Source organism: Eulemur rufifrons, chromosome 19 (assembly GCF_041146395.1).
Source record: "Eulemur rufifrons isolate Redbay chromosome 19, OSU_ERuf_1, whole genome shotgun sequence".
NCBI lineage: Eukaryota > Metazoa > Chordata > Mammalia > Primates > Lemuridae > Eulemur > Eulemur rufifrons.
Window position 1 is genome coordinate 21,776,317 of NC_091001.1, and position 72,089 is coordinate 21,848,405.

The window sequence follows — 72,089 nt, forward strand, 5'->3', positions numbered from 1 at the left end:
ATAGATACAGGAATGAAGCCTCCAACTATAATTTTGGATTTTCTTTTAGTTCTATGAACTTTTCATCGTGTACTTTAACACACTGCAAAGTGCATATACATTTAGAATTGTTACATATTCTTGGGCAATCAACTGTGTTATCTTTACATAATGTTCCTCTTGTTCTGAAGTCTGCTTTGTATGATATCAATGGAGCTACTTGCTTTCGGTTAGTGTTTGTATGGTTCATCTTTATATTTTTACTCTGAACTTAGTCATTTATATTTAACATTCATTCAAATAAATATCTTCTGAAATTTTTCTTATATTTTTACTATTTCATGTTCTCACTGAAATCTTTATCTGATTATTTTTCCATATAGTGTAAGGGTGTGGTATTGCTTTGCTTTCTTTCAAGTGGATGGTCAATTTATTCTGCACTATTTATACACCAACCACTCTTTTCTCAATGTGTCTTTTAACACATTGATTGCTCATATTGCTCAAGCTATTTTGAGTTCTTTTATCTAGTTTCACTTATATATCCTATTTTTTCCTAGATCTTCTATCATTAGATTTTTAAGATTTCACAGTGAATAATTCTACAACTCGTTTTTGTAAGGAAATTTACTGTCTTACAAAGCTCATGACCAGAAAAATCTAAAATCAGAATTTCTCACACTTCCATCCAAAATCATTCATTTGTAAAATACTTCTCTACCTTCCAAGCTGAGATAATCTGTTTACCTTCACCTGAATAAAAATATTTCTGCAGAGAAAAATGTTACTTGTTTTGTTTAATACTCATATTCCCATGTTATCCTGAAAGTAAAAAGAAAACAGTTGTGTACATCACTCTGCTGGTTTTTATTTCTCCTGTCAAATTTCAGTGGTGAAAATCAGATTTTTTTTCTTAATCTCATTATTCAAGAACCAGGGTCATTCATATATAGTTAATTTTGTTCAGTTATGGAATAGCCAATAAAGCTTTTTAAACATCTATTCTATATTCAGATATGTCCTGGGTTCTTTGGAAATACAAAATCATACGTAGCACACAATTATTTTGATGTGTTTTGCAATGTAGTTAGGTGACCCAACATAGACTGTGGCATTTATCAGTAATGTAAGGCAGTGAATGTCAAGTGTTTAATGAGTGATTTAATTTATAAATGCTTGGGCGTGATGGTGCTCAGAAAACACTGTTTAAGAAGACATGAACTTTTGACACATGCATTACAAATATGTCTATTTAATCTTTATAAGTACCCTATGACTAAGAATTAATATCCCAAATATACTATTAAGCAATGGAGGCTAAGAGAGGCTAGGTCTCATAGCCTAAGTGTATGAACTATGGCTAGTTTGCATAGTACATTGACAGGAAAGGTGGGTGTTATTGGACCTTATTTGGAAATAGGGTCAGTGCAAACATAATTATTTGAGTTCTTCTGGAGCAGGAGGGGCTCCTACTCCAATATGACTGGTTTCCTTATAAGTAGACATCCATTTAAAAGACAGTGACATAAAGGGAAATCTTCATGTGATGATGAAACCAGAGATTGGAGTTATGCAGGTGTATGCCAAGAAATGCTAAATAATGTCCACAAACCACCAGACGGTAGGAAGAGGTAGGGAAGGATTCCCCCACAGGTGTCTAAGAAGCATGGCCCTGCTGGCACCTTCATTTTTGACTTCTATCCTATAGAACTGCAAGACAATAAATTTCTCTTGTTTGTTGTTTCAAGCCATCCAGTCTGTTGGACTTTGTTATAGCAACTCTATGAAATTAATACAGCAAGTGGCAAGTGTATAAGGATGGCATATTGGTGAGTGTGCCCTCTAAACTGTCACTTCATTTAGGGGAGGTGCGATGGTGTGAAGCTAAGAAATGTATTACTGTAGGTCACCAATATCAGGTCACTGGTTAAACCACTGCAGTAATTACAGCCATATACAGTTGAGCCTTGAATAACACGGGTTAGAACTGTGCAAATCCACACATAGGTGGAGTTTCTACCCCCTCTGCTACCCCTGAGACCGCAAGACATATCCCTATTCTTCCTCCTCTTCCTCAGCCTATTCAGCGTGAAGACAATGAGGATGAAGATCTTTATGATGATCCACTTCCACTTAATGAAGAGTAAATATATTTTATTTTCCTTATGATTTTCTTAATAGTTTCTTTTCTCTGGATTATTGTGAGAATACTGTATATAATATACATAGCATACAAAATATGTGTTAATCAACTGTTTATGTTATTGGTAAAGCTTCCAATAGTGAACTGTAGGTTATTATTAATAGTAGTTAAGTTTTTGAGAAGTGAAAAAGTTATACATGGTTTTTGACTGCCCAGGGGGCTCAGCACCCCTACCCCCTGTGTTTTTCAAGGGTCGTACTACTCCTGGGGTGGATGGTTAAGAGGTAAAGACTGGAGACCTTGGGAAATGTGCTATAGCTACCAGTTGGTTGACTAGAACCATAAAAGGGACTTTATGCTTAGGAAGATAGAAACAAGTATAGGCAGTACTCACTTTGTACTGTATTTCAGGACTATAAAAATGACCAGGCAATCTGAAACTGCAAAGCAACATTTATAATCAAATAATTATGACCATTTTTTAACATCTGAAAACTTTTGTCAAAACATTAAAAAGTTTTTTATCATCTATTGTAGATGTGTATAAAAATTAAAAACACAGTAAAACTGGTACTTATTTAGTACAATGGAATTTAGAACACTGGCAAGATGAAGAAAGTATTTTATTTCTTTGTATCAAGATTAGTTTGAACAGTGCTTTCTTTCTCCCTCTTGTCATACAATTTAAAGAGCAAACACATTTTCTATGACTGGAAAAATTACTATACATGTTTCTAAGTGTGAATTACCTTCCAAAAGTTTATTTATTTATGTTTTTGCACATTCAATATTGTGAAATAGTTTGAGACTTTCTTTAATGTGAAGTTTCGGCCTGGATTACTTCTACTAGGGTATGGTTATCCTTTTTGTCACAACCATTTCCTTCAAGTATGTTGATACGTTCACCTTTACTATTTTCCTCTGGCTTCATATTTTGGATCTCCAAATGGTGACAGTTTCAATATTCCACACTCAACTTTTTCTCTATAACTCCCTTTACATTTGATTCAAATTTCACCTTCAATGTTATCAGCTTTCATTTCTTTCTTTTTTTGTTGTTATTTGTTTTCTAGTATTTTTTTTTTTACTTTTTAAATTTTATTTCAGGGTACTATGGAGGTACAAACGCTTTGGTTATATAAATTTCCTTTGCACTACCTGAGCCAGAGCTACAAGCATGCTCATCCTGTAGACAGCACACACCGACTGCATCTGTTAGTTGTGAAATTTTTTATTGCATTTTTATATTTGTTGGCTAATAATCTCTTTTAATTATCCATTTTTGTAAAATGTCAAATGCTATGGACTGAAAGTTCATGTCTCCCCAAAATTTACACTTGGGAGCTTAAATCTCCAATGTGATGGTATTTAGGGTGACTTTTTGGGAAGTTCTTGGGTCATGAGAGTAGAGTCTTCCTAAATGAGATTAGTGTCCTTATAAGAAAAAAAACCACAAGCGTTCTGATTCTCTCTCTCTTCAGTGTGGGGATACAAGAAAGTTGACATCTGTAAGTGAGTAGAACCCCCACCAGACACTAGATCTGACAGCATCTTGATCTTGGACTTCCTAGCCTCCAGAACTGAGAGAAATAAATTTCTATGGCTTATGCCACCCAATCCATGGTGTTCTGTTACAGCAGCCTTAACTGACTAAGGTAGTCACTTTATTACTGGAAAACAATGAGGCAAAACAAGTGCAGGCTCTGCTATCTGCAGGTAAACTGACTAACAATGCATACAGTAACACCACCAGATTTTAAAAGAAGTCATGTGACTGGTGATTGATTATTATGCACATCTCTTATTTACAGCGAGTGGACTGAGAAGCTGCATGGAAGTTTATCCTTTATGCAATTACTCACAGTTAATATACCATGGTAACTGAAGTTTGAACCATGTTGTGGGGCACTGGTATTATTTAACTGAACCATAGTGAGTTTGTGCATATTGTAATCATCAAGTGAAAATTGCCTACATACACCTAATTATGAATGAGAGGTTATGAATTATATACAGAGTAGAGTCTATTTTACCACATACCTTGAACAGCTTCTTCACAGTGCTTCTACCTTCTTACAGGTCTTTATGCCTGAATTTGCTAAGCTTGTGTCTTTCACCTAGAATATTCTTCCCTGCATAGATCATGGCAGTTTTCCTCATCTTTAGGTTTAAATATTACTTCCTTAAAGAGGGCCCAAGAGCCTACCTAAGTAGTCTCCCACCCTACCTCCTCCTAACACATCAACTTGTGCCTTTTTCTCCTCTCCAAGAAAAAAAAAAAGAAAAGAATTATACAGTAGGCAATGAAGTGAGAGGAGAAAGTACATGTATAAAACAGTGGTTCTAATGCTTTGTGGTCATCAGACTAAAAGCACTGGAATTATCTGAGAAGTTGTTAGAAATGCAATTTCTAGTCCCCACCCCAGACTCACTGAATCAAATCATCTGTGAGTGGGGTCTAGCCATCCATGTTTTAGTAAAGCCCTTAGGTGATTCTTACACCAAAAGTTTGGGACCCATTGATATAAAAGGTATGAAATAAGATGATAGAAGCTGAGAATCGAATGAGGGTATACTTCTTATGTCAGAGGGGAGAGCAAAATTTTTTCTGTGAGTCAGGATTGTCTCTAGAGATTGCTGCTATATGGATTGGCAATAATTTTGATAATTTCAGATGATAGGGATCTTTGTTTTGTTCACTGATATAATCAAAGACCCTAAAACTGTGCCATGAACACAGTAGGTCCTTAATTAAAATCTGTTGAATAAATTACTCATTCTACTATAATTTCAATCAAAATATTTATGGTTGAAATTATGATCATCTTCTTACTGCTAGATGTCTCCCAGTATAATTTCTCTAATTCTTCTAAAGTAGTAGGGGCCTCTCTGTCTTAGTTAACTTGTGCTGCTATAACAAAATATCTGAGACTGGATAGTTTATAAAGAAGAATTTATTTTCTCGAAATTCTGAAAGTTGGGAAGTCCAACATCACGACACCATCATGTTCAAATGTCAGGTGAGAACGACATCCTCTGTAGAAAAGGAACACTGTGTCCTCACATGCAGGAAGGCAGAAGGGCAAGAGACCCCAAAGACTCTTTTCTGAAAATCTTAGTTCCATTCATGGGGGAGGAGCTCTCATGACCTAATCAGCTCTTAAAGGCCCCACCTCTTAACACCATCACATTGGCCATTAATTTTCAATAGGAGAATTTTGAAGGGGACACACTCAAACCACAAAACTCTCTTTTAGCTACATGAAGCCAAGTAACTAAGTTTTGAACATTGGGATGTGAATGAAAATGATGTGTGAAACCCCTGAGCATGCCCTATCCCTCAGCCTTTCAAAATACCTGACAAATGAAATTGGTGAGGGCCATCTTAGCACATGCAGAGGAAAAAAACCTTTTTCTTGTGGATAAGTTACAAGAGAGAAGAACCCTAGATATCCAATGACTTTTTAGAACAGAGATGTCATACCATACCACTTTGTACTTTTATTTGTGAAAGAAATTACCAATTAGTATATTTGAGTCATTTTGGGTCTTGGTCCCATGTGCTCACATTTATAGTCACAAATATACTTGGGTATGTCAAAGCATCATCATTATTCTAGTCTCTTAGGTTCCAAAACCTTTTCCTCTTTCTTGGAAGGACCAGCCATTCCCTTCAATCTTTAAGACCTGGTTCAAAGTCCTCATTCTCCATAAAAACAACCAGAGAATTTTCAAAGCATTAGAATGATTATTTGAGAATAAAAGTGGTGTTTGCACAGGGTGTGATAATGCCTAAAATTTGTCTTAGTCCTGTGGGAAGAGCTGGGATGAACTCGATGAAAGCATTTCTCATAGAGAAAGTGGCTACCTAAAGTTGAAGATCTCAGCATTTTGCAACATGGGATAAAGACAGCATATACAGGGTTTGAAAATGCAAATCATATTCCAGAAAGTAAGCACAGGCTACAGCTAGAAAAGTGCCAGAGTGAACATATCAAAAGGTCAGAACTTAGGAGAATCAGGGCAAATGGAGAAGTGGAAAGTGAGATAGATCCAGGAAAGTGGTACAGGAATAACGCTGTAAAAAAATTGATGTCCTATGGTGCTCTCTGCATGGTGCTAAGCCTTGCAGGATTGAAAATTTTTTCTTGCATGTATTTTAAATGCTTTGATTTGTACTTAATGACAGGGAACTTGTATATGCCACTCAGTAAAGATGGATTTGTCCGAGGCCCTGCTAAATCAATGCATATTCACTGAAATCTCTTGTCATTGTTCTGTCAGAGAAAGCTCTGCAACCATTCCGCCACATGGAGATTTGGCTAGTCTGTATCTGTGTTTGTAACCAGCTGGGACTTTTACCGGCTTCATTATGCCATTTATTTTATCAGTAGACAGTTTTCCGCTAGTCTTTGTTTTCCTTGGTGGAAGTTATGTTCCTTTTGTTTGTGTTATAATAGAGAACAAGTCATTTCTTTTTCAACATTAACAATCCCATCAGTCATGCACTTTGACTTATAATTTTAAGTGCCTTTCAGCACTTTTAAAACCAAAAAGAGGTGACATTATTCCTAGCCACAGCATTATGGGAGCAAGAAATTCCCTCAAGAGGTCATATAATCCAATCCTCTGATTCCGGTTGAATATCAGCTTTTGAAGACACCATCACTTATAGATAAAACATTTCTCTTTGTTTTATTTTCACATGACATTGAAAGGGGCTCCATTTTCTATGAGCCTAGAGGAAGAGAAAATGGCTCTCTTCAAGCCAAAGAATCTTACTTCCCCCTTCTACCAAGATTTACAACCTGGCAAAGAAATCTGTAAACTGATAATCTCTGTAAGTCACAGTTTTGGTTATATCTGATAGTTGAAGGCCTAGGTTGGCATATTTGCTTTTTCTTGCTGCATAGCAAAATAACAGAAATTTGGCTTAAAACAACACAAGTTACTATCTCACAGTTTCCATGAGTCAGGAGTCCAGGTATAGGTTAGCTGGAGCCTCTGCTAGAAGTCTCACCAGTTTGAAATGTAGGGGTCAGATAGAACTATGACATTATCTGAGCCTGAAGGTCCTCTGCCAAGATACTGGTTATTAAAAATTTTCAGCTGAAGAACTGAGATAACCAATTTCTTTCTGGCTATCACCTGGGGTTGTTCTTATCTGTCTGGAAGGCTTCTCACCATTTTCTGCCATGTGATCATCTCCAGAACATGGCAGAATACTTTTTCAAGGCCACAAAAAAAGATTGTCTACTTCCATTTCAAGTCCTTCTTACCCTCTTAAAGACACACCTCATTAGGTCAGGCCCACACAGGATAACTCCTCCTTTGATTCAAACAAGTCATCTGATTAGAGACTGTAATTATATCTGCAAGATCCCTTTACCTTTGCCTAATCACAGCAGTGATAGCGCCTTGTATTCACAGATCATACAGGGCATACAATGGTCAAGAATCTTAGAACTTGGCCTATCACAGCTCAAGACACATTAACACATTATGTTAGCTTTTGATGCTTATGATCCACTTTCAAATGTAGTGGCTTCAAACAATAGTAATTTATTGCTATGTGGAGGGCAATTTGTGCTGAATTTAGTTGGGCAGTTCTTCCGATCATCTCATCTGGATTTACTTACACAACTACAACAAGTTGCTGGGTTTCCTTGGGACTTCTTGGTCCTAGATGGTCTCACTCACATTTCTGATTGTGGGCTGGAGCAACAAAGGCAACTAGGTCACCTTTCTTCAGAATCTTAAGCTTCTTCACAAAGTAGCCAGGTTCCAAAAGAAGCAGAAGAAATGGAAAGCACATTTCAATCACCGTCTTTGATTATGTTTTTTAATGTCATTTTGGTCAAAGCAAGTCACATATCCAAGTCAAGATTCAAGTGGAAAAATACATTCTTAATGGTAAGAGCTGAAAAATATTATAGCTACTTTTTAAATCTGCCACACCTTTAAAAATCTAAAATCACTTAAAAAGACTTGAAGAAAACCACTGGGTAAAGCAATATACTAACATGAATCAAGGGTCATATTCTTATTTCATGGAACATACATATACTCAACTTCTATAAAGCAAGTAATAATTCTATAATTTATCCGAACAAAACTCTTTTGGTTCATCTTTGAAAATTAAAACATGTCTTTTGAAGCTAAGATTTTCCTGTATTTCTTTCAGTTTCTATCTTTTTTCTGGCTTCTTTTTAAAGCAACTTTTCTCCTTGAAAATGCAACAGTGAAAGATATGAATCACTATTTCTCTATTACCTCATGAAAGATTTTGTAAGTACATGCACCCTTGTGACCCTTTCTCATTTTGGCTTCATTAAAAATTAGGATGTACAATTAGAATATGTAATTTGACTCAATTATATTCAAAAACCAACCAGACTTGGACCTCATCTCTAATGACATTGAAGCCCTTAGCATTCAAAGAAAATTACAAATGACTCAGCAAATTTGATGGTAATGAAGGCAGTGAAGGCAGCTCTCTCTTTCTGATCCAAGGCAATGAGAAAATAGGAAAAAATGGAAACCAGGTTTTAAAAAAAAAAGGGAACAGAAGGAAAAAAAAATATTTGTTATTGGCTTCATTTTGTTAATAGAGAGAAACCAAAGAAAGGAAAATCTCTTAGAAAGGGTAGCTTCTAAGAAAGCAGAAGAACAAAGGGAATTTCTGATTTAACCTAAAAATGAGTCACTGTGCCATGAGATTCTGAAATAACAATAATAATAATAAATACTTAAGGAAATATGAGCATAAAAGGGGGTGGAGCAAAAGTGAAAGAAAAGAAGGTAGGCAGTATCTTTTTAACAAGAAAATAATACCTAACCTATATGTGGTTAAGACATTTAAATATATACCTCATGATTATATGTAGGTTTCCAAAGAAGTTTGTAAGCATGGACATTATCTAGAGTCAATTTCTCTTAATACTACCAGCAGAATTATGTTTTTAAACACAATTCTGTTTATATCGTTTGCCTGCTTTAACTCAAAAGCAAAGGCATGGATTGTGTTTTATTATCCATAGGATGAAGCCCAAGCTCCCCAGACTTTCAGACAATCTGGTCATAGCCTAATGAATACAAAAGTAACTGGCACAACTGTACCTAGTATATCCAACATGGATGTGGACCACAATCCTAAAAAACATGATCTTAAATACCATACTCCTGAATGTTGAAATCCCAAAAGACCAAAATCCCAAAAGCAAAGTTCTTGAAAAATAATTTAAAAATTCTTTAAAGCACATTAATTTACATCTTTAAAAGGGGATTTATCTCAGAAACATAAAAACACAACAGAATACATCATAGTCCACTTTATACAATAAAATAGGCAATAATAGCATATATATTTTTACAACCACAATTAGATATACTAATGACAGTTGCATGAGTATAACAGTTATGAGCAGAGGAACTGCACCCATAAATAAATATGTTAAAAAGTAAAATGTAAAAGTGTATATTGCTATGGTTGGTAACCGAGTGCACCCAGTTTTACTACTGTGGTCATCTGAAATACCGTGAGGGATAACCTAAATCTTTCAGCAAAATTGATTGAAATCCATTATGGGTCATCACCACATGTGCAGTCATCCAAGTAACTGAGATCTCAAGAAATTATGTCTCTCACAAATGCAGATGCATAAAAAGAACATCTTTTCATTTATTGAGGAAATTTCAACATTTTTTATGTACATGCACAATACTTACACACAAAATCAACATTGTGTTAATGCACTTTCATGGAGTCAAATTTGTGATGTTCACAGCAGCAGAAGAAAAACCTGTCTTAGCTCCTAGAGTGAGACCCAATTCACCTTCTCTATTTGTTCTCTTTGACCCTCTGTTGATTGGATGGTGCCTACCAACACTGAGGGCAGAACTTCCCTACCTGGTCCACTCAGATTCACACACTAATCTCCTCTGGAAGCATTCTCATTGGCACTCCCAGAATAATGCTTTACCAGGTTTCTAGGTATTCCTTAATCCAGTAAAGTTGACACCTAAAATTAAGTCCACAAGTCCACCCATTGTCAACTTGGTAACCATACTATCTCTGTAAACTGTACTTAGTTCCCAAGTAAAGACAATAACAAGGTAATAGTTCTACTTAACATGCTGCAACTAACATGATGCAACTATACTACATACAAATAAAAAATGCACTAATCCCTTCTCTGGAATTTGACTTTCAGGATTTCAACATTGAGGATTTTATTCTTTCAGGAATGTGATTTTTGGGATTTTAGACTTTAGGGATTTAGACTTTATGGATTTTGATCTTTCAGGAATTCAACATTCAGAATTATGGTGTTCAGGATTGTGTCTTTTGGGATTATGATTGGCACTGACCTAACACTTATTTAACATCTTTATGCTTTTTATTTACTTTTTCTGCTCCATCTAGAGGATTCATTATGGCAGTCTTGGTCAATTTCCTGGGGAATAGTACATTTTTTCCCTTTGTGTTCCAGAAACTATAGTTTAGTACTTTGATAGCATTTATCCTTCTGGACAGTAAATGTTTGTTTATTAATCTGTCTTATTTATTAGATTGCGAATTACTCTAGGATAGGAATTGTACCTGGTCCACTACTTTACTTATAGAACAGTTACTGAAGCTTAGAAGGTGCTCATTTTGTGAAAATGAATGAATCAATCAATTAACAAGTAAATTAATGAAGTTTTGGTGAGGCATAATGAAATCAGAGCTCAATTTCTCCAGCCTTCAAATGCACTAACATTACCAGTGCTCCATGAGCTCCCTTAGGAATTGGCTTTACATGCCACCTGTCATTTCTTCCTGTTTTAAGCTGGCTAGAGTAGCTCCAACTTGTAGAGTGGCCCAGGTATTGTCCTCTGGAGCCTCACTAGTCAGTATTTTGGGGCCATGTATTAGGATGGCCTATGCTTAAACTTAAATAGAGAATAGACAAGCAAGCCTGGAATCTAGATGATTCCCATTGACCTGGAGTAATTCTTACTGTGCCCCTTTACACTGTCACAAATGTCCTTGCTTGGATGGTGAATTAAATGATCATCCTGAAGCAGCAATCATTTCCTCTGAGATTCCCATGAGAATATTTAGAGGACATAGAGTAGACTGAACTCAGGACCATGGACAGATCAAGGAATCGGGAGATTCAGATTCTAATTGAAATCTTGTCACTTACTTGATGTAGTATGTTTTGAAATCCACTTAAAACTTACTTTACTTCAGCTCCATTTTCTGGAAAAAGATGAGGAGGGAAGGAAAACAGTATAATATAATGTTTAAGTTGAAAGAAAAATTTAAATCAGATTTTTGATTGTACAAGTTTAGTGGAAATAAAAACAGTACAGAGAAATGAAATGTACAGAACAGCCCTACATATTATTGTAGTCATTACTTTTTTTTATACTTTTCCCCTTAGTAAACTTTTTATAAGAGTTGCAAGCAAATAAAATGTTGATTGGTTTGGCTATCACATCTTTTCTCTCTAGTAGAGGTGCAAATGAGCAATATAATGGTTACCTGACTGGTAATAGAAGAGAGATAGTGAAAATACAGAGGACCAAAGCAATCCATAAATGAAATAACAAGATCCAGAATAACTGAGTGGGTTGTTGGCAATACCGTTTTCTTCAGCAGAAAAGGAGAAGGAAAGTAATGTATAAATACTATCTCAAAAGGACTTTAAAGGATTAGCCCCATGAAATCTAGCCAATAAAGTGTTAGCTTTCCCAGAGGTTAATGATTTGTCCAAAGTCACAGTGTAAGAAAAATTCATGGCTTGAAGATCCCAGGTCTTCTCTCTACTCTTCTTTTCACTGTGCTACATCTCACTAAAACTGCAAGGGTGTGGGCTTATATCAATTTCTAATGAGAAGAATGATTCTGTAAACTCCACACTGTCACTGGGGTTATCTCACAACATAAATGTCACTATCCTATATAAAAGCACACAGTGGTTTATTTACCATTGCCCATGGGATATTATTTAAATGCTTTAGTAATTTCCATGATAACAAATGCCTATTGACAACTGAACACTCCCTAGGCACTCAGTAGCATCTGAGAACTTTGTGTATACTCTTGACTCTATTTGCAATGCATGGTGATCTTCTTTTCGACCTTCAAAGCTCAGTTTTGATATCACTGTCTGCTTCTTCCTTCTCTTCCACTTTGATTTACCACACATATCACCTTGTTCAGACTTGAGAGAGAATGAACAGTTTTGTTATTTCCTGAAACGAAGCTGGCACTTTTTGCATACTTCCATTGTCATACATATCACCCTATATTGCTGAATTGTTAAAGACATGAATTGTGGAATCAGGAAATTTGAGTTTGAACTCTGCCATATGCCATGTCTGTCTGAACACTTTTTTAAAAATTTCTGTTAGTCTTCGTTTTCTCATCTAAAACAAACAAAAAATAGTGAAAATGTTAATCTCATAAGACTATTCTGAAAATCAAGTGGACTAATGTCTGAGAATTGTTTATCTCAATACCTAGAAGTCAATGAAAACTAGCTGTATGGATAGTTCTCTTACTGAACTGCAATAAAATTTTTCATTATTCCATTTTGTGTCTCCATCACCGTTCTGTGGTGCCTGTCTGCAGTACGAAGCATTTTAATCATCCTTGTTACATCCTTCTATTCCTTCGTATCCCAAATCTAGAAGAGCTGACCAGAAAACCTATGCATATTTTAAAATTAACATCCAGAGAAATATGCATGAGTGTTTACTTAATGGTTTTGTCCAGAGAAAATATACCTGGATGTTTAAGACCCAAGCCAATCATCCCAAAGAGGTAGACACAGATGAGTGGGACTGGGCAGGCCACATGCCAACCCATTCCCTAGCAGGAAAAAAAAAATCTCTTCTTAAAATTGCAAAAATTTTACTACTATATCAAAATAATAGTCTCTTATTTTTTCTCCCTAGTCAGTGAGAGACCATTCCTGTCTGATGTCCTCTCTCCATTCTTGTCACTTTGTGCTTTCCCCATTCTGTTCCACATAAAATTCTTCCCTCACCTTATTCAGATTTCTGGAGAGAAGCTAGACTCAAGTCACTTACTGTTCCTGAATTAGTCTAAAATAGCATTTCAGAACTATGGACAACAGAGCATATCTGTTCTCCACACCCTACCTCTCCCTCCACACCAAAAGACATTTCTTTTGTGCTGTATCTCTGTCAGAGCCTGATCAGGCTACTTCTACCCATGGTGAGAGAATTCATAGGAATGAAAGTGAGTATGTACCACTTCCAACATTGCAATCTCTATCCTAATTTTGAGATGAGAAAAAGATAAACTCAGGCCAGGAATTTTGGAAGAGGAAAGCTCTTAGGTCTGTGGCAGAAATAAGGGGAAACTCAGACTACTGGGCTTCTGTGACAACAGGTGAAAGTACTAACAGAATAAGCCTACAAAATTCAGGAATATAACCAGCTCAACTTAGAACTCATTCTAATTTTAATATTACACAACTAATATTTATTTTTTTTCTATTTCTCTAAATTCCTGAGTCATATTAAAAACTTTCAAGAAATATGAACAAGTATGGTCAGCCTATAAAAAACATATGGAATTGGGTTCAAAAATGAGATACTGGGCCTCATTCTACCACTATGGCCTTAGGTAGTTTTTTTTAAATCTCCCTAAGCTTCAGTTTCTTCACCTTTGGTGTGACATATTAGCTTAAATAATACCTAACTAAGGGGCACATGTCGAACCACACTGATAACATCAGGACTAACCATTCCTATAGTTCTAAAGTCCTCACAAGCATCAAAATCTGGCAATTCTATGTTATCCTTAGAACTATTCCTCTAACATTTAAGATCATAAAACACTGAGCATATTAAATTATAATTTCTAATAAGAAAACATTTGACCATGAAAGATGACAGTCCAGAATTATCTTCCCAGAAACTAATGAGTAAGTGAAAACAAAGATAATACTAAGAGTCTACCTAACACAGGCTACCATGGTGGTTACAATCCCACAACATGCTTCCTACTGACAGACATCATATTAACTCTAATATTAAACAAATCATTGCCAGGATTTCCAACCAGATGGTCAGCAGTCACAAGCTCCTTGCTAAGCAGCTCTTGAAGGGGTGCCAAAGCAGTGGTGGTTCTTGTGATCTTTCTGGATGTCAATCATGTTGTGCCTGGTGTGACTCGTGTCCCGGGGACAAACGCCAGCCGCAAATGGTCAGAGCACGGTCACTGAGCCACAACACCACATGATCAGAAAATGATTTTTGAGTGGAGGGATGTTGATAAATGCATGTAATTGTTGAAACTCCATAATGAAAAGCTACCTTTTTAGTTAGATTGTTAAAGGATTTAATGGAATCCATTCAGGTACCAAGATGTCTAGTTACACTGCTGCAGAATCTAGAGGAATGGGAAACTTCTTATTCACCAAGGCTTATGAAACCAAATTATTCTATTTGTACAATTTGTATTTGGAAAAGTATTTGAGCCTTCTTATCTGACTTTAGTGAGGATAATGCCAGACTTTTAAGAATCTTAATGTCTTAGATCATTTAATAGTTTCATTCCTTTTTTTTATTTCAGCTTATAATGGGGGTACAAAAGTTCAGGTTATATATATTGCCCATGTTCCACCCATCCCCCCGAGTCAGAGCTTCAGGCGTGTCCATTCCTCAGACAGTGCGCATCGCACTCATCATATAGTTATACCCCCATCCCCTCCTCCCACCCCCCACCTCTGTCCGATACCCAATTGTTGTTATTCCCAAAGGTGCACTTGGGTGATGAACAGGGAAACCAATTTGCTGGTGAGTACATGTGGTGCTTATTTTTCCATTCTTGAGATATTTCACTTAATAGAATGAGTTCCAACTCTCTCCAGGAGAACAAAAGGGATTCTATATCACTGTTATTTCTTATAGCTGAGTAATACTCCATGGTATACATATACCACATTTTACTAATCCACTTCTACTATAGCCCTTTCAGATGTCTTTGTGCTATATACCTCATTGTGAGTCAGGTCTAGAAATTTTTGATTCTTTTTTTGTGTGTGTGACAGAGTCTCGCTCTGTTGCTCAGGCTAGAGTGCTATGGCACCAGCCTAGCTCACTGCAACCTGAAACTCCTGTGCTCAAGCACTCCTGCCTCAGCCTCCCAAGAAGCTGGGACTACAGGTGTGCAGCACCATGCCCAGCTAAGTTTTTTCCTATTTTTAGTAGAGATGGGATCTTACTCTTGCTGAGGCGGGTCTCGAACTCCTGAGCTCAAGTGATCCTCCCGCCTCAGCCTCCCAGAGTGCTAGGATTACAGTCATGAGCCACTGAGCCCAGCCGATTTTTGATTCTTAATTTTGCAACTAGATAGAGAAGATTGAAAAGTGACAGTGGAGTAATTCCTGAGACTCTTTTAGCTTTCTGAGGTATGGTGGAGAATATAAGAGTAAGGATCCCTTATGCTCTTATTTTTTTAATTTTGTTATGTGAGGATTTCACTAGATTTCCTGAGCCTTCATAACATCAGTTGAGTAAACCAGAATGATTCTCCAGTAGTCTGATGTATATGGTTCATGTAGAAAACAAATGGAAGTGATTTCAATGTTTTGAAACTCACTGAGATGGCATATCACTTGTCACAGGTCTTGAAGATTCTTCTTTAAGCTTCTGAGCTATTGAAGATAGGATGGTTAAGAAAGGTAAAGGTGTGTGCATGTTTCTTTTCTAAAATTTATGAAATATTTAAATGAGATTAATCATATTTATTTATGATTACAAATTAAATCAATCTTTGTTGTAAAAGAATTGAAAATTATAGAATGTTTCTAGTCTTTTTTCTATTCTATCCCAAACACATATACACATCCTTGTTTTTTCTTTAACAAAGTTGAGACGTCTACTTATTGTTTTCAATCTGATTTTATCATTTGGAAGTCACCTTGAATATTCTCTACCCCACTGAATATTTTTTAGCAATGTGAATTCCAATAGGCGTAGCTTATGCCTTCATATGGACAAAGTATAATTTATGTATTCAATCTCCTTTTATTGTGAAGTTAGTTTGTTCCCAATTTTTACCACTATAATTAATACTGGAATAAACATTGTAATAGGAAAAAACTTTGGCAAATGTCTCCTTATTTTTTAATGTAGATTTCCAAAAGTTAAATTACTAGGTCCAATACCAAAATTGATTTTTTAGGACTTCGGTACATAAATATATGGGAATATTCTTGGAATATAGTTAATATTAGAGCAATAGGAAAAAGGACTTCTAGAAGTGCAGGGAATTATGGATATTATCAAAAAGATGGAACTCCCATTTCTAGACAGAAAGAAACTACTTCAGAGAGAGTAATTTTTTCAGCAAGTATTGTTAGAATTTGGGATTAGAGACACAGTCTAAATCTCAATTCAGTATCCTAATGTCCTTCTTTCTTCCTTTCACAAAAAGTTTTTTATATTATTATAAAAATATATTTATTATAATAAAAATATTGATAAATTGAGGAAATCTACAAGAAACATAAACATAAATTGGCTCTGTTCCTACAAGGAGAATGCAGTGCGGAGGAAGTCAGTATGCTGTAGCTATCTGTGTACCAGCATGGGACCGAAACAGACCCAGACTCAGCACTCCTCACATGCTTTCCGAAGACAGAGCTAGTGGAGTGAGACAGTCCTTTCCTCCCCCTGAAGCTATCTTATCAGTTTCCGCTCCTGATCCCCTGTGGATGCAGGAGAATTGTTAGCATAAACCCTCCCATAAACAACTCAGTCAGCTGAAGTGCCAAAATTAAGCTTCTTAATTTAGCACTTTGATTTGAAAACTTTCTTCTCTCTCAGTTCCAAGTCAGGTATTTATAAAAGTTTTCACTTATCTGACAGAGTCCAGCCTCTCCCAAATAACTTCCTCCTCCCTCTGGGAAGCACTTGTTCAGTAGCTTACCTCCTGGAGCAATGAAGAAAATCATTCCTGGGACAAAGGGCTTTGGGAATTGCCTGAAATAGAGGGATTCCAAAGGAGAGGACCCTGATTTCATTTAAAGTAGCATCGTAAGACCAGAGCTATCCAAGGAAGTCACTAAAACCATCAACATCGTATGTTTATGCAATACCTGTGATAGTGTGTCTGGCACTGTCTGCAGTTCTGAAACAAGATGATTTAAATTGGAAATTCATAAATGTTGCCCACTCACAGCTTCTGTATGAATCAGAGCCCAGTGAAGTTAGAGCTAAAAAGAGACACTAGAGATAATCTATTTTTCAATCTTTCAGTATATTGAACACACAAATATACTGATTCTTCATCTTCCATATTGCAGCTTTAAAAGAAATATTCAACCAAAACATCCTGAGAGTTAGTAATACCCCAAATGCCCTTTCAGTTACTAAGTCTAGGTAGTGTATCTAAGGCATCACTCTATTATTTATAAGAATTCTTAGCTTAACCATTTCATGCCTACATGGAAATAAATTGGTATTTCTGTTTGACAAGGTGAACCTGCTACCATAGTCACTGTCAGCCTTTGGGTACAATTATTTTGTTAATTTCAAAAGGTTGTCTTAATGGAGGAAAAAATACATCAAAGTGGTAAAATATATGAAAGTGACTTTTAAAACTTTAAAATACTCTTTCCATATGAAATTGGTACTTCGAACAAAATCAGTGTAAAAGTACAGCATGTCTAACCATAATTATTTACCTTGCCTGTTGTTCATTTCTCAAGTTCATCATATAAGGATAAATGATAATAATGATCTGTGAAGTTCGTCTTAGACCCAGTGGACCAGAATCTGCATTTTCACAAAGCCCAGGTGATTCATAGGCATACAAAATTTCAGAAGCATTGGTTTGGGGAATAGAATCTGCTCATTAGAAAGATATTTATGTTACATGATCTCTTGAATGTCATGATGTATTGTAGTAAAATAAAATAAGGAATCTGTTCCTTTAAACTAGAAAAAAAAAAAATGATCTGTGAAGTTTATGCTTGACCAATCACAGGATGCACATAAAAAAAAAAAAAAAAGATCAGAACAAAACTCACACAAGGGAACAATTGACACAGCATGGAGTTAGAGAAAGATCTTGGAACTGGAAATAAAGAAACACGAGTCATCATTCTAGTTATGTCTTTTCCTGTTTGGCCTTGAGCAAGTCACTTCCCTATCTGAGCCTTTCTTCCCTTGCTCTGTGAAATGAGGACCCTAGAGAAGACGGTTGCCCCATGTGTCTGTGCTCTTGGGCTTAAAGATTCTACTGGTGCTTACAACAGGAAAAAGAAAGAAGGCAGCAATCTCATTCTGACATTTAGAAATGAACAGGAGGACCATGAGTTAGTTTCCCAGAAGTGGGAAAGATAAATTTAATTAAAACATGATGTAACATTGAAGGCAAAGTAACCGTGCCTCTGCCCATTGCTGAGTGACAGGCTCCACGGGTGGCCCTGCTGGCCCTGAGAAGACAAACTATATTTGCAGTCAGCATGGAACAGACTGTAGGTCAGAAATGAGCTCGTTTAGCCACACTTGAATGATTGGAGAGCAGCTTTGTCAGATGCATCCGTGTTTGGTGCCGAGAATGGTGATCAGCATATGCTGGCCATCTTTCTTGTCCTTTAATGTTCTAGACATCAAGGAGGAATGTCTGTAGCTGGAGGATTTAGAAGTCAGTTGCTGAATGTGCTCAGATTTTGCCAAGCAATTTTGTTCTTCAAATGCAAACTTCAACTACTTGAATGTTAAAACATACCTCTTGTCCTCCCTTGTGCCCACCACTTGTTAGCAAGCAACTTAAAACTTCTTTCTCAGACTCAGTTCTGAAATTCTTGCTGACTCATTTTGGTGTCCTGGTTTGTATCCTTGGCATTGATAACAAGGTGGTGTTCTATTCTTTTTAATATAAGTCTGTTCAAAAGGGGCCCCTAATTATCTACACTTAGTTGGAAATCTCTGTCCTTGTGTATTCCCTGACCAGCACAAATTTATATGGAAAATAATTCTGATGAGAATTTAACAGGTATATCCTATTCCCAAACCAGCACATATACAAACTTAGAAATGAAGAAAGAGAAAAATGAAAGTTACAGTAAGGCATGAATAAACACAACCTAATAAATAATTGGAAAAGCAACTAGTTTTTCAAAATTATAGAATTTTGTAGATGACAAGAACTTAAGAATTACCTTATCCAAATCCATTAGTTAAGAAACAAGGAACCTAGGGCTCAAGATGATAAAATGACCTGCTCATAGTCAGCCAGCTACTTAGTGGTAAAATCAGAATTCAGAATTCAGGTATCCATTATTGATTGATTGATTGATTGAGACAGTGTCTCCCTATGCCGTTCTGTTACCCAGGCTACAGTGCAGTGGTGTCATCATAGCTCAACACAACCTCACACTCCTGAGCTCAAGAGATCCTTCTGCCTCAGCCTCCGAGTAGCTGGGACTATAAGCATGCCTGGCTAATTTTTCTAGTTTTTGTAGAGACTGGCTCTCACTCTTGGTCAGGCTGGTCTCAAACTCCTGGCCTCAAGAAATCCTCCTGCCTCAACCTCCCAAAGTGCTAGGATTACTGGTGTGAGCCACCACACCCAGCCACCATAACTTATTTACTCTACAGGAACTTACAAAATTTTGAAATGGACATCAATGATTTTATGCAATGATAAAAAAGTAAAAAATAAAAAACACTACTTTTAGGGAAAATTCATAAAAGTTACTCTTTTGGGGGGAAATGTGTGATGACACTTTATATTAATTTTAGGGATTTGGAATTTAAAAACTAAGAGAAAAGCTGTTCCTAAAAGAATATAATTTTTTCCCATTGGAATTGTATAATGAGGAGTTCACATAATTAAAACTTCTCTGGCAGGTAATAAAAAGCCATCTGCTACCTAAAACTATGAACCAGGACCCTGAATATTTTCCTCCCTAGAGAGCTCCAAAATGCTGTAAGAAAATGGAAGGAAAAGCAGCCCAAGGACTGGAATAGAAGAGGGCTTAGAATAATAAGGATAGGCACCACAAAAAGAATTCTATAACAAAATGATCAAAGATTGGATAAATGTAACCTGGCTAGTCATCTTACAGATGTGCTGCAATTTATCCTGGAGATTTGGAAAAAGAATGTGGTTGGATCACTACAAATCCATCACCACAGCTGGAAAACCAAGTTCTTACCCAACAGAATGCAATGTGTAGTCATGACTCACGTATCTCTCTCAGATATATGTACACATACACATAACAAAGTGGACTGTGCAGACTAATATATACCTAGTGTCAAAAGAAAGATGTAGCACATAGGGAAAGACAAGAAAAGACAAGGAAAAACAAAAATAACATTTGGATAGGATGTTCTATGGGCCAGCCTATTTTTTGTGTATAATTATTTTTAAATTTTTCAAGAAACAAGTGATACAAATGCTAGTATTCTTACTTTGCCAATAAAGAGGTTACAATTCAGAAGTTTAAAACTCCTACCATCGGTCAGAACATCCAGTTAGTGATTTGAGTCAGAACTCAAACTCGTATATACCTGACTTGAAGAAGAGAAAGAGAGATTCCTGTGAACTAAAATAGTTAAGAAAATCTTCATACAATTTGACATGGCTTAGCAGAAGATAGATTAGCAGTTATTCTAGAAGAATAACCATGGGGTTAAGTATAGAAAATGATAAATAGATAGGCAGACAGAAAGACAGATAATACGTGGGCAAGTAGATAGAAAGAATTTCCCAGTAAACTAAGCTACTGGGTAAAATTAAATGTGTAATAGATTTCTCAAGCTCCTACCCAAGTTAGTTTTATTTTTGAAAAAGTGTTACTCTTTTCTAAAAAAAAAAAACAAAAAACAGTGTAGATCAAAAAATTCATAATTCTAATGCCCATGTTAAGACAATCTTGTGGAATGTGGGAGAGAACTGACTCTAAGATGGCCACCATTGTCTCCACCTCCTGTAATTCATTTTTTTGTGTAATTGTCACCCCTTGAGTATAGGTGAGACCTGTGACTTGCTTCTAACTAGTAGAATATGGCAAATGTGTTGACCCATCCCTCCCATAATTATGTTACGTTATATAAGACTCCCTGATGCTAGCCGATTAGTTCTCACTCTCCTGCTGTCCTTGAAGAACCTAACTGTCATGTTGTAAAGTGCCTATGAAGAGGATCAAATGACAATGAACTGTGGCCAGCCTCTTGGAGCTGAGAATTGCCTCCAGCCAACAGCCAAAAAAAAAAAAAAAAATAAGCTCAAGTCCTACAGCTGCAAGAAAATGAATTCTCTACTAACATGAATGAATTTGCTAGTAGCTTCTTCTCCACTCGAGCCTCCAGATGAGAAGGGAATCTGCTGACACTTTGACTATAGCCTAAGTCTCTCTGGAGAAGAGAACTTGCCTAAGTCATGCCCAATTTCCTTACCCACAGAAACTGTGAGATAATAATTTTGTGTTGTTTTAAGCCACTGCGCTTCTAGTAATTTCTTAGGCAGCATGGATAACATGTTCTTCCATGCTGGAAACTTTCAAAGAGCTTTAGTTATTAAGAAATATCCTGCCTGATGCTATGTGTTGTTTCTAGCCACATTTCTAACAGTGGTGATTCTTAATGACAATTAATATATAATAAATGAGTTAGCAATTTGCACAGTTTTTGCTAACACACATGGCTCTCGGTGGAGTCAGCTTCTGGAACAATTCCCCTTGGTAGCATCTCTGAACTGTATCTTTCCTCACCCCCTCCCCCAAACCCATGTTTTTTCTGCCTTCAAATGGCTCTTGGTACTTGCAACAATGACTCTTTCAGCACCACCATTAGAAAATAGGTCATACCAGAGTCCCTGCTTAATCAGGGTGACCATATAATTCAGTGTCCAAATTGGGGCACTCTTAAGAGTGAAAAGAACACTAATAAGAATTAAAACTATCAAGCATAAATCTGGATGGTTCCAGACAAACCAGTATGTATGGTCAACCTATGCTTAACAACCTTCGGTCAGCTCCATTAATAAGAGCTCTTTAGATAAATTAACCCAAAGCCTTTGGATTTGTTCTAAACTGAGAACTTAAAATAATATCCCACTTAGAGCTATTCCTAAAATGCAACAGATGATGAGACATAGATCCACTACAGCTGCTTTAATAACAAGCTCCTGGCAGGACTATTTATTACTAGTCAGGGATCCTCAGTCAAATTCCAAAATGATTGGAATATATTTGACACCACTTAATATGTCTTTAAATTTAAAAAATAAAGGTAAGAGTAAGCTTTCCCCCATAACAAATGTTGTCTATGCTCTGAACCACAATGTAATTACTACTAGCCACTGACTAGGAGGACTAAAATGAAAAGATGTACAATTCTAAATGCTGGTGAGGATGTGGAGCAACTGGAACTCTCATATTAATACACAGCTGGTGGGAAAACACAGTGGTATGGATTCTTTGGAGAATAGTTTGGACATTTCTTACACATGTTAAACATACCCTTTGCGGACTATGCAGCACTACTCCCAGGTTTTTACCCAAGAGAAATTAACACATATATCTACACACACACTGCATAAAAATTCATAGCAGCCTTATTCACAACAGAGGAAAGCTAGAAACAACTCAAATTCTATCAACTAGAAAAAAAGATAGGCAAATTGTAATATAATCATAAAATGAAATGCTGTTCAGCAGTAAAAAGAAACAAACTACTTATATCCAAAATACCGTGAATGAAACTCACAGACTTAATCTCTGAGCAAAAGAAACCAGACACAACAAACTTAATTTATCTGAAGTTCAAGAATTTGAAAGAAAATTACGTAAGAACAGGAGTTGTTTCTATGTTAGAGCTAGGAGGAATTATTTCAAAAGAGACATGAGGAAACATTCTGGAGATATGGAAATGTTTTATATTGTGAAAAGAGTGTTAGTTAAACAGGTGTATTACTTTGTCAAAATGGTACAGCTAATATTTATGCATTTTAGCACATGTAAATTTTACCTCTTTTTAAAAAATACTATAAAAAAGAGCAAGATAAAAGATGTCTTATTTTGAATAGAATTAATTTTAAAGCCACTTGAGGATTTTTCTTTACATTAATGACATGTTAGTATCTTACATAAGGCAGATGACAGTCCCAGAGTGCTGTGTGCAATTAGAATCACTTCTAGAGTGTTATTCTGGCCATATTAAAAGGGACATTGACATTAAGCGTGTCCAGATCAGGGAAATCTGAATAAAGAAGGATCTGAAAATCATGTTTTATGTAAAATACTGAAAGGCACTGGGTTTATTTTTCTAGGAAAAGAAAAGATCAGAGGAACCACAACAGCTACCTTCTGGTATTTAAAAAATTGGAATGTGGAAATAAGGACATACTCTATGAGGCCTCAGTGGAGTAGAATTAGCAAACAGAATAAACTTGGATGCATATGCAAAGGAGTCTTGAAGCAAAGCCCTACTAGAGAGGAAAAATTAGCTTGGGGAAGTATTTAGTTCTCCATCAGTGGGAGTAACAAACAGAAACTTCGGCAGTGTTTTGTCCTGGGTGTTTCATAAAGAATTGCTGCACTGGAGAGATATTGGTCCTCTCTGTTTCCAAGATATCATGGTTCTGTGTTGTGAAAGCTTGAAATCTTAGATTTAACAGGTTTCAAATCTTGATAGGACTCGAAGGTGATATATAATGCACATTAATCAGTACCAGTAGAATAAAACAGTACTGTTGCATTAAAATTTTCATGGAAATGGCTTTAACTATGAATTTAAAGTGTGCCTGTAAGACAGCCCAAACTTCCTGGCCCATTCAGCCAGATAGTCTCCATACAACTGCATATCCTTTATTTTAGCCCTTGAAATAGCAATCAGATTCGTTAGCTCCAGGGTAATCTGGTACTTACACTTTCTATTTTTGTCTGTGGTTGTTCTTATTGTTGTTTTCCAAAACAAACAAACAAACAAAAAAACTCTATTTTTAAAATCTGTTTATCCCAATAGAATAATGGAGCTACCATAGTTTTTCTAGCTGTGGAAGATTTTCACAGGAAATGTCATATGAGCCCAGTGAGATATTATTTTTACAACAAAGCTGAGTGATTTTTAAGTTTCAGAGCATTAGGTGGAAATTACTGGGTCTGATAACGTCCCTTGTTACATCACACTCTGTGTGACAGAGAAGTATTTTTGTAATGCTTTAGATCTTAAGATTGATTTTTGTATATAATTCAATTTGTGGGTTGTACACTCTCTACAGTCCTCCTCGGTCTTCTTTCATGTTCCTTCTTTTAACCATGTCAATGTGATTGTTAGAAGCTCCTTAATCAGAAGGGCATGGGCTATAGAAAAGTGCAGTTGTGAAAATCAGTTCAGATATTGCTCTCATAAAATTTTAGTGAAGAAATTTGAAATTACTGGTTGTATATTTCATATCACTATGCAGACTTTCCTCCATTAGTACATATAATTGGAAGTTATCTGTGTATGAGTTCCATAAACCACTTTAGAAATTAGTGTGCTTCTTTGCTCTTGAAACTTTAAAAAAAAATCTTTTTAAAGTTTTTTGCACTTGAATATTCAAAGAAAAGAGTCATGAAAATATTTCAAGTTATCAGCAGTGAGTGGAATATTCTCTTTAGATTCTACTTAAAATGAGATATTCTCTAGCCAGGTGTATTTGCCTTAAACAGTTGATAGATTTGAACTTATAAAATGATCTCTGTAAAATTTATCATTTAGAGAAAGAAAAAAAGAAGTAAATTTTACCACCAGCAGGTAGATCTTATGTTTGAAGTAAAGAAGAACTTCTAGGGTAGCAAAGAGTAGATAAATTTTGGGAAAACCTAGGGAAAAAAGTAAAGAGTCTTCTTTTAAGCCTTGTTTGAACACAGGGCATATTCCCCTTGGTGATTTTTTTAAAATTTATTTTTATTTTATTTTTTCAAGACAGAGCCCTGCTCTGTTGCCTGAGCTAGAGTGCAGTGGTGTAACCATGGCTCACTACAACCTCAAACTCTTGGGCTCAAGCAATCCTCTTGTCTTAGCCTCCCAAGTAGCTGGGACTACAGGAGGCGCCACTGTGCCCTGCTAATTATTCTGGGTTTTGTTTTGTTTTATTTTTTAGTAGAGATGGGGTCTCACTCTTGCTCACGCTGGTCTCACACTCCTGACCTCAGGCAATCCTCCCACCTAGGGCCCCCCAAGTGCCAGAATTATAGGATTATAGGCATGAGCCACCATTCCTGCCTGATATATTTTTTTTATGGCCTTACTGGAAGGCAAGGTGAGCTTGATTAAATTGCAGCTCATTCCAAACTTAGTGGGTCTATCTATGCAAATAATTTCAAGCCTATTTTCTCTAAAATGTGCCTGTACTTGATTCCCTGCATTTGTGAAATCTTTACAATGTTAATGATGAGTCCCCACGTGCATGGTAGTGTAAAAATATCATTTCCATCTAGACTCAAGAAAGATTGTCTTCAGGTTCCACTTTGCTATGTCACACAGGGTGTCCATAAAAGCTGTTCAACAGGCATGGAAATTACATCACAGAAACACAACACATAAATAAAATAGGCAAAAATAAAAACCTATCAGGCTAACAGCAGAGATTTTATAAACCAGAAGGGACGGGGGGCCCCATTTTTAGTCTTCTTAAACAGAACAACTGCCAGCCAAGAATTTTGTATCCTCCAAAACTAGCTTTCATCAATGATGGAGAAATAAAGACTTTTCCAGACAATGAAACACTAAGAGAATTTATCACTACTAGAGATCACCTTTTAAAAGTCTAAAAAATAATCTCTGAAGAAGTTTAAAGTGCTTTAGAATGTTATAAGCACACAAAGCCATATTGATTTATATTCCAGTACAGTATTGTGAAATTTGTAATGACAATTTGACAGGTAGGTTTGGAAAAAAAGCTTTCCATGTAATTAGGTAGTATAAACAAGATTGCTGGGATAAGTCAACTGTACAAATTAATTCTGAAATATTAACATGGAGGCAAATGTTTGGCCAATTTCAAAGGCATCCAGTACTCAACAGGTTCAAACACTTGTGATCTTTCTTTCTCAAACTTGGTTCTCTTTCAGTTGTCTTGATCTCACTGAATTAAATCAACATCTATCATTCTCCACAAGTTATTGTTGATATTCCTACTAATCCCCATTTCAAACTCTTTAGCAAAGTCCGTCCATTTTATGTACCTAGTAGCTTTCATGCCTGTGTTTCTCCATCACCACCACCCTAGTCCGAACTGTCATCCCTTTGCCTATACAACAATTTCCTATTTTCCTTTTTCAACCCTTTTTCCTCATAATAGCTAGAAATAGCTTGTCAAAAGGTCACTCCCACCTATACTTCTTAAATCCTTTACTAACTTTTTATTTCTGCTAAGATAAAGATAGACTTCTTAAAGCCACCTACAAGACCAACCTTATGTGGTCTAACTCTGCCCTCATCATTATCCTTTATCTGGAACCACGTTTCTTCTAGCTTTTGAGAGGGAAGATTACTTATCTCGTACTGCACCTGTTTCTCTGCAAAGATCCTAAAATGCCCAGCCTCTATGCCACACTATCCATTCTACAAGTGTGTGGATGCCCACCATTGATTCCCACTGCTATCTGGGTAGAGTTCATGTAGTAAAATTTTAGCACTGGGGATATGCACTTTTTCTACCATCTCTTTTTTGCCCCCTCAATCCTGAGTAGATGTGCTTACTGCACATCCAGTTTATACTCAGGTGGATTAATCTGAGATTTAGATGGGAGGAGTGAGAGGAGGTGGGACATTAGAAAACCCATTAGTTCCAGATCTTAGCTAATCATCCAGCAGTGATGAATATGAGCAATGAAGCTCATATTTTGATCTTCATCTATCTGCTGCCTCTGCCTCTCTTGATTTGTTCCGAGTTCATTTGAGGAAGACTCATGCTTTCTATGTTGGCCACCTAACCCTACAGCAGGGATTTCTTTATTCTCACCACTCCAGCTTCCTCTCTTCTGGGGGACATTTTTTTCCATCCTGTTCCTTCTGCCCTCAACACACTCCCTTTCCCTTATCACTTCTCATATCGCAGCTCAAGTTTTTCCTTCTCTTTCTTACCGAAGAAAACTCTCTTTTTATAGGCTCAGCAGGGCCACTCTATTAAAGTGGCAAGTTCATAAGTTTTTTCTTTTTTTTTTTTTTTGTAATGATTTAAGTAATAGCCATCTTTTCCACTGTTTTAGAAACCTGCCAAAGGTAAAACCTACCTAGTTTAGTTTTGTTCACCACTGAATCCCCACCTCTTAGCATAGTGCCCCTTAAATATTTGCAGATTGGCTTAAGAAATGAATCTATGCCAAGCTTTCTTGCATGATAACTAAAACAATAATAAAAGCTCATTTGATACACTCCCTGTAACTCTGTACATCATGAAGTTAATCAAATAAGCTGAACTCAAAAGTTGGAAGGGACTTTGGGTTAATTTCTATTCACCAAATGTCATAATTTGTAACTTTTCTAATTGGTATAGCTTCCTCCACATACACACATTATTTCATGTTGGCAAGATTCTACTTTATGTCAATAATTAAATATGATGAATGTCAAAGAAGAGCGCTAGGGAGTACTTCATCAATGGATTCATAAAATATTTGCTAAGTGCCTTTCTTATATTTGGATAAATGGCTTAACTTCTGACAGGTGAGCCTTATTTCTTTAAAAGTGAAGATAATGACTGCATCATATGATGACCATTGGGATTAAATGAGATAAAGTATGTAAAATTATCCACACATAACCTATTCATTGTAGGCACTCAGTGATAGTTTTTCATATTTATTGTAAACACTGAACGTCATTTTATTTGATCTTTACAATAACCAGGTAACAAAAAAATTATTTTCATTATCTCTATTTTATATATCAAATATGTCAGAGTTTAAGGGGCTTTTTAATGTCCACATAGAAATTATCAGGAAACCCCAAAATAAAAAATCAGTTCTCCTGATTTCTACTCCACTCTAAATGTCTTTAATAAGGGCCATGTGGTAAAAACTTGAAATGGTACAACTGAAGTCCTATCAGGGTTCAGAAGAGAGAGAGATGTTACGTCTAATATTTGGGCTTGATCAACCATTTTGACACAATCAGCTGGAATAATCCTTTCTTATGGATTTCAAAGATTTACAAGTAAAATAGCCTCTGCAATTAAAACAAAATAAAATCAAATAAACAAACTAAAACAATAACTTTATTTCATTTCACAAACAGGAGAAGTTAAAGAGGTAAGAAATGAAATTTACTTGCACATTTTGCCTTTAACTTTTTCTTTTTCTATTTATCTCTTTAAATATTCTCCTATTTGCAGATATTTTATTTTATATGTTGGGGTATTTTCTGACTTGTTCTTCTGCGTGATCTTTGCTTCTCCATATACTCCATATATAGATTTTTGCAATTACCTCCCTCCTACATCCTACTACTGCATTACTCAGATGTCTTCTATTCTCCTCATCACTTTCCCCGATTTTCATTGGCATCTCCTCTGTGTCCTTAACAATGAGACTTCCTCATTATGCACTTGCTTAATTTATGTATGTTTTACACAGTATTCATTGCCAAGACATCTGGTTCCTTCCAGTCATTAAAACACATAGGAAGAAAGAATATTCATTAGTCTGATGAAAAACATTTAGATAGTTACAGTAAATATATTAATTAAAATTTTTTATTATTTTCTGTTCTTTTTGTTCTAATGTTATCTACTGTTATTTAACATCTTCCTGCCTGTATTTATGCCCTCCTTTCTCAAATATTTACTATTATGTTACCTGTTGTTCCAGGCCCTTATCTCCCTGAGACTGGAAACATAGAGATGTTAGATGATAGGTAGAGATAGGTAGATAATAGATAGATGGAATGTGTTTATGTTTATGTATGTGTATGAGCATGTACTGACATGTGTGTATGTGTGTGTGTGTTTTCCATGCCCTCAAAGATCAGAAAACAAATAATTGTAATTAAAAATATCAGTGAGAACAAAGTACAATCTAGCTATTTCCCTAATGACCCTTAAACAGTATTTATTTGGTTGAACCATATAAAATTGCCAATATTTCAGGCCACAAAAAATGAACTTGTCATATTGTTCAACATAATAAAAGCATTAAAACCATTTGGCATAGAGTGAAAGATGTACTCCCCCATCCAAACCTGGTTGTTTTGCCATTATAAATTCAGATAATTGAATTATTTCACTTTTTAAATAAATGAATGAAATTGACCTGTTTGAAGGCAGATGATGAATTAATGGAATTGACCTAATGTGAGCCTTCTACAGAAACATTTTAATTTAAGCAAACTTTTCTTTCAACACTACTTTGCTCTCTTATAGATGATAGCTAATATAAAGTCAAAGGACAGTGACCCACTGATTGGCCACCCCCTCTTGCCCTCTTCAAGTGGAGTAGGGCTCAGAGGATGAGAGAAAATTCTGCCTGACTGCTTGTCTGACACACGCACTTGCACACTCCTCCCCTAATCACTCCCCTCGCCTCTCTCTCCGATTGCGCTCCGAGGCAAGCTTAAGCAAATGGTTTCTTTTTCCCACAGTCAGGCAACATTTATTCTAACCAACATTTACCCAAATCGATACATTTTAATTGAAACTAATGGCAGTTAGTTTAAACCAACAGATTTTTCACTGGCCTAAGTACATTAAATCAATGTATTTTTCAAAATTGCTATATCTTATGTAAAACAATGCATTTTCATTTTATACAGGACACATTTTTATTCCACTTTAAGCTGCCAAGTTAAAGAGTCAGACAGAAGTAATAGATTTCTTTTTTTTTTCATGCCAGCCCTAAGATCTTGAATGAAAGAAACATATTAATCACTCAGATATATGAATTCCACTTCATTCAGTTTAATGTAACAGACATTTATTGAGCACCTACTGTTTGTGAGATACTGTGTTTGACATTCTGGAGGGTATGAAGTGATTAAGATAGAGTTCTTGCCCATACAAGCTCATAATTTAGTGGTGAATACCTCCATGGACAGAATTAATTATAACATAAGACAAACAGCTAAGGAATTATAATGGAGGAAGATATTAAGTGTGACTAAGGGATTCAAAAGGAGATGTGAAGGTTTAAGCTCACCTTTGAATGACAGATACCTGTAGTGGAAAGAACACGGTAGTCAGATTGGATAGATTGAAAAATATATTAGTTATGTAATGCCAGCTATTATAGCCAATACATCCTACATTTTCAGTAGCTTAACAAAATAGAAAGTAATTTCTCACTCACAGAATAGACCACAGTGGCTGTTCCTGATCAGGAATCAATTGTCTTTAACTTGATGATTCTAAGATGAAGGGTCCTTTTAACTTGTGATTCCAGCATTCCCTAGGACTTGGAGCACTCTGCAGCCAGCAAATAGACTGGGAAAGAGCCTGGAGAAGGCACATCTGCTTCTTAACAGCCTTACCCAGAAGTGCTACAAATCACTTCTGCTTACATCCTATTGGGAACTGGTCTCATTTTCACACCTGGATGCAAACGGACCGGGAAATATAGAATTTTTCTGGGAAGCCACATTGTAGTGATAACTGTATCCTATGGAAGTAGAAACGTGAATTTAAGTGGACTGCTAGTAACTTTGCTACAATCAAAGACACAAAGTAAGAAATACAGAGGGTTGTGACTGTGGCATGAAAAGCATATGATGAATATTTTAGGAGGTAGACAAGGGTAGACCATAAAGAGTTCTTTACACAATCCTAAAATGTTAATTCTGCACATAAATGAGAGCCACTGAATGTTTCTGAAAGAGGATATTTTCATAATCTTAGTTATTTACTAGTAACTATAGCAAAACAGACAAATTAATTTAAAAAAAAGCAGTGCACAGGAGACAATAGGAACGCTGCACTAATTGTGGGCTTTTGGATTTTTTAAAAAATCTTTTTGGACCTCAGTTTATTCTCTATAAAATGGGATGATTGGCTAAGCCCCAATATTTTTTACTTTACTATTTTTCATAATAAACCTAATCTATTCCCTCTATATTTATTAATAAGCAACTTCTATGACCCAGACATTGTTCTAGGTTTGGGGATATAGGATTGAATAAAATATACAAAGTTTGTCCTCTCGTGGGGTTTATATAGCAGGGGAGGAGACAGAAAATTTATCTATACTTTTATAGAACTTTCATAGAACTTAATCCTTCTTTGGAGAAATATATGTATACATACACATACACATGTACATGCTTAATCTCACATGGGATATTTATTTCCCACGTGAGATTAAGTCCTATAAAAATAAATAAAGTAGCATAAGGGAATTAAAATAATAAGGTAATCAGAGCAGCCCTCCCTGAAAAGATGACATTTGGGCTGATACTTAGATGAATAGAGGGAGAAGGGCATAAAAAGAACAAGGGGAAGAGGGTTGGTCAGAGGGAACAACTAAGCAAAGGACCTGAAGCCGGAGCCATGGTGTGTGGATGCACAGCAAGGAAGCCAGTGTAACTGGAGAGCAAAGAATGATGAGAATGGATTTGGAGACGTAACCAATAGTGAGATCATATATGATCTTTTGGACTTGAAAAAGTTTATATTTTGTGACTTGAAAGAGAATGTATATAAATTAGATACTATGGTGTAACAACCCACCCCAATACTGATCAACCTAAAGCAACAACCTTATTTTCTCAAAAGTATAGAGAGTGACTGTTCAGTTCTGTTCAACTGGGCTTCACTGATCTTGGCTGGGTTTCCTCATACCTATGCAGTCAGCTCATGGATTGTGCTAGGGACTAGCTGGTCTTGGATGACCTTGTCTGAGAAGATTCAACTCTATTCTCAGTATCTCCCACATTCCTCCAGCAGGATAGTCCGGGCTTGTTTTCATAGCAGAGACATAGCAGAGGCAGAAATACACAAGTGTTTTTTCAAGTCTTTGCTTGCATCAAGTTTGATTTTGTCTTATCGGCCAAAACCAAGCATGCAGCCAAACCCTGAATCAGTGTGGAAAGAAAGGCACAAAAACTATGATATCAAAATCATAAAAATTGTGCCATTAGTTCAGTCAATCTACCACCATCTCCCCTTCTTAGAACAATTATTTCTTGTGTTTCCCACATGCAAAATGAGCTCATTGCATCCAAGGATCTCAGGAGGTTCTAACAAACATGGCATCAGGCTTGGAGTCGAGAACTTTGTGCTCCATCTCAGATCTGGATGTGTTTTCTGATGCACTTCCTCAGTTTAGTGTTCTCTATGGCTTTTTGCTCATCAGAATAGCCTCCCTTTTCTACTAGCCACTTCTGAAAGATTATTAGGAAATAATCCCTTTGCAAAACTTTCTTATCTTCTTGCTTGCCTGTAGTAAGTTGGAAATCCAATGACTTTCAACAGTTTCACTCTTTTAGTCCAACTAGAGGCACTTTTGCTAATATAATTCCCTTAATAATTTGGGGGGCTTTTAATAAATCTTATTTTATTTTATGTTAACTTCAAAATCCATGTTCACAATGTTTTCCTGGATATGTTTTTATACTTTCTCTAGACTTACTGTTACTATGGGATACAGACTTCCGTGGGACCATGCCTTTAAGATTCTTAGAAGCACTATTTTTTTGAGTTTGGAAGATGACATGACCTATCTCATTTTTCTTTTTCTTTCTTTTTTTTTTTGGTCTGTCCATATTTTTTATTTATTTATTTATTTTTTTGTTTGTTTTTGGTTTTCTTTTTTATTCTTATTTCAACATATTGTGGGGCACTTTTGTTGATCTGAAAGAAGATACTAAGCACTGCTTCAATTCTTCCTTAGAGCCACACCCCTGCTCCAAGCTGTATTTTATTTTGAGAATTCTTTGACTGCAAAAGAGACTGGAAATTAGAAACTAGTTTTATTTTCCAGTACAGAAATTCCAGATTCTCCCTGTAAACTAGCCAGAACTTTCTTTATCTTACCTCTTTCTTTTATTACTTTATCATAAACAAGTAGTGAGAGTAAGCTGCCACTTTTGACATTGTGCATAGAAATATAGTGGCTCAAATCCAAAAATTTATTACCTTCCAAGTTATAATAGGGAAAAATTTTACAATTTTTATTATAATTATGTAACACAGGTGCCCATTTTCTGGCCTTCTATAATATGGCATGACTGTTTTTTGGTCTCTGCCGACTGCCTGGTCCTAAAGCTAATATCAAAAGTTTTACGTTTTTTTATAGCAGAACAAGAAACAAATCAGTTTCTTGCACTGAAAACTAGAAAAAAAAAATAGGTTTACTTAGGAAAACATAGCCATTATAAAAGAAATGGGAATAAAGGATTAAATCTTACATAATTGTCCAACAATATGTAATATTGTCAATATTGACAATAGAGAAGTGGAGATATGTAAAGGAGAAATGAGAGGATAAGAACAAGATTCACTCACTGAAATCTTATAAGCCAACAGCATCTGGCTGCTAAAGTGGGAGCATGCAGATAAGCTTGTGGGGAGGCCTATGGCAATGCAGTCCCTGTGTAAGTGCCACCAAAGGGCATCTACAGGCAGCGCCTGTAGGTGGCCCTAGGTCTGCTATTAGTGAGCAGAGTCAATCATTGGGGACAAATACTGGACGTAAAGTCAAGGGGAGGAGGGAAACATGTATCTGCCATAGAGTACCTATTTATATCTGTCATAGATTAGTCATGTACTTATTTAACAATATCCAACAAGTACTGTATGACAAGTGTTAACCTTAACACGAGGGATCATGGATATAAAATACAATATTCTGTTACATGAAGCTCCTCACACTTGGACAAAGAGAAGAAAGAAATAAACAAAACAATGTAATGATGACTGTGAAAATATTAAGAGATTAACACAGGGCTAAGAGAAGTCATCCATTTGTTATTCACTAATTTAACCAATTTTTATAAGAGTGCTTACTATGAAAAGGCAGTAGAGTCTTCCTATCTCACGCTGACTATATCTAAAAAGGGGCATTGTACAAGTGTCTCCATACAGACACACCAAGTCTTCCTCTCCTCTCCACGTTCAGCAAAACCAGAGATAAACTCCAAGGCTAGAAGCCAGTTAGAAAGCTGTACTAATTCCAACTGAACAAGACCCTTAAGAATCTAACCTTCTTCCCCTCTGCTGTAGTTTGTCTCACTTTGTTTGGAGATACAGAAGGAAGCAGTATCTCTTCTGTCACCCAAAGAGGACCTTGACAGGCTTTACTGTAATATTAACATTAATAACTTATTAGAGGAAGACACGAAAATTATTAGCATCAATAGAGTGTTACACACAACAGACATTATTAACTCCTAACCAAGAGAGGTCATTGGAGGTGTGGGTGGCCAGACAGATTTCAAGATGGGGAAAATGGAGCCATATCTGCCTAGGCTTTCCCCCAAAGGGGGGTAGGGAAATAACTCTAAATAACACTGTCATGACATATATTCTCTCCCTCCATCCCCTGTGTTTTCCACTGAACCACATTCTTCCTTTGATCCACTTTCTGGAGTCTGAGTAACAGAATAGAGAGAGCATAAAGTCAGGGGTCTAAACAGATCTTTAAATCCAGCTCCGTTGCTCATGATTTAGAGTAAGTTACTTAATGGCATGGAGTCCTACTTATTCGTTCATCAGTAAAATAGAAAGCAGCACCTCTTTCACAGGATGGTTTCTAGCTGACCCGAGAGCAAAAAAGGAGAACCCTTCCATAAAGGATTTCATTATTTCATGACATCATTAATTGTGACTCTTATTAATTACTATTAGTGACTCCTCAATTATTTATGACTTCTGTAATCTTTTTTAAAATGAGAATGTATGTTTAGATCACTTATATAAGCTCAAGAAAAATTAATGAGATAATAATGTAGTCACCATTTGTTGAGGAACTACTATATGCTAGGTGTACTATATACATTATTTATAATCCTTACATATGTAAAATCCACCCAATTTTGAGATTTCCTTCACCTAATGGTTTGGTCTTCAAATTGCCTTCTCTATGCTCTTTTTTTAAATTCTATTGAATTTCGGCAGTGTTATTGTAAGTACACTGCTTAAATATTCTGTTTTCAAGAAGGTGCTGCATTGGACAAAGCTGGAAATTGTATGTCTAACTGGGCATGTGATTGTGCACCACCAATGCAGCAGCATTTCTTCCAGCAGGTGGGGCTCATGAGAAATGAGATTAACTTTTTCCTTGGTGAGAACCTCCAAACACTTGGGTGGCCTTCGGGTGGAGGTTCTGGTTATCTTTTTGAGCATTCAGTTATACGCATCACATAATTAGCTGTTTAATTGTTTACCTAAAATTTACTCATGAATTTAGTTGCATAAATCATTATGATTTATTGACCATCACCAAGTTTGCAAAGTTTTGCAGCACCATTTTCTTCCTGTCAAATTTTGAAGGCTATATAGTATTTACATTGGTCATAAAAATGTATGTATTTGTTTGTTTATAAAAAGTGTCATATTCTCTAAAAATGAGAAAAATCCACTTAACTCTCACACCCTCAATCATTTCCTGATGTTTCCACTTTGTCAAATGGAATATTTCCCCCTCTTTGTCTCTCCCAGTATGGTTGATTTGATATGCTTGGTTAGGAAGAGGAGTCCTTCCTAGTTTCTGTTTTTGAGAAAGGAAAGTATTGGTCTTGTGTTAGTCTTTATAGTAATCATGGTGTCTGGGAGCAAAGATACTTTACCTTGAATTTTTAGGCCTAAGAAGCAGCAGCTGTTGAGCTTCCCAAAGGCCATTGAGAAACTCAGCAGAACCAAACTCAGCAGAAACTCAGCAGAACCTAGATTTGATCCTGTTGACTCGATTTCTTTATGTGAATCTCAAAATACAAATATCAGTTATGGAGTATTAGCTTTAGAATTTTTAGGATTTATCACCATATACAATTCCTGTTAATTTTTTACATACAGGTGGACGTGCTACACTACATCTGAACTTTGAGGGCAAATACTCTGGGTCTAAGTCCTCACTCTTATCACTTCTGCTCACTTACTGATCATGTGATTGAAAACAAACTACTGAAACTCTTCAGCTTTAGCTTCCTCTTCTCTATAAGCAGGAATAATAATACTTACCAGACGAGTTGTTTTGATGATTAAACATGAAACATGTGTAGAGAGTCCACTACAATTCCAGCCACCCAGCAGGCTTTAAAATGTTAATATTGATCTGTAAAACATATGACATATGTTTAATGAATACATACTAAGACTTACATGCCATACGTAAATATATAACACAAAGTTGAGTGGGAGTTTTTATTTTATCCTGGATAGAGGTTCAAACCTGAAAACAAATTGGTCCTGAGTTCCCTATATTCTAAAGAGAACTTGTAACAACTATATTCTGGCAGCTCCTGCTGGGTTTTAATTTAAGGCACTAGAACAGTCCCTACCAGCTGCCAAAAACAAAATGCTCCACAACCCACTTTCTGGTTAAAAAATAAGACTGGGAAGAAAACAAAGTTGAGAATGGCTAATGTCCTGGGAAATGCAGTGTTTATGATTAGAAAGGAAGTGCCCTTCCACTTCTTTGCAAAGCTAAGTCATGGTATTAGGAAGAGAACTCCTCTTTGAGAATGGCATTGTCTGAAAGGAAGAAAGACTTGCTTCTGTTCCCCGCTAAATGATTGATAGACTATAGAATCAATCAACATGGAAGTAAAAGAGTTGTTGAGAGAGAATGACTTGCATCTTCAGAAGGTTAGGGGCTTAGATGAGTGTAGAGCCCAGAGTCTAGTTATTTTCTGGGAATTTCTGAAGACAGGAGACTTGCTTTTGACAACAGGACAAAAAAAACGTATCATAATGTAATGTGTCTAGGAAGAAGATGGGGCAACTTCCCAACTCATGTCATTTTCCTTCAGCCCTTAAAGGACATTGATCAGAAATTTAGATATTTCTAACTCCAAAGAGTCTAGTGACTTGAGGTAGAGGAAGCTACCCTGGGCTGGCTGCATGTGCAAGGCTAAGAGAACATGTTGGAGGCATGGATAGCTGGTAAGTGATGAAAAGAGATATGACTGCCCTGTCTCATGGGACAACAGTAACACAGAGAGTTAGATTCATGCTGATCACAGCTGCAGCAAAACTATACACACTCTCCATGTGGAGACCAGTCCATTGACAGAGACCACCAACAGTGAATGACTAGACCACGCCAGTGTGAGATGAGGAATACTTCCCTGCAACCAAGTCTGGAAAGGTGGTTTCTTTCTCATCTATTTCCCCTCCCAAAATTAATACAAGAGGCTTTGAAAAGGGGCAGATGCTAGAATAGGATGAAGAAAGAAAATGATGGCAGCTCCCAACCATGGATTAAGTGTGAGATAATGGCAGTGTTGAAATGATTATAACAAAAATAATATCAATAATTATAACAGTACCTAATGCTTACATTTCTCTCACTCTATGCCAAGCAATATTCCAAGTCCTCCATAGATAGCAGGTCAGAGGAGCCATGTGATGTCGGTTTATTGTCTCCATTTGATTGCTAAGGAAATGGAACCCATATGAATTTCAGTGACCAACCCAATGACTAACCTAAGAAACCAAAGCTGTCAGGTGGCTCTTCTAGGATTCAAATCAATAGTGTCTGGCTCCAGTATCTGAAATTCCTAAACTTAAGTTCAAACCTGTAATCTGCACTGAAATTTTAACAATCAAGATCTACACAAATCTTTACCAAAATAGGAGAAGAAATTTTGACAAGCAGGTTCAAAGACAGAGATTGGAGATAAATAAAACCATGTCACGTTTACACCTCACCACGTTAAAAAACTATTTGATAAAGTCACAATAAATTGATTTTAAAAACATAAGTAAAAAAATATATATAGTGTACATATACTATATATTTTTATTACAAATTGAAGGCTCATAAAGGGTACCAAATAAGTTTTTGCTAAAAAATAATTTTCATCAATGTAACAACTATTACAATGTATATCATTTGCATAGCATATATGAAATTCTATGCAAATATTAGAGATAAATATTGATAATAATTGAAATTATTGATCGTAATATATTAGATTTATCTTATTTCCTAGGTGTTTGCTGTAAGCTTTCTTTATTGCAAAACCAGAGAGAACAAACATCGATGCACCTTTCAAGAAAACCACCTCTCATTCTTTATATTTATGCCATTACAATGGAAATAGTAGGTTCTTGATCACAGGGGATGTTTAATATTAGATTGAAGAAAATATTAAAATAGTGCAGCAGACTGGCTTAAACAAGTCTGCACTGGCACTGGGGAGGCTCCTGGTGACATGCGAGGCCTTCTCCATATCTAATTTTGATAATATGATTGATGATGTGATTTCTCATAAATGGTGGAAAGAAACAACATCAAAACTAATCACATTATGCTGGCATTTGGAAGTCTAAATAAAAGGTATGTGAACTCATTACAGGAAGATATTTTTTCATTTGAAATTTAAATTTGCCAGCCCATCCATATTTGTCTGGAAAACTTGTGAATTTGTTTGTAGATGAAAATGACCAGAGTTGAGTAATCAGTTCCAACTGATTACAGTTTATAATAGGCAGCCCAGGGACTTCCTGTCAGTTACAGATCTGCCTTTAGGAATCTCAAGAACAGGGAGTCTCTTTAACCATGTTTCTCCATCCCCTCAAAGGAAGAAATGCACCCCCCTCCCCAGATGCTGAAGGAACTTCTCTGCAAATTTAGTTTCCTCGATGGTTTGGTTTTTCTTTAAAGTGGAAATTTTTAGAAGTTTTAAATTGAGAAGATAGTATGCCTTTATTGTGCAGACTTTTCAATGATATAGCTATGGCTGTGCAGCAGTCTCCACCAAGGAGGAAATTAACTTTAATATAAAAACACGCAGCTAGGAGAACTCGAGAAGTCTGTCATTTTTCCAATATGCAGTATTGAAGCCCCACAGTCAAACACCCTACACTTAAGCTATCAAGAAATTAGGCTATTTGAAATGCTACAAATATGTAAGCTATACCCATTATCCTAGATGGGCAATACAATTTATGAGAGATATAATAAATAGACGGAAATTTAGTATGTTTGTTCAATATAGAGTAGGTAATTGAAGTACAGGACCCAAAGTAAAACCATAAACAATAATTAGATAGTGAAAATGTGGAGAGTTGACCGTGACCCACATAATAATAAAGCTGAGCATCAGCAAAGACGGAAGCTGGCTTGCAGTTGGCAGCAGATTATAAAGGGAATGCATGCTTAATAAACATCTGGGAAACTGTGATAATATCAGAAGAAGAATCTTCTGAAGAAGGGAGCTCTCTAATCTTAACCTTACCATCTTAATTTGTGGAGGAACATATGATTACGTAGATGTTATTATGTACATCTGGAGTGGAGTTAGTCTGATGTTTCTGTGAGCCTCGGCATTGAGCAAGTTGCAATAAAAATGTGTAGTGTTGCATCCTACAGCTAGTATCACTGAGAGTTTGCAAATTTAAAGTTCCCTTCAAGGTTGTTAAACTATGTAGGCTCTTGGGTGCAAAGAACAGAGAGAGATTCTGTCTAATGTAAAGAAAAATACAATTTATAGGAGGAATTGGAGGGCTTATAATATTACCATGGGGTTGGAGGATTGGATTGGAAAACTAAGGTGTGTTAGGCAGCAGGAACAGACTGGACAATACATCATCACTTCAGCTGCAATACACACATTCTAACCATTGTCTACTTGTGCTGAAGAGTCAATGTACCAGGAAAAACACCTGAGTGGCTGACGATAAGTTATATGTGCACCGCTAGTTGTACTGGGACAGTGTCCCTTGGAACTTTCCTTGGAATTCATGTGCTTTTGAGTGTCTAAAAAGCATCACATTTTAGTATCACATGATATAACTGACACTCTGCTAAGCACTAGGATGCAAAAGCACTAAACCTACGATGTAAAAGTTCTGCCTCTAGAAATTTTTTTATATACATGAATCATTGCAGGAAGAAAGGAAGGAGAGTAGTACAAGATAGAACCTAAAAAGTAGATATCACTATATCCTCATTTAAGGAAACAGAAACATAGACAAGAAAAATAGCATGCCACATATTCCAGGACTTGAAGGAATTAAATATCATGAGTAGTGTACAATCAGACAATAATGATGACCGTAATTTATGAATCAAAGTGGAACATTTTTGAGGGTAAAAGAGGGGTACAATTAATATTAATGCTAAGGCAGCAGGCTTAAAAAGAAGTATCCTTGGCATATCAGAATGCAATAAGCCTGAGAAAGATCACATTATAGAAAGGATACTGCATAATGGCTTTGCACACTTTAGTCAAAAACACCTAAAGCCATGCTGTCTGATAGAACTTTCTACAATGAGGGAAATGTTCTATTTCCATCTTTCCAATATGTGGAATCTGTCTAAAACATGGCAGTCACTAGCCACATTTGGCTATGATCCCTTGAAATTTGGCTAGTACGACTAAGGAACTAAATTTTTAAATTTATTTAATTTTAACTAATTGAAATTTACATAGCCATGAGCACTCAGTGGCTACTAAGGGTAGCACAGAAATAGACTGTTTTTTAAATTGTGGTTCATTGGATTTGTATAGCTCTTCATATATTGCTCTAAAAGGTGTTTTAACTTAGGACTCTACCGAGACAAAGAGTTTGATCATTGACATAGACTGAAAATGATATACAGTTGGTATAAGTGAAAAATATCCAAAATTATTGCATATTATTCACAGCAAGTCTCTGATATTTAATTCTTGTATCTAATTCCACTTCACCAAGGGATTGTGAAATTCTGGGTATTCTTTTCATCTGATATGGTCATACAGGGTGTTTTGTTGTTGTTACCACTGCTGCTACTGTTGTTTTTAACCCATGACTGATGACTGATCTTCTGCTTTGGATGCCATGCTGCTCTCATCCAGGTTGGTGTGAAGTGCTAACTAATTGCTTTACCCTGTTAATGGCCTCTATCAGAATAATGCTAAAGTCCTCAGCTCCTTTTCTTAACTAGCTGCTTCTCTGTGTGTTTGCCCTGCTCCCATGCTCCATTGGAAGAGAGGAGTTTTATGTCCCATTCCTTGGTAGGGAAGAGTTAACTGGAATCCAACAAGGTGGAACACTCAGTGGGCTAAGAGTTTTGGATGCCATTAAGCAACATGATAGCATTGTTGGAAATACAGACTCCAGTGTTAAACACAATATATTAATATTTAAAAAGCAATTCAATCAACTACTTACTAGATGATCTTGGGTAAATTATTTAACCTTCTTAAGTCTTAATTTTCTCATCTATCAAAGATGATAACAAAACTTTCCTTGTTTAGTTATTATGGAGCTGTGAATATAAATCACCAAGCACAGTTTATAGGGTGTAGTGAGCAATAACTCAATCAATCAAATTTATGAACCCTTATCAAGTGTCCTGAGAGCTGAGACATGTGCTTCTGTGGCAATATGTACTATAACTGGGCAAGTTCTGTAAGAAACTTCTACGGAAATCAAGGAAGGTCTCCAGAAAAAAGGATAAAACACTCAAATTCTGCCATTACAACCTTGGGAATTTTGTATACAGTCAGGTTCTAGGAAGTCAACACTCACATTCACAATTGAATCTAAATGTTTCACCTCTTTGTTTCAGCTTTTGTTCTGTTTTGTATTTTATGTCTGTTGATTTCTTGTTATTTTCATGTGTGTGTCCTAAACCAAGGAGCCAAAATTGTGTAATCATAGACTATACTGTCATTTATTTATGCATTTAGTCAACAAGGATTTCTTGAGTGTCTAACACATGCCAACACTGTGCTAGTTGCTAGATGCACATTGGCGAATAAATCACATAAGGTCCTTGTCCCGGTGGTGCTTATAATCTAGTTTGTAGCTGATTGTCTATATTAACTATTATTATGGGCAGGCTTCAGGCTTCTTAAAAACTACTTGAAATTGTATTTTTTTAATGCATATTATATCCTCTGTATGTGGGAAACTAACAGTGGTGAAGATCAATTTTTTTTCTAATTCCTTGTACTGACATTAATATGTAGTTAACACTATATACAACCCACCACAGAAGATAGACAACATTAAAACCAATCAATAACCAGTGCAATGAACCAAGTCCATTGAGCCTGAACTTGGATGTCGCAGCAATGGCAAATTGCCATAAAAGTTTCTAGACACTTTCTATTTGTGTACTAGTAACAAACAGAGTGTGGATCAAGTCCCGCCCACAGATTCAATGGTAAGGAACACTGATACAGTTTACCATAATGAAGAATAAGCCTACCATGTTCATAGAAGCTATTCCAAAAGAAGAGGAGGAGGAGGAGGAAGAGGAGTTATCTTTTTCCTCCAGACTTTCCCATTTTAATGTGCCTTGTGCTAGATTGCCTATCATTTGAACCTGTTCTTACTGAAATTGTTATGAATGTTCATCTACATTCACAGCAAGCAAAATGTTCTATCATTCAGCTCCATTGAACCATACCCAGTGAATCTAGATGGAAAAGCTGTATAGCTGTTACAGGGTGGGGTTGAGGGAGGAAGTTCTCAACTTGCCCTTGTGAATAAGTCAGATAGGAAAATAAATGGGAATATTGAGTTTTCTCATTGGGGGTGGGGTAAGAGATTGAAGATAACTATTGGGTAGTAATTCAGTATCTTTAAGAGAAAATCAGCTAGTAACTTTCCTGGGAAAGGTTATACTGCTTTTACAGTACTCATTCTACTCTCAGAGATTATCAACTTCATCAAGTCAAATCATATACTCTTGGCCACCTTTTATAAAGGAAAGAAAAATTTAATAAACTAGTTTATAGTGTATTCATAAACATGAATAATAAAGACATTTATTTTATATCTTTAAATTTCTTTTATTATATTAATAAAACTAAAATGAAATGGGTATTTTTCTTGAAATTAGGCAGGAAGAGGGTCCTGTCACTAAATTAGTAATATGTGTACATGTCCACTATTTTCCAACTCTGAAAAAGATTTTTTTGAGTGTTTTACACTTTATAAAATGACAGCTGCTTGTTTAAAAAATTAGAAAATAAAGAAATGTAGAACATAAACGTATACATAATCTCAGCATCTAACTTCAAACACTAGACTTACCTTGTGGTATATTCAGCTCTATTCTTTCAATAACACCAATTTTTGTGCTTGCAATAACTAGGCCTGCCTAACATTTCTACTTCTCAAGGTAATAAGTTTCTGTGGGAAACTGTGATTCAGACACTGCAGCAGAACTTTGAATAGGAAGCTCTTTGTTGATACAAACACTACCAAGTTTGACTCTATTGGTCTTGTGAATAAGACCCTGAAATTCACAAAAGAAGAAATTATCTGGAGCTTTTTAGCTCAGCAAGAATCAATTCTTAAGCCATATCTGAATTCCTGTAAATTCAGAATTAGTGAGGTCCGAGTTAATGAGGTTTGATTGTATCCTGAGCTATTGATAAAATTGCAATGCCGCAGTGACTTCCACTGAAGTTAGATTCATTGCTACTTCAAAAAGGGTTGAAGAGGGCAGATTCTTCCTGGTACCCAACATCAGCGCTTTTTAATTACACTATTATGTGGTATAAGGTGGACCTAGAAGATGGCCTACCAGAAGATGTCAGCACTTTTTGAGTGAGCACCAGCATATTTTTTACTTCTCTCTCCAGCCCTCTATTCACTTTCAAATGGATCAGGTTTCTTTTCTTTGGATCTTTAGCTTTTTGTCCATTAGAGCTTCCCCCAAAGACTATTTTATCAAACAAAGGAACACTTTAGAAAAGACTGTAAGTTCTTTGCAGAGTTATAGCCTGTGCTTTGTTTATGTATAGTGAACACTTAACTGAGTTAGCACTCCCCAAAGGAAAATCAGGGGAGATATCAGAAAAATGTTTTTGGTAATTGCTACTTGGTTTGATCTCCTGGTATTTTGTGATGTTTTATGAAGCATTAATGGCATCGCCTGAGATTCTAAGGATACAGAGGAACTTGTAAGTCCATTATCAAATGCAAGGGGGTCATTTCAAAGCTCTGAGGGAATCAAGTGAGTTGATATTAAAAGGCTGCTCTTGGAGGACTATGACAACAACATACCTCAAAGACTTAATCCACTTTAATTTGTGTGCTAGTGTGTGTGTGTGAGCACATGCATGCGTGTATACACACCAGATCACAAATACTTTGGGATAAAGGTATAGCACCTCTCTGTCAGGCACACAGAAATTTTTAATCAAGTGATATTTTTTGACAAATCAGCCAATTAACTTTCAGTATCCTTCTAATACATGTTTGTAATTTATGTAAATTTGGGAGCTACTGAAAAGCCTTTCAACTTCATTTAATTTGGCCTGAAAATTGTTATTTGGAGGCTCTAAAGGTTGATTATTTCCTCTCATGAATACTTGGGACTGCGAGAGTGAGAGAGGACACAGGGAGAAGGTGCCGAACAAGTTTACCTCCCTTTCCACTGAGGATAGTACACTGATTCCACTTCTCAGTGCTGACTCTCCTCTTAGGCCTGAAACCTGGTTTTAACAGTGGGTAATAAAAATGATCATTGACTTAGTGAAGATATAAGCACATTCCGGTATCTGTTATCTTTAATGGACACTGTATTTTTATTCTGTATTATATGTTTGTTTTGTTCAGTCTTTCTTGGATATGCAAGATATACACCTTAGGGACCTTAGAGCACCAGGCAGATTTCACTGTACGTGGCTTCTGGTTCTGTAGGCGTGAGGGCACGTTAACAGAATCAGCCTCTGGAATTCTAGCTACGGTGGGCACTCAGCCCTGCGTCACTGATGGTGGAATTATGAAGTATACAGTTAAGAATCTGGTTTTTGAAGTTAATCCGTTGGAATTCCCACTGAGTCACTTCCTCAGCTACTTAGCCTCTCTAGTCCTCAGTTTTCTGGGCCATGTAATGGGGTGACAGGGCCTACTTTGCAATATTGCCGTAATAATCAGAGATAGGGTATTTTAAAAACTTAGTAGGTAGTTGTAAGTGGGAGGTGGTTGAAGAAAAGAAGCTGAATTCCTGACATCTTCACAAGGAAAAGAAAAGAAGAGTACAGGTACCTAATCTGAACCTAGGAAGTGCCTCACCTCTATAAACGCAATTGTTAAGAGGCCTTGTGTTTCATTGGAAGAAGAACACAAAGTCCACCCAGAGTACCTGAAACTGCCTCTCCATCGGACCCTGAGATGCCACATTCCTATTTCTCACAGCCTTGGATATTCCAGAACATATGTGAAAACAATAAATAATAATAATAAATGAGATTATAATAATATATATTGAGTCATTTCTAAGGGTCAGGCACTGTCCTGGGATACTTACAAGTATTATTTAATCATATCAGTATAAAAAACAGTGGTTAATATTTATTGAATACTGGCAATGTGCTAGGTGACATTCTCAGTGTCTCATGTAAGCTCAAAAAAAATCCTACGAGATAAATATGTTATTATATGTGCTTTTAAAAATGAGGAAACAGAGGCACAAATGGGCTAAATCATGTGTTCACTAATGTACTGCTACTAAACAGCAAAACAAGATTAGGAATCTGGACAAATTTAAGTACATACTCTTAATGCTTAAATTCACCAAAGAGCATTCTATCCTCATTCTATACGCTGCCTTGTTTCTGAACATTAATGTGTCTGTATATTTATATATACATTATTAATAATATGTATACATAGATCAACTATTTGAGTGGCTCCAAAGTGCTTCCTCATCTTAAAATGAGCTTATTAATGCCTTTTTATGGATTTCTCTAAGTTAATACAAGTCAATGTGCTTCAAGCAGTTAGAACAAACCCAGACATAGTAAGCAATGTACATACTAGTTAATATCCATGATCATATGATTTCATATGCAGAGCAAGAATCAAAAGGTAGAAGTTTCTGAGGAAAAAAATTTCACCTTGCTAAGAAAAACTAATTTAAAAGAATGTCAAAAGGTGAAAGTAGGGGAAATGAGCTTCTCATCATTGGGGCATCCAAGGAACCTGGACTTGGTATGGATTCTGAAAGGTCTGTTAACTCACTGGATTGCTGTCGGATGAGCTTGCTAGAAATTAACTTTTAATACTGAGGTTTGTGCTTATTTGTAATCTTTATCAACTATGATCACCTTAATGATAGTTTATGAGAATGAGGAAGTAAAGGACTAGAACAGTGAGGTGTAGTAGAAAGGGACAAGGGTTTATAAGTCAGCAGAAGCTTTGACCTTGTGAAGAATTCTTGTGACTAAGGATCTTGGAAAAGTTCTTTAAGGGCTTTGAACCTTATGGAGAGAAAGAGAGAGAGAAATAGAAACAGGGAGAAAGAGGGATCTTGGGATATATTGCATATAAAACACTTAGAACCTATAAAGTACTATACATGATGGTTGCTTTTAATATGAGGAAGAGGAAGTGAAGAAAGGCCTAGAGTTTGAAACCCACAGGAAGGGAAGAGGAGCCAGGTCTGCAGGCAAAGCTAGTTGCTGCATGAGCCTCCCTGATAACTCCAACTACAACTGGGCCTCCTTTTTGTGAGGAATAGCTCTATCTGTATTTCCTAGTCATAGCTCAGTAAAGAGAATGTAGGTGAAATTAATAACACCCTACCCCACATTTCAGCTCTCTCTGGCTACAATGCTATAGAAGCCACCATTCTTAAGGAGTGTCATCTTTTATTTATTAGCATCATGAAACATCCTGGAGTAACTGAATTATGCGATCAATGTTAATGCTAATCAAAGTTATCAGCGTCGAGTGTTCTCTTCTCCACATGGCGTGGCCCTTGCTGCTCCCGTGATGCCAATTGCATGATTTGTACATAGCCCTAATTTGCTGATTACACTGATCTTCTCAGTTCCTGCTATTCTGAGTTCTTACCCCCTTGCTATTTTTGGTTTTAGTTCAGCATTGATATTAGGGAAATGCCATTAGAAATAACAAGGTATTCAAAGTAAAATCCAACCAAATAAATTTGACAACTTAAAATATGTGAATCTTTTTTGCACCTGAGTTATTCACCATTAGATAGTTAATAAATAATTTAATCAGATGAAGAGGGAAACTGATTTTAAAAGATATATGTTTGTTTTAATATATGTCTGTCAAAATTTAGCTGGACTCAATAAGTCACATGCCAAGCATAGGAAATTACTTTCTACAATAAATGCATCTTGTCTTATCTCATTCATTCTCAAATGGTGAGTACACATTCATACATAAACGTGTTAGAACATCATTGCATAGTATTCTATTCCTTCTTAGAGAGAAGGGAGCTTCTGGAATCAGAGAAGATGATGATTCAAGGGGTGTTAGGAGGGAAAAAAAAGCTAATACAAACTCTTTCCCATTGCATCAAAGCAGGAAGCATGTCTACTATTCCCTATTCTTCTTGTCCCAAGTGAAATGGAACAACAAAAGAAAAATATCTCCACCACTTACTATGCTGTGTGACACTTCATTTCACATCTCTGAACACCAGGGCCTTCCTATGAGAAATGTCTGTTCCCAAGTTGTTTATGAGAGTGGAACAAGTTGGCAAATGGGAATGCCCTACTGCAGTGCCGGCCAGAGCACACTGTCCGAGCTCAGTGATTGTTCTCTCCACCCTCTGTTTGTTTGTGGCACCATATCCTCACTTCTCAGCCCTTGACATTCATGATGACTTGACTTTAGCAAGACAAAGGTGTGTGTTGGGTTGAGAGGTAAAAGGACTAGACATATTCTAGGCTCTGCTCATCTCTGTGAATGTTCTAGCCTCTGGCTTTGGAACTGAGTTTGCTGGTGCATTTGTTTATTACATTTACACTGTTGGTACAGTTGTGGATGGAAAAAACCTCTACCATGGTATTATTCTGATTTGGTTTAAAAATAACCTTTGCTGTGATTTTTTAATTATAAGGTTATTGCTTACTTAATATTGTGAATGTAGATTTTAAAAAGATAAGTATAAAGAAAATAAAAGTTGGTCATAATTCCATAGTTTATTGTTAACATTCTGATATATTTTTTTCTGGTCTCCATCTATCTGTCTATCCCTGTGCCCATACATACCAACATAGATATAGATATAGAAACATAAAAAATGCAACCATAAACACACATATACACATGTAACATACCTATATGTATATACACATTGAAAAATATGCATAAATATGCATATAAAGACATATATATGAGATATATTATATGTATACACACATATATAAATGTGCATATATGTAAAATGTGTGTATGTAAATGGTAGAGGGGTGTGTGTGACCTATTAGATTATTTCTAACTTTTTCTCTATTATCAATAGTGCTACAACCTAGATATTATAACTTTTCATCTCAATTTGTATTATAATCTTACAGTAGATTTCAAGAAATAGACTGGCGGGTTCCAGGCAGTCTAATATTTAGCTGTTACGTACACGAATGGCATATCTGTCAGCATTCATTTGGATTAGTCAGTGGTAATGACATATCTATGGTTTAATATTTAAAATAAGAACTGTTTTTTCTGAGAGTATGAACATTTAAAATATGTTGCGTTTTAAAAGAGATTTTTACATTTCCATTTGCATGAGCCCTCACCAAGCTGAGCTGAGAAAGTAAAATCTACCAGTTTATCTCAGAGCTCTCTGCTTGCAACCACACGAACCACAGGTTTATCATGGAGTTTTGATCAATACAACATAATGTAACAAATATTAAATTTGTAGACTACTCACAAAATTGGAAATCTTACCAAATAACATTCTTTCTGGTGCATGTCTATGTCCCAGGCTCACGCCAGGCACCCATAGAAGAACGTAGTTAGCTGTCTCCCACCAGTCCTGCCCATGGGCCCTACTTCCTGCTCTGTGGGGCCACCACTCTGGGTTTCTAACATCAAACCGTCCTTCATCACCATTTGCAACTTATCTCAGTTCTTAGAATCTTCTCTAGTCTTACTTGTAGAGGGAAGGATCCCCATTCTTAGGTCTTCCTTGTGAAGACTACCACTGCACTGTGGCTCACCTCTCCCCTCACGGAGGTAAAGATCTACTTCCTACCAGGAGAGGCAGCACTAAACATACCTTTACCTTTGCTCTCCCTCACAAGGCTTTGCTGGCTCTTACCTCGGCTTCTTTCCCAATTACGGCTAAGAAAACCATCTGGATGCCTTGAGAAAGATATAAAAGGGTACTGCTACTTTGGTCTACTGGTCTACAAAAAAATTAATCTGAAGGCAGCATGTAACATAGTACTTTAAATTTACCATGCTATTATATAATGGTTAAAGAGTGAATGAACAAATATTTTAGAAATAAATAAACACATTTTTAATTTCATATAACTATTTAATCTTCCTTAAAGAGTCCCCACCCAGTATATAATATGGGGGTTGACAAAACTTGCTAATTGTGGATATATCTCTCTTCTTTTAATTTAATCCAGTCCCTGACTTGTAAGTTTTCCATTGACATCATTCACATTTCTGTTGCTCCCTTACCAAGAGAGTATCTCAGAGTAGGACAAAGCTTTTAGCCTGTTTGTATTGGTAGAGAGGGCTCTCTGGACTCTGGCTCTTTTGGATGTATTCTCGACAGCATGGTAGAGGGTATCTGGTTTCTGGGTAAGTGCTAGTTTTGAGATGTACATCAGGTCTAATCTCTGGATTTCCTGCTGGTCTGCTGCTACTGTCTTCTCCAGGAGCTCCTGTGGTCCATTTGTTTGGCTTTGTCAGAATCCTCAGCCCCACCTCTGGTGCTGTGGATGCCTCCAGAGAGCAGACTGTCACAAGGGGACCATTCCTGATCTCGGTGCTGCTCTGTTGCCCTCAGTCACAGAGCCACATCACTGCTGTCAAGGCAATTTTCCCTGTTAGGTTTTCCAAGCAGTCCATCAGCTGTCTTCTTCATCCCCTGCACAATTGCGCCCTCACACACACTTCATCAGGTCCTTCCCATTCAGAACCTCGCTGTCCTGCAGCTCCAGAACGTTAACTTGGGCTCAGCTTCCACCAATGCTCATCCATGTCACCTCTTCATGTTGGAACGGAGCCACACAGCACAGACAACTTTTCTGAAGACTGTAAAAGAGAAACTCATCAGAGCTCTGTTGCTTTTATTTTTCCTTTGTTTATGATGTCTCCTCCTCTCTGTGAGGGAGGCCAGGAGATTTTTCCGCTACTCACTTTTCCTCCTCCTCCCCCATAATTCACCAGGCTGGAAGGACTAGCTTTTTTTTCTCTCATAATCTAACAGTGACCTTTGCCTTGCTATATTTTCTCTTTTCTCTGGAGGCTCAAAACCTGACAACTTAGTTTTAATTGCAGATAGGATGAAGAAAAGGAAATGTTTACAAGTAATGAACATACATGGATTCGAATTTTAGAAATATTACTTTCATTACCTATTTTGTAGATATGGGTTTCTTGGTATAATAAGAGGAGAGACTGATTTATCAGATGCCCCATGGGGTGGTCTATTGAAGTTAAGGAAAGATTAATACTGTGAGTTTCATACCAAAATAATAAGAGTTAACATTTTCATAACATAGCTATGTGCCATGTTCTGCTCTAAGCATGTTATATATATTAACTTATGTTTTCGAAATAATCCTGTGAGGTACATGCTATTATTTTCACTATTTTAGAGATAAGGAAGAAAGGACATAGATAGGCTGTTCATTCAATGCCAAATAGCTAGTAAACGTAAGAACTGGGTTTCAACCAAGATAATAATTTCCTTGTTTGGAAATCCCAGCAGAGACAAAGCCAGGCTTACCAAAAAAGAACTGATGGTAACCCGCAATGCATATGGAAAATAAAGTATTTGAAATTTTCCCTGACCAGATGTTCTACAAAAACCCAAAATGAAATGCAGCAGTTAAAATAATCACAAAGAATCTTTGACAGCAGTAACCTATGGAGAGAGTAGAACTCCCAAGAGGGGCAGCTATTCCATGTTCTTCACTGGCCACAGCGCAGTTGTAGTGCTGGGATTTATTCTTGGGACCATGCACTAAAAGATACTGGCAACGTAGGTCCACTAAGATGAGGGCAACTCAGATAATATGGGTAATATAAACCAACTCCAAATCAATTCTTGAAGTATCTGAAGGTGTTTAAAATGGAAAAGAGAAATTCAGGGAAAATGATAGTGATATCTAAGCTCTTGGAAAGTGGTGAAAAAAGAAAATCAGACTTGCTATGGGTCCTGGAACTGCAGTTCTCCCATACATCTCCCAGTGGGACACACTTCTTTTCATTCAGTTGGTAGGTGAATCCCAAGTGATATGTTACTGAAAATAATTAAAGACTGCAAGTCTGGGACCGAGACTCACTTGTGATAAATGAGAGAAGATTTGAGTTTATACCTATAACATCACTTTCGTTCATTCATTCTCTATTGAGAGAGATACAGGTGAATTACATACAGTGTAAGAAGAATTACACATAAACTCAGTTATCCTCAAGGGAATGTCTCATACGTGAGCCACTTTAGAAGGTAGAACGAGTGTCAGAATTATAAGTAGCCTGACTTCCATTCTATATAATGATATGGGATCTAACAGTAGAAGGGTTAGACTGTAACACGAAATTGATAATTATCTACACAATATTGTTAGATGGATCCTGATATTCAGCATGTGGTTGATCTCAATGGTATCTAACTTTCCTTTCAATTAGATGATACATTTTTATTGAAAAAGAAAATGAGCCTTTCTTACTTCCCCTCCTGCTTTTAGCTCTAGGATTCACCTTGCTCCTCCTGTGTATTTTTTGCATACAGCCCAGCCTTTCACAAAGTGTGGAACACGTATGTGACATATGGTTTTGGCAGGTATAGGAAATGGATTTAGTTTGTGGTACATAAACTTCAAATCAAATCAGCAACCTTATATAAAAGATTGCTGTGTTTTCATTGTGCCTTTTATATGGTTACTTTCTTTGGAACTGATTGCCACCTACACTAGTAATATAAACTTTCTCTTTTATAATATAATTATTTAAACAAAAAAGTAAATTATCATAAAGAACCATATTAAGTAACACCATAGTTGGCATAGGACATGATCGTGTTTGAGATGTTCTGATGATTGGCTGGACTTGGGGAAACACTTGGAATGTTTTCTAAAGCTCTCTACCTTTACCCCAAAACATATGACAATACTGACATGGGGAGACGAGCTTACTGTTTGCTGTGGATTAAATGCGTACTCCAGAATTCATGTTTTGGAAATTTGATCCCTGGTGTGGCAGTGTTGGGAGATTGGGACTTTAAGAGGTGATTAAGTCATTAACAGAGATTAGTGTTGCTCTGGCAGAACTGGGCTAATTCCTATGGAGGTGAGTGAGTTTTTGCTCCTGTGGGACTGGATTAGTTACTGCAAGGCCAGGTTATTATAAAGCAAGGCTGCTTTTCATGTTTTGTTCATTTTGCATGTGCTTTCTCTTCTCCTTCTCTGTCATGTCACGATGCAGTAAAAAAGCCCTTGCCAAAAGCTGCCACCATGCTTTTGGACTTCCCAGCCCCAAAACCATGAGACAAATACACTTCCTTCCATTACAAATGACCCAGTCTCAGGTATTCTTTCATAGCAATAGCAAATGGACTAAGACACTGTTATTCTTCATTTCTACATCTATTCTCCTTGTTAGATGACCTTTCCTCCCTCCTCATTTATACAAGGTTTCTTATGCACTTCCAAAATTGTCCGTAACTATCCCTATTAGAGAACTTGACCTGTTCTATTTAATTGCCTGTTTACTAGTTGATCTTTTCCTGGAGAATGTAAATTTCTTTTAAAAAGGCAATAGATCCTGAATTGCTACTTTTCTCAGTGAAATGTATGTAATATATATTGGAATTTCAAAAAATTTGGTTGAATAAATAAAATTGCCCACAGATAAAATACATGATTTGTATACCCCCATCTAAGCACTTAGATAACTCTAATCTTATGCTATCCTCTGCTACTTATATCTCACTTTGATAACGTCACTGATCAAGACTTATAATATTATGCTTTTAAGTTATACATTGTTATAATGTATTTACTAGGCTTGCAGAATATTTAGGTTTTCTATGTCAGCTTTGCTTGCTTTTAGTGCTTAAGTTTTTGGAGGCCAAAGTGAAGAGTATACAAACTCTCCTTTCCATCAAGTAAAATGTTATAACGAATGAAGCATATTATAAGTACATTCTGTTGTGTGAAATTTACTCATTGATGAAATGCCTAATAATGCTGAGACTCAAATAATAAGTTGTATTCTTTGATATTGCCTGTCTCAGAAGTAAATAGCTATACTATGAGTTTGTTTTAAAGCTCTGAGACTACCTCTAAAATTGAGCAAATCCATTTATAGGTAAATCATTGGGGATACTATTTAATGCAAGAATAAAAGAAAAATAATAACCTAATTTTGGGGGGCACTTCTATTTACTTCTTGGGTTTCATCTGTGATTAAGTACTTAGGATATGAATGCTTGATTTATTAAGACTGTTTCTATAAGTGACCACTGTTTCTTACCACTTTTTTTGGAAGAGTGGTCTACCTGCCTAAGTAACAGTGGCCCTTAGTTATTATGCATGAAATCATGAGAGTATTTAAACCTCACTTCTTTCTCAGTTTGGGGGACATGAATGTACCTAAGGTGGCTAAACAATCAGAAGCTTAGAAGCTAATTTCCCAGAATTTCCCTCCCGCAAATGACATATTATCTCATATTTCTTGTTCCAGATGTGGCAATTTATCTTTAAGTAAATGTTTCTGTGATTTTAAAGCTTTTTCTTCCTCTTTTTAGGCCCTTGGTTGTTTTATTTCTTGTTGTGTGTTCTAAGATAAGAGAGCACATTTCTCATGAGAAACAGTGCAAGCATGAGGATAGCAGAGCAACACCTTTAAAGTACTGAGGGGAAAAAACTGTCAACCTGGAATTTTATATTCAGTGAATATGTCTTTGAAAAACAAAGGCAAGCTTTCTGTTTAAAGTTTCAACATGTAAAGGGCTTGGAAATTATCGCTCTCATTCTTACAACAATAAATAAAAAAGCTGAACAAACTGAAAATCAACAACTTTTCTTAGAGCCATCAGAGGATTAAGGTGGCAGGCAAAGTGCAACCACAAAAATTGGAGAGAAAGGAGAATATGGAAAATCAAAGCCAAAGTCCCCTAACCTGAAAGTCACTGGAGTTAGAAAGTGGTGGGAACACTTAAAAGGTAATTGTGAAGAATTGCTGAAGGCAAGATGTGGCTGACAGTGAGAATAAGAAACTTCTAGGGGAAGTTTCTTAGATCCCTGCCTTCAACACACATTTTTATGGATTTTACCTCCAGAAACCCCATAAGGTTGCCAAGCTGAAGATCCAAGAAACATTCCCTAGGGTTTCAATCAGGGATAAGAAAAAAGTAACCATTTGAAATATGCCCCAAACATTCACCATAACAAAGGCTTGCTCTCCAAGGGAACCTACTTCACAAGAGCCTATCTACCTGGAGGAAAGTCAATTAGTCAACTCCTTCCTCCTCTAGCTCTCCTGATGCATCCTCAGAGAGGGTGGGGGAAAGGCTAAGAACTCACAACTCAGGGGTTCAGTCCAACTAAAAAGTGAAGATTTAATTGTAGAATTACAGAATGCTTCCTTTCCACCAATCTTTACCACCACATCAACAGAACTCTAGTATGGTAACAGTACATTATTACAGTGAAAAGCACTGCAAGTCTCAGACTTGATTTAATAAGATGTTCTTAGAGAAAGAGGAAAAAATGAATAGGGACATGGAGGAGACTGAAGTTTTCGGCATGTAGACATGCCGAAACATTAAACACAGCCTAGCTCTTAGCAATAGTAATGTAAAATATCACACTAAAAATTTATCTTAATTCTTATTAGCCAATGCATCATATCCAGATTTCAACAAAAAGTACAAGACATGCTAAAGAAAAGCACATTATCCCAGAAGACAAAACAAGCATCAGTATGAGAATTAGTTATGGACACAGACCTTGAAATTATCAGGTAGATAATTTAAAATAGCCATAATTAATATCTTAAGTCTTCTAATGGAAAAGGTATACAACACACAAGAATATGTATTAAGCAGAGACATGGCAACTTGATGAAAAAAATTAAAAAGAAATGATGAAACTCAAAAATATTGTGATAGAAATGAAGACTACTTTGGACAGCTCATCAGAAGACTAGCCATAGCTGAGGAATGTATTAGTAAACTTGAAGAAATATGAATAAAAAATTCCTGTCTGAATTGCAAAGCAAAAAAAGAATAATAAAAAACAAAGAATATACAAGGACTGTAGGACAATTACAAAAGTGTTACATGAGCATAACTGGAATAAGAAGAGAAGACAAAAGAAAGAAAGGAGCAGAATAATTATTTGACTAATAATGTCTGAGAACTTTCCCAAATTAATGACAGACACCACACAACAGGTAGAGGAAGCTCTAAAAACACCAAGGAGTATGAATGCAAACCAAAAACAACAACCAAACATCCCCTATACCCAGGCAAAACATATTTAAACTGTACAAAATCAAAGACAAATGTAAAATTTTCAAAGAAGCCAGAGGAGAGGAGGAAATACCTTCCCTAGAGAAGAGCAAAGATAAAAATTAAAGTAAACATCTTATCAGAAACTATGTAAACAAGAAAGTGGAGTGAAATATTTAAAGTGTAGAAATAAAAGCAAAACCACCAACCTAGAAGTCTATAATCAGTGAAATTATCCTGCAAAAGTGAAGGATAAATAAAGACTTCTTCAGACCAACAAAATATGAGGGAGTTCATCATAAAAGAATTGTTCTGCAAAATGTTAAAAGAAGTCCATCAGACAGAAGGGAAATTATATAGGTAAGAAACTACAATCTATATAAAGAAAGAAAGAGCAGTGACAAAGGAATAAATATAAGTAAAATAAAAATATTTTATTTTTCTGATCTTTAACTGATCAAATAGATAATTGTTTAAAGAAATAAGAATAACAATCCTTGGGGATTATAACATATGGACAGGTGAATGAATTACAGCAATGTTAGAAGGGATGAAAAGGAGAAATTGGACACACTCTGTTACAAGGTAAGTGTATTAACCATGAAGCAGTATAGTGTTATTTGAAAGTGGACTTCGATTAGTTGTGAATGTACATTACAAACTCTAGGGCAGGCACTAAAAACTTTTAAAATAAGTGCAATTTATGTGCTAAGAGAATAGAAAAAATATCTTGCTCAGTGAAAACTAGAGAAGGTAGAGAATGAGCAGAAAATGCTAAACAGAAATAAAGGGTAAGTGTAATATAACAATTATGAACATCAAAGCTACTAAACAAAATGTGTCAATATTCACTTTAAATGTGAGTGGTCTGAATACAACAGTTAGAAGACAGACTGTCAGACAGGATTAAACAAAAAAAAAACTTGGCCCAACTGTAAGTATTCAATTAGAAACTTACTTTAAATAAAAAACATAGGTTAAAAATAAAGAGATGTGGAAGGATATATACCATACTAACACTAGTCAAAAGAGAGTGGGAATAGCTATAACTTCAGAAAAAGCAGACTTCAGAACAAGAAAAATTATCAGAGATATAGAGAGATATTACATAATGATAAAAGGATTAATTCTCTAAGAAGGCATGACAATTTTTAACGTATATCCATCTAGAAACAATTCATTAAAATACAAGAGGCAAAAACTGAGAGAAAAGCAATGACAAATACCCAGTCCACTATTATAGTTAGAGACTTCAATACTCCTCTTTTACTAATTGGTAGATAGAGCCAGCAGAAAATCAGTAAGGGTATGGCTCAAATGAACATCACCATTTATCAACTGGATATATTTGACATAGAATACTTCATTCAACAACAGTGGAATATGTAATCTTCTCAAGATCAAATGGAACATTCAATAAGATAGACAAAGTTCTGGGCCATAAAAATACCTTAACAAATTTAAAAGAATGTAAATAACGCAAAGTATGTTCTCACACCAAAATGGAATAAAATTAGAATAAAAAAATAGAAAGCCTGAAAATCCTATATTATTTAAATAGCACAATTTTAAATAACCTATGAGTCAAATAGCAACACAAAAGTCTCAAGAGAAATTTTTAAAATAATTTGAACTATATGAAATGAAAATACAACTTATTAAGATTCATGGGATATAGAAAAAAATGAAGCTCAGAGGGAAACTTATTACATTGACTCCATATATTAGAAAAGAAGAAAAACCTAAAATTAAAAACCTAAGATTCTATCTAAAGAAACTAAAGGCAAAAGAGCAATTTAATCCTCATGCAAACAGAAGAAAATAAATAGTAAAAATTATAATAGAAATCAGTGAAATTAAAATCAGGAAATCAATAGAGAAAGTCCACAAAACCAAATGTTGTTTTTTTAAAAAATCAATAAAAGAAATAAAACTCTGGCTAGGCTAACCAAGAAAAAAAGAGAAAGCACAAATTACTAATATCATAAATGAAAAATGTATCATCACTATAGATTCCATGGACATTTAAGAGGATAATAAAGGAACATTATGAGCAACTCTAGGCCCACTTATAAGATAACTTAGATAAAACAGACCAAATCTTTGAAACACACAAACTACCAAAACTCAAAAAAGGAGAAATAGATAATCAGAGTGAGTCTATAATTATTAAATAAATTGAACAAATAATTAATAATATTCTAAAGCAGGAAGTGCTAGACCAAAACGGTTTCACTGGTGAATTCTACCAAATATTTAAAAAAGAAACAATATCAATTCTTTATAATCACTTCCTGAATATAGAAATAGACATTTCCTAATAATTCTATGATGCCAACAACTTTTTTTATGCCAGCAATGAATCATTGGAATTTGAAATCAAAGCACAATTTACTTTAATATCAAAAAATGAAATAGCACTACAAACCTATTAGAATGGCTAAAATCCAAAAATCTAACAATATCAAATGCTGATATTTGAGTATATAATAGGAACTCTTATTCATGGGTAATGGCAATGAAAAATAGTAAAATTACTTTAGAATTAGACTGACAGTTTCTTACAAATCTAAACACAGTTTCACCATATGATTCAGTAATTGTGTTATTCACCATTTATACAAATCAATTGAAAATATATGCCCACAAAAACTCCCTGTACATACATAGCAGCTTTATTCATAACTGCTTAAAGCTAAAACCAACCAATGTTCTTTCAATAGGTAAATGAATAAACAAACCGTGGTATATCCATACAATAGAATATTATTCAGCAACAACAAAAAAATAGCTATGAAGACACAGAAAAAGACATTGAATTACCTTAAATTCACACTGTTAAATGAAATAAGCTAGAATGTGCAAAGGCTATATCATGTATGGTATGACATTCTGAAAAAGGCAAAAATTATAGAGTTGGTAAAGTGATCAATATTTGCTAGGAGTTTGGGGGGAGAGGATGAATAGGTGAAGCACAGGAGATTTTTAGGGTGGCAAAACTATTCTTTATGAGACTGTAATTGTGGACACATACCATTATACCTTGTCAAAACCTATAGTATTTAAAAACACAAAGAGTGAACCTTAAGGTATGCAAATTTCTAAAAAATCATTTAGGAGGTTAGGGAATTTCAGGAAGGATTGCAGACTACAGCAAGAGAATCTTATTGTATGACAAATGTATGAAAGGTCCTAAATAAAGTGAGTGGGAGAAAGACACTGAGCTAAGGAACATTAGAAATGAATGGAGTCTATAAGACTAAAGGCAAAAGGAGCCATACTTAAGTACTGTACTTTGGTTAGTGGAGTTGTTTTCTGTGGTGGTACAGGTTCACAGTTGTGATAAAGCTATAAATGCATACTGGAATTAATTAAATAAATGAATGGCAGATGGAAGAAGCAATATTTCTCATTGTTGGAGTGAAAATTTACAGATTGGTAAAGGAAGGAAGCTAGAATGATTCAAGTTTTAATGTTTAGAGTTGCAGCTATTAGTATGAACTCATGTTTAATTTAAGGTAGATACAAATGTCTACATATAGAAATATCTGTAGATATGTGTACACAAATGGGTTAGTATACATGTATGTATCCCCTTGCTTTTTCAGCTGAGAGTGCAAAATAGAAATTACACCTTAGTAGCAATGAGTACATATTACATCCAGAGATTGATTTCTAATACTAATTTCCAATTATATGAACCAAGGCTTTTTGGAGAAATAGCTGATTATTGGACTGGGGCAGGAAATGTACAAGATGAACTTGGAGCATCTTGTAATGGCAGAAAGTAAAACAATATTAAAAAAATTGATGGGGATATGTCAAATGGGCACAGCAGCTATTTGAAAGAGTTCCCAATGGCCAAATATGAAACAATTTGAGCAACAGTTATAGTGATATTGGATTGCAAGCCAAAGTATAAAATAGGTATCAATGTATCCATACTAACATAAATAAATCATTGAATAAATTAATAAATGGGGAAATAGAGACAAATTTCCAGTGCAGAAGAATTCCAAGTGAATTATGTAGATACTTCACCCTACAGGAGATAGAGCATAAATCCCCACTCCTTAACTATAGACTGTACATAGTGATTTTTCCTTCCAAAGATTACAGTTTGAAAAATACAAAAGAAAAGAATAACTTTACTGTGGAGAAACCTGTAAAGCACTACTCTGCCAAATGATCAGTTAACACTGACAGTGATAAGTTTTGTTGATAGTATGTAAACTTGATTTGATATAACAAAAATGGCACTTTACCTCTGTGGTTTTCCTCCTGTAAACTCACAACCACAATCCAATCATGAGAAAAGCATCATGCAAATTCTAACTGAAGGCCATTTACAAAATACTCAATCAGGACTCCTCAAAATTGTCAAGGTCATCAAAATCAAGAAAAGTTTGAGAAACTGTCACAACCAAGAGGAGTCTAAGGAGATATGGCAATGAAATGTAAGGTAGCATCATATATGGTCCTGGAAGACAAAAGAGATGTTAGATAAAAACTAAAGAAATCTAAATAAATTATGACGATATTGTATCAGTATTGGCTCATGAATTGTAACAAATATACTATACAAATGTAGATGTTAATAATAGAAGAAACTGGGGGGGGGAATTGGGGTATATAAGAAATGTCTCTACTATCTGTTCAATTTTTCTGTAAATATAAAACTATTTTAAAAATAAAGTTTACCAATAAATTTTTAAAATAAAGTTGAAATAATAACACATATTAAGAAATAGATAAGCTAAAGGAATTTATACCTATAGGCCTATACTATCAGAAATATTACAGGAAGTTCTCAGGCAGAAGGCTAATGATACCAGATGGAAACACAGATTTACCCAAAGAAGTAAAGCATCTGGGCAGAAGTAAAAATGTGGGCAAATATGAAGTAGATTATTCTTTATTTTTAAGCCCTTTAAATAAGTGACTGTCTAAAGCTAAAATAGGACCAAAGTATTGTAGTACTTATAATATATGTAGAAATAAAATGTATTACCAAAAATAGCACAAAATATGAAAGGGAGTAATTTGAAAGTGCTCTATTTTAAGCTACTTGTGCTTTATATAATATGATATAATATTATTGAGCAGCAGACTGTGATAAGTTAAAGATATATAGAGAGTAAAAACTAGAGCAACTGATATAAAATAGTTATAAGTAATGAGCCAATATTGATGATAAAAAGGAATATTAAAAATGCTCAATCCAAAATAAGTCTAAAAGTAAAAATAAGAAACAAAAACCATATGAAACAAATGGAAAAAATTTTCAAGACAGTATATTTAAATATAAACATACCAATTACTATAATGCAAATTATATAAGCACTAAGTTATAAGGCAAAGATTGTCAAATCATATTTTCAAAAGAAATATCTAATATATGCTATCTAAAAAGAGATCAGTGTTAAATATGAAGACATGGATTTGCTACAAGCAAAAGAATGGACAAGTATCAAAAAAATTAAAAGAAAACTGAAGTGGCTATATTATACCAAACTAGACTTGAGAAAAAGAAATTTTATATTACATAAAAACATGGGGGAAATTTATGAAGAAAATATATTAACTCAAGAATGTTTTTGTTTAATAAGAAGTTAAATAAATAAAAATCTCAGAAATATAAGCAAATATATTCAAATCTACAAGTAATGTTGGAGAGTTTAACAATGAAAAGTACTTCTGTTAAATAACCACAGCTAACATTACAATAATGGTGAAAAACTGATTTTTCCCTAAGATCAGGGATAAAGTAGGTATGTTTGCCCTCACTACTTCTATTTAATATCGTACCAGACATTTTAACAAAGACTGTAAAACAAAGAAATAAAGTACTAAGGGGAAAAAAACTATCTTTATTTATAGATAACATAATTGTCTACAGAGAAATATCACAGCAAATTCTACAAAAAGAAAAAGCTCAAAAGAAAATGAGTGACTTTAACAAGATCACAGGACACAAGGTTAATAGATATAAAAGTAATTGCATATTGAATATTTTACCCAAATTGCATTTGAATATTTCACCCAAAGTTCATATGTTGGAAACTTAATCTCCAATACAACAGTGTTGATAGGTGAGATTTTTAAGAATCATGCAGTTATGAGGGCCCTTTACTAGCGAATGGATTAATGCTATTATTGGGGGAGTGGGTTAGTTCTCATGAGGGTGGGCTCCTGAGAAAAGGAATGAGTTTGGCCATCTTCCCCTCTTATTCTCTCCTGCTCTCTTTCCTTTCCACTTTCTGCCACCTGATGACACAGTACCAAGACTCTCACCAGATGTGGACCATGTGATCTTGGACTTCCCAACCTCCAGAACTGTAAGATACAAATGTCTTTTCTTTATAAATTACCCAGTCTGCGGTATTCTCTTATAGCAATACCAAGTGTACCAAGGCTTTCCTCTTGAATATTAGTCAACGAGAACTAAAAACTTTTCTTTACACAAAGACATGTGCATAAATGTTTATATTGTTTTATTCATCAGAAACATCATAAATAATGCAAAATATTTATCATTTTATGAATAAATAATTTGTAAAACACCCATAGAGTGGAATAGTACCCAGCAATAAAAAAGAATAAACTAGTGATACATGCAACAACCTGTATGAATTTTGAAAGCATCATACATTACAAAGAAGCTACATACTATATGACATGAAATTCTAAAAAAAATGAATCTATAGGGACAAATATAGAAGAGTAATCACCAAGAGCTGGGAACTGAGAGAAAGGAGAAAAGGGGCATATGATGAAGTGAAGAAAATATTCTAAATTTATTCTGATGATTATGTGACTACATTTGTCTAAACTCATCACACTGTACACTTAATAGAGTGAGTTTATTGCTTATAAAACATACATCAATAACTTTACTTAAAATAAATTAACTGAAAAAACAATCAGTGATCTTTGTCTTATTCCTGACTTCAGGGAGAATGATTCTAATGCTTTATAATTAGACATAATGTTGGTTGTCAGCTTGAAATAGAGAGCCTTCATCATCTTGGGGATTTATTCTTGATCTTCTATTCCTAATTGACTAACATTTTTTATCAATAATTGATGTTGAATTATTTTAAAGTACTTTTTCAGTGTCTATCAAGATAAAATTTTCTGTCTTCTCCTTTGATCGATTGTTGTGATGAATTATTACTCAGTTTCCTAATATTGAATTGTCAGTGCATTCCTGGAATAACAACCTATTTGGTCAGAGTGTGCTATCATTTAATAAACAGCTACATTTGATTTCCTAATATTTTGCAGTTGTAGTTCTAACAATGTTTAGCCTCATTTTTTAATATTCTATTTTTATTATGTTTTGGTATAGGATTTTGCTTGATTCATAATTAAAATTGGGAAGCTTTCCATCAATTTCTATTATCAGAAATATAGTTAAACTAAAATCAGTTTCAAAGACTACAGCATAAATTGTTTGGTGAGAATGACATTTGATAATTATTTCCTTTCCTTGATAATATTCTCTGTTTCTTTGACGTTTATGAGATTGTTCTTAAGCTTCATCATAAAGCACTAATTTTTATCATAAAATCTTTTCTGACAAATGATCCATTTCATTGATATTGTAAAAGATATACAGAATTTTAAAATGTCCTCCATATTTGATCTTGCATTTTTACTTCATAAACCAGCATAGATGCATTATCTCTTTTCATCTTCATTATCTTTGCCAAAATTTTCTGTAATGTCAGTAGCTCACAACATTCAATACTATTTGGAATAGACTGAAAATTTTGTCATCCTGAATTTGTCTTAGCAGAACCTGAGAAGTAGTGAATTAGCATTTCTGATATGGAACGATAAAATAAATGTTACGGATTTTACTCATTTCTAAAATTACCTAAATCAGTGTGTTGTCCTTCGTACTTTTTGGTGAGGTTGTTTCCTACATTTGTAATGCAGTGAGATTGGTTTTTCACATACTGCATTCATCCTAGGATTTCCCAAGGACCTAAATTACTTTTTCTTTATTTGCATAAAGTATATAGATAATCTACCCTCAAGAAAGTGGACCATAACTCCTCACATTTTGACTGTGGGCTGCATATAGTGACTTCCTGCAAAGAACTATAGTGTTGAATGCGTGGAAGAACAAAAGTAACTTTATAGTAGAGAAGGCTGACAAACACTATGTTAGCCAGGTGATCAAGGTTAACATTAACAGCAATAAGTCTTATTAACAGCATGTTCCTTTGATATGATGTGATAAAAATGGCACTTTATGTCTATGGTCTTCCTCCCAAAAACCTACAGTCTTGGTCTAATCATGAGAAAAACATCAGACAAATCTCATTTGAAGGACATCTACAAAATATATGACCAGTATTCCTAAAAACTATTAAGATAAGTAGACCAAGGAAAATCAGAAATTGTCACAGACAAGAGCAATCTAGGGAGACATGATGGCTAAATTGAATAGGGCATTCTGGATGACACCCTGGCACAACAACAACAACAAAAGGACATTATATAAAATCTAAGGAAATCTGAATGAAATATGGACTTTAATGTTAATAGACAACGTTGGTTCATTAATTGTAACAGCACACCATTAAATGTGACATAAGATGTTCATAATAGACGAAATTGTGCAGGTTATATGGAAATTCTCTACTATCTGTACAATTTCTCTGTAAGTATATAACTGTTCTAAAATTAAAACTCTATTTTAAAAAGTAGCATATACCTAATCACTATCCCTTGATAATTAAAACAAATGCATTTTCTTTTATTATCCTCTACTTTTTGCTTTTAATCTAATATTTTAGATCATGATTATTATATAACATTTTAAAGTATCTGAGATGCCTCTTTAGAAAATATATTTTCCTATTTGCAATTTAAAACCCACATTAAAAGTCATTTAGGAAACTATTTCATTGGTTTATTGTTCACTGTTATTTGGTTAATTCTATTCCTTGAGGAAGTTTATTCATTTTTTAAAGCAATGGGTGATTTATCATAAATAGAATTTAAATATAAATTTGACAAAATCAACCTTCTTAAAGTCTGCTTTGTTAAAGGCTCTGAAACTGATCTCTATTTGTCAAAATAAATGTTTTCTGCACTCGAATGTTTATGGCAGCACAATTCACAATTGCAAAGATGTGGAAACAACCCAAGTCCCCATCAATACATGAGCGGATTAATAAAATGTGGTATACATGTACCATGGAATACTACTAAGCTACAAAAAACAATGGTGAACTAGCACCTCTTATATTATCCTGGATAGAGCTTGAGCCGATCCTTCGAAATGAGGTATCCCAAGAATGGAAAAACAAGCATCACATGTACTCACCATCAAATTGGTACTAACTGATCAACACTACAGTGCTCACATGGTAGTGATATTCATTGGGTGCCGGTCAGGTGGGAGGTGTGGTGGGGGTGTGTAAACTCACAACTAATGGATGTGGAGTGCACCATATGTGGGGAGGGTATGCTTGTAGCCCTGGCTTGGGCAAGGCAAAGGCATTATATGTAACCAAAATATTTGTACTCCCATAATATTATGAAATTTTTAAAAAAGTTTCTGATGTCAAAAATTAAAAATTATCTTATACCAAAAAAAAAAAAAGTTTCTGAAGTGCTATGAAAACACTAAAGATATACTTTGTCCAAAACAGACACTTTCTCCCTGATGTCATCTGAAATATTTGGAGAGAAAATAGAAAAAGAATACTATTTTCATGATGTAATTCAATGGTATTCATTGCTATGATCACCTAGCATCTAGAATTATGTATATCCAGGATGGTGTCATTTATTGAAACAAAGGATACAAGAAGGAGATAACTTTGCTTGGAGATGGACAATAGATTCCTTATTATACATTTTAAGTCTGAATTTCATTCAAAAGTTAAATTCATTCATGTGGGAATATTCTGAAATTAGATATTCTAGTCATGTATTACACAAATTGCCCAGGTTGCAGAGTTTTTAAGAAGTGAATCCTCAGAAGTGGTAGTTGAACCTTTGAGAAAATTTAGATTAAGAAGGAAAGAAAACTTAGGGGGATAAAACAGACAGATATTAATATTAAGTGTGAAGGAAAGGAGACAAAGTAGGAGCAACCACAGCACCAAACGGAGACACAAGAAACTGGTGCAACGTGAACAGGGAGGAAGAATCTGAAGGAGACAGTAACCACGTGTGTCAAAGGATGAAACAAGAGTAGGGTTGATGGGTAGGATAGTTAACACTTATTGACCACCTCCTAGAAGCTTTTCGTATAATATCTAACTTATTCCTCCAAAAATCCTGCTTAGATAAAATTATCCTTTTTCCTTAACAGAAGAAAGAACTGGAGCTTAAGTAATCTAAGAAACTGCCAATGGTCACGAAGCTAAGAAGCTGAAAAATTGAAATTGAAACCCTAGTCTGTAGATCCAAAGTCCACACTTTCTTCCCTTTCCTGTGCTGAATAAATGTTGCAAATAAATATGTCTTTTTAAAAAAAAGAAAAAATTCTAATCTAACCCTGATGGAAGAGCACAGATTTTCTGAAAATTGAGGAACTTACTGGAAATGAGAACATGAAAATTATGAGGGTAAATGTCCTTGCTGAAAAGGAAGATAAGGGTAAAATTCAAGAAAAAAATTGTGGAAAAAGTGAGCAAAATTAAAATGAGAACTCTTTGAACAGGTTTAATACTTTAGGAGAAAGAATTGGAAAAGAAGAGGTTGAAGATGTAGGAGAAGAAGAGGGAAAAGGGATGGAGAACAGTCCCTGAGATGGTAGGAGGAACAGAGAGACAGACTGGGGCATGAATTTGCCTTCAGAAGGGAATATTTTTTCACTGAAAATAGAGGAAACAGTGAAGAAGGTGTGTGGCCATGCATGTTCTTTTACTGCTTTATAAGTAGGAAGTCAGAAGTGTAAGTATATCCCTGCCTAATGGCAATTAATGTTTTATGCTGTGACATAGGAGATGACAGTTAGGGGGCTGAGCAGGGGACCAGAAAAGAGTGATAAATGTATTATGCGTTGGTGAAATTAGAAAAGGAATTAACATGGATGTTCTTGTCTGGCGTTCTGAAGGCCCACTGAAAGTTGGAGAACATAAACTTGCACATGAGAATGGTTAGGGCACAGAGTTGCACAGTGGATTTCGAAATATATGTAGATGGAAGGACAATTTAATAAAAAGTGGAGTAAGGGTTATATCAAAAAATCCTAATGGCATGAGTAAATAGAATGAATGAAGAGAGTGAGTATTAGAGGTTACAGATCAAAGAACAGTTGTATGAAATCCGCTAATTCTAATTCCCAAATTGATGTTTTGTGGATCACTATGCTTTTTTGTTGTTCTTTACATAAGAACAACAAAAAAGCTGTTAAAGCTGTTACAAAATCTTGGTTATTCCGAATAAAAGTTAGTGTACTAAATTATTTCAGTAAAGAAATATTTCATCTTTTGTTAACCTTACTCTCCTAGATTTATTTAACTACACACCATTTTATCTTCCTCTCTGTAGCCCCCATTAACACACTAGAACACAAATGCTTCATGTAATAACATAATTTGGTTACTGATGGGGTCAAAGAAGTAGAAAAAGTAGAAAATCAACATGAGAAGATAGGAGTCAAAAAATGAGTATTTAAATTTAAATTTTTAGAGCTGATGCATATATATAGGATGCAGGAAAGACAGAGTAGGTATAGGATTAGGTAGCATAAGTGGACTGCAGCTAAAGGTCACTTGAATTGAAAAGGTCAGGAGAAAATGGGGTAGATCATTGGGAAGTTCACCCACATAGTTACAGAAGTAACCTAGAGTCACGTGGGAATTCCATGTGAGAATAATGGCCAGCTGCCAAAGTAGTGGTCGGTTGTTGGGATTAATTTTGAGGTTGGTAGAGGAGAATATTGCACAGGAATAGGAGATACATAACTGATTGTTAGGAATTTGTAAGAAGCAAGAGTTAAAAGATGAAATAATTCAATAGCATCTTCAGCAATGATGAAAAAAAATTACTCTTATCTTTGGAAGCTGTGCTACGGGATCATGGGAATGCAAGTGATCTCTCTTTAGGAGGTCATCAGGGGAAGAGAAAACACTAGTGGGAGGATCCAAAGTTTATTTTGTTGATATTATTTGTGTTTTAAGTAGAAGATGTCATTATGGGTTGAATTGTGCACCCCGCTCTCTGGCCCCAAAATTCATATGTTGAAGTCCTAACACTGGTACCTCAGGATGTGATCATGTTTGGAGACAAGGTCTTTACAGAGGAATCAAGTTAAAAAGAGGTGATTATGGTGGGCTCTAATCCAAAATGAATGGTGTTCTTATGAAAAGGGGAAATTTGGAAACAAAGACAAACTAAAAGGAAGACGACATGAGGAGACACAGGGAGAGGACAGCCATCTACAAGCCAAAGAGAGAGGCCTGGAATAGACCCTTATTTCACAGCCCTAAGAAAGAGCCAACCTTGATTTTGGACTTCTGGCTTCCAGAGCTGTGAGAAAAAAAATTCTATTGTTAATGTCACTTAATTTGTGGTGCTGTGTAAAAGTAGCCCTAGCAAACTGTTATATACAGATGCATTCAGTGAAAAGTTTGAGGATAAATGGAAATAACTGGCTTTTATTTTTAATTTTTACTCTATTTTTTTTATCATGCAGTGGGCTTTTCTAAGAACATAGTAATAAGGTCTAGGAAAGAGAAGGTATTGGCAGCTGATTTTCTCTCTCCTAAAAGGTGAACACTGTGCCTTAGACAATCAAGGTGCTAGGTGGGTTGATCATCGTTGCCTCATTATTATGAACAGAAAGAAATTTACATCAGAATTCTCTTTTTCTTTAATCAAGGTGCTGCCAAATGTCACAACATCATAGAAGGGCATAGATGACCTAAATGTTCTAATGCAATCTGTACTCATACTTTAATATTCCTTGATGAAAACCAATCTTTGGCAAGTTATCTGGGATTTTGCTTTTCAGAATCAGAGTAGGAAAAATACCTCTGCTTTATGGGAGCCATTCTGTTCACCATCTTCTTTCTTACTGAATATACTTGCTCACTATCTAAGGCACTCACTACGTAAAGATCCATGTGTGGTGGGAATAAGCTTTTCATTGCACATGACACCTCGAATGGTAATACAGGAGCCTATGATGCTCTGATGTGCACAGAACTTGAAATTTTAGTGAATCAGTCCACTGGGGTTTAGAATTTTTCTATATACTCTAAACTATTTCTGTTCCTAGAAGACAGCAGAAGGAAGAACTGCTCTTTGAATCAGAGTAAGGTGTTGTGTGGTTTTTAAAAATATATACATATATATATATATATATATATAAATGAATACTGTGCAGACTGAGGTGGCTTCTTTTCCATCTGTCAGCACATTCTTTACAACTATGCATAAACCTTATTATCACACTCAGTGTGTTACTACAGAAATTATCCTGGCCCTCAGAACAGTCTCTCTACAGCTTTGCGTAGAATTCAAACTTCAGTGCAGCTATTGTAAAAACAAGCAACCTAGTAAAGAAGGGAAGGAAACCAACAGACATTTTTCTCTTGTAGAAAATTTTCTACAGCTCCTTCATGTTATCATATGTACAAAGGTAAATATTTTACGTGGAATAAAATAGTTCCTGATGACACACATTTGGCCTGGATAACATTTTTCCCCTTATATCCATAGATATTAACCTTTGATGAAAAGACCACATGAAGTAAAAGGCATGGGGTGAATGTGGCATAATTTCATAGATTTTTTTTTTCACATTAACCTTTGAGTTCTGAACTGTTGTAATTGTGTGTTGGGGGGCATATTTGGATAGAGACATTACTGCCATCCTGTTCATATTTATGGTCCTGACCTTTGTGTTATAGTAGCCTGCTTTGAAGCACAGTTATTTTTAATTGCTTTATGTGTCCGTGGAGACTATTCCTTGCCTCCGTCAGTTATATACAGTACCCTGGCACATATGTTTGCTCAATGAATCTTTCAATGACTGGATATTTATAACCACATCTGAATACAAGAGGAGGAAATGTTGTATTTGGGGTTGTGTGTGTGTGTTGTGTGTTTGTATGAAAATGTGTTTTATTGTCAACGTGGCCATCTACTTAATGAGGTGACAGGAAGAATTAAAAGTGACAGGTTGTTTTCGCCTGAGATACAGTCTCCTATAATGCAGCTCAGTAAACCTAGCCTGTGTGAAGCCCTCAGTGTGTGATTCATCACTGGCAGTAGGGCTACTCACGGAGGTTTAGCAAGAGAGAGTCATGGGCTGAGCAGCAAGAGCCTGAAATTGTTCTCGGAAGAAAGTGAGAAGTTCTGTGTGCCAAAACCGTGCCTGGAATTTGCAAGGTTGGTCCATCACCAGTATCACAAATGGCTATGGACCTGATTAGGAGCTCAATAGAATGACTGCCAAAACCATGTGTCTCTGGACAACTCATTTGCAATAGAAGGCCGCCCCATCCTTTCAGGCTAAAGAAAGGGGGTCTGTGAAGTTTCTTCCACAAAATATATCCCAAGATATTCAATGATGGTAAAATCAGCTGGGGCAGTATTGGTCAAAATGTGTCCCAGAACTAGCACCTCATTACTCCCTGGAGCTTGTTAGGAGTGCAAACTCTCTGCCTCCTCCCAGACATCCAGAATCAGAACTTTGAGAATCAGACAACAAAGGAAAGAAAGGAATCTACGTTTTAATCAGTTTTTCCAGATATCTGTTCTTCACCACCAAAGCTATAGCCTTTAGTGGACAATACAAGTGATTATAAGAAATGAGAAAAGAAAAGTAATTATACTTATCAGAGATTCAATTAATTGCATCTAAGGTAAAACTACAGTTAACGGGAACCAACTAAGTGGATTCTTGAAGACAATCTGTGTTCTTACTCTACCATTTATTAGTTTGGAACTTTAGCAAGTCACTTAACCTGTCCAAGACTCATCCCCTCTATTGTTAAAATGAGAAAGATAATAGTACCTGCCCTGCAGAATTTATGAGACTTAAATAAAATTATGTATTTGATTATATTTGTAAGCAGTAAAGTGTGGACAAATGTTAGTTGTACTTAATATTAAATGGTCCTTATTGTGCACTCCATTTGAAGACAGATCTCAATAAACCAGTTTACAACAGGACTGGGGTAATAACAGCTATTCTGTATTTATTAAATTCTCATTGCTTGCCAGACATGGATTGTATATACATTATTCCATTTAACCCTTTTAATTCTCAAAACCACAATATTAAGAGGGTTGTAAAAATGTACCACTACAATTTTTTGAAAGAGTAAAGTGGATGCAAGAAGACAAGCAATTTGTTGAAGGGCACAGAGCTTGTAAATCACATCCCTGTGATTCACACTCAGAGCTGTCTGACTTGATATGCTGTCTTACCTACAGCACGATTCCTTCTCTAGGGGAAGGAGAGAATTTTTACAGTGTTCCACAGCATCATAACTTTATCGATCTCTCGATGTATAGTACTATGACTGCCGAGCAATAATGATTGGAATGATACCCATGGGTTATAGTAGGATGCCTTGAAATTAAAAATTAATAATAACAGTTGCTATGGCTTAAATGTATAGGTCCCCCTGAAATTCATATGTTGGAACCTAAGACCCAGTGTGATAGTATTAACAGGTGAGCCCTTAGGAGGTGATTATGCCATAAGGGTGTAGCTCCCATCAATCAGATTTACAACCTTATAGAAGGACTGGAGGGATATAACTTAGCCATTTTTGCACTTCCATCTTTCCTGCCATATGAAGACAGTATTCATCCACTCCAGAAGACACAGACTTCAAGGTGCCCTCTTGGAAACAGAGATTGGGCCCTCATCAGACACTGAACCTCCTGATGCCTTATCTTGGACTTCCCAGTCTCCAAAATTGTGAAAAATAAATTTCTTTCTTTATAAATTACCCAGTCTCCATTATTTTAAGACAATAATAAAATTTTAAAATGTAGTCACTATTCTTTGAATAGTAAGGTAGAAAAAGTGATTTAAAGTATTTTTAAAAAATTGTAATAGCAAGGATAGATACAAAGATAGGTTATCTTATGGACTCCCAGTTAAATTAGTGTCCCATTCTAAAATAGTCTAGCCTTGCAGGTTCTCACCATCTTCTATAAATAATATTATATAACATATTTTATTACTGGAGCCTCCCAGGAACTACTGTGCAATTTCTCATGATACTATTTTGACTCATCAATTATGTAGGCATAAAATAAAAGATCAGTAAATAACTAAACCAGGGACATTTCAGATGACAAGAGCTTAACTATCCTTATGCCAAGTTCCCAGACCTTGACAATGTAAGTTGTTCTCTGGTTTGATTTCTCATTGTCAGGGGAAACAAGGGTTTGGTATATTTAAAGTGACTTTGTACCGTTGGGTCAATGTA